Here is a 60948-nt window from a genome sequence, read left to right as displayed (position 1 = left end):
CCCTAACAGGACCCCTCCAGCTCCCGACAGTAGGGAACACACATTTACAACTCCTCCCACCTCCCCCCACTTTAAACCTATCTCTGAGGCATCACTGAAAACTGCAATCAAGTCCAACACCTCAACAACCCCAATGTCCAAGTTTGTCATCAAGGTGGAAACCACTCCACCCACCCTCATTGTCCACATGAGCACCACGAAGTGCATCAATCCCATGAGCCTTATAATTACCACTACCTACCCCAGCACCTGCATGACCCTGACTACCACTGAGAAAGTTACCTCAGCCGTGACCTCTCCTCCCACTACCACAACCACTCTGGGTAAAACTCCCACAACCATGGCCTTACTCTTTTCCTCTGTCCCAACCATACACACAACCTCCCATACTCTGATACCCTCTACAACTGATACCACAGAAAGGGCTGGCCTGACTATGGCAAGCATTCATACAACCAGGTCTCTTACCCCAATAATCACGTCTACATCTATTACCCCTTCTCTAACTGCCATGAACATCTCAGCAACAGTAACTGATAACAACTCTTCACCTACCACCAGTAGCACCTTGATTACTGCCACAATTTCATTTCCTAACACCACCACTACATTCAAAACAGCAGCTGCCACCATTCATGATCCCACATCAACAAATCTATTAACAACACTTACAACACAAAGTATATCTACTTCTACTGAAGCAACCACTACACTGATTACACCAACAACAATTACTTTGAAAACAATGAGTTCCATGAAAATAAAATGTACTCTGAGGAGAGACAGCCCTAGACAGCCCTAGAAAAACTCTCTTTTTTTTTAAAGACCACTTATTTTAATAAATGTCTATTTCAACTTTTTTACAGTAGAATAAATGTCTTGATGACTGTAGATATGTAAGGCTGTTTGGTAGCATCCAGAACCACAACAATGATGGTCTTCCTGACAGGTGTGTAGTCTTCAGTAATTATAAGGGATTACTTGTCTGAAACTGCTGTTAAACCAGCAGGACTGCATTTATGCATCCATCATTTTCAGGATTGTTGGTAACCTGGGCATATTTTCCCCAAATAACTTTGCCTCCTTGTGTCACAAGGCCCAACTCACTCACGTTCACTTCAATGACAGTACCTTTAGTAATAACACCCAAAGTTGTATATAGTGGGGATAAGGGATTCTTTTTTACACCGAGTATTGGCAGGCAAAAGGTGGCTTTCAATTCAGGATGTGTTACATGGGCCTTTTTGAAACGTAAGCCCATTGGCCTAATGAATCTTTCGTATTTAGGTGGTTTTCTAGTAAAGCCATCTCCAACAAAGCAGACTTTAGTGACCATCCTCTTCCATGCTTTCTTTTTTCTCTTTCCTGTTCGAATGACTTTTAACACTTCTGTTTCTCCCTGAGCATGAACTTTGGGTAAAGGAACTTCCCACTTTCCCGCTTTCTCTTTTCGCTTTTGTTTAATCATATTGGAAAGTACTTTAGCTCGGGACTGCCCCTCCCTGTCCAGTAGATATGCAGGTACTGCTCCCTTGGACTTCTCCAATCACATCATCAATCAGTTCAACAAATACAATGGCTTCCACTGCATCTACCACCTCTGAAACCACCGTGGAACCCACTAACACCAATATTAACATGACATTCACAACCACAGAACCACACTCCTCCACTGCAGCAGCTCCACACACAGGCAAGATGACCATCACATCTTCTCATGCCATACCTACCTGGAAAGCTACACTTATTCCTACAAAAGACGCTTCCACAGTGTCTCTCATGACAAAAATTACTTCTCCCACAATGACATCATTAATTACACTCAGGAATACAGTCAATTCTACAACATCAGTCTCTTCTATTCCAGTGACCATGAATACCTTGACATCAGCCACTAGTATGCATCTGTCTTCTCTACCTGCTCCATCCACAAAATCAGTCTCCAATTGGACCACAAACACTACCCACTTGTCCACCTTGATTACTATACTCCCTACAGCCCACGTTACGTCCACCCCTATACCTTCCACTAGTACTGGGCCCACGGCCACAACTGCAATCACCACTCCTACCAGCATTTCAACCATTGCCACCTTGAACACAGCCTCTTTGCCCACTTTCTCCACTCCAGAAACCACTACCACAATTGTAACAACACCCACCCCTACAACACCACACAGCACCCCGGGTGTTACTTCTTCAAACATGTACCCTACAGGATGCACAACCACATCAGCAATAACCTCAACTCCCTCTACCACTGGTACCCCGAGGATAACCACCACCATAAACTCATCCTCTGTTAGTAGAGGCATGCCTACCTCAAGACTGACAACCATTATCCCTACATCCAGTGGTACCACTGGTTCACTGACTACCATCACTGACCTCACCTCCACACTCACTGCTTCCAGCATTTTGGCAACCCCCACATATATCATCCCATCTATCCCCACTGTACAAAATACAGGCATACCATCCAGTGTCATCACAACCTCTACCACAGTGCCTACTATGGCATCCATGCTCACAAGTACCCACAGCACCTCATCTCCCATCCTTGCCACACACATTCCAGGTACTTCTGCAGGCTCCTCTTCCACATCTACAAGCAGTACCAGAATCACACAGACAGAGAATACCACTTCATCTGCAACAAGCACAAATACATGGCACACAAACACTGACACACACACAACATCTCCAACTGGACTATCCTCCTCTACTACATTTACTACATATACACGCAGGATGACTGTCACACCCTCTCATGCCACATCCACCTGGAAAACCACACTAACTCCTACTGGGGATGTTTGGATGCAGTCTCTCACCACAGAGATTACTTCTCCTCTTGCAACTACATCATCAATCACTCTCACGAATATAGTCTATTCTCGAACATTTACCCCTCGACTCCAGTGACAGTGACCACCAATACCTTGACATCACCCATGAGTATGCCTCTGTATTCTCCACCTGTTCCAATCACAGAATCAGTCTCCACTTTGACCACAAACACTAGCCCTTTGTCCACCTTGATCACTACACTCCCTGGTACCAATGCTGCATCCATTCCTATAGCCGCCATGGATACAACTGACATCACCACTCCCACCAACACTTCAATCTCTGCTACCTCTATCACAGCCGCTTCGCCCACTCCCTCTATCCCAGAAACAGCCACGAGTGTTGTTACTACACTGTTGGTAACAACACCCACCCCCACAGTACCACACAGTACTTGTGTTTCTCCAGCATTATCTTTCCCTAGTCTGAGTACATCTACAAATGCAATAATTACTTCTTTTGGTACTATTATCTCTTCTTCAATATCCACAGCAATAATGTCCTCTTCTCTTTCCTCCAGCAGTATAAATTCAGTGCTCACTACCACCACTAACTCTCTTTCTACATCCTCATTTCTCTCTAGTATGGAAAATACAGGGTCCTCTCTCACTGCTTTCATTACTCCTTTTTCATCTGAAACTACAAGAACATCTCCAAACACATCTTCTCTAAATATCTTTGCTACTGAAACAACTACCACCTGTTTTATTTCTTCCACTACCTCTTGTCCAGAATCTATATCAGTTACAATAGTGCCTGCCTTTCCCACTACTTCATGTATGGAAATGGGTCCAAGTAGTGAAGTTATTTCTATGCCCACCATCCCAATGTCAGTGTTTACCTCTACTACTGAGATGGCCACTTCTAGTTCCACTAGTATGACAACTGTGTTTCCTATGCATATGGACACTTCTATGTTCTGGAAACTCATCCTACCAACAGCATAACAGATGCTTTTAGTTATATCAGTACTGGGACTGCCCCCAGTTACACAGTTTTGACAAGCACTCAAAGACCTACGAGTGGATCCTGGAAGAGCACCAATTCTGTAACCATCCCACATATGCCTGGATTCACTAGCTTCCCATTGACCACAAAACTAAGTAGCAGATTTCCAACCACCATGGTGACTTCAATTAAGTTGACTCACTCCACCCTACCCACTACCAAGACTTCAGAAATACCGGTGGTCACCCCTCAGACTACCACCACCCTTACATCACCCAGGACAGCTTTGACTTCTACTCAGATGAGCACACAGTCTAGGTTGACCACCACCCCAGGTTAGACCTCCTGCTTCCCTGTTCCCTCTTTCCTCTCCTCTGCTAAATTTCTGTGTCATCAAGGGCAAACCCTTCTCTTTCTTCCTATGCTGCCCAGGTACCTGTAACAATGGTGGCACCTGGATGCAGGGCCTCTGCCACTGCCCCTTGGGGTTCTCTGGGGACCACTGTGAGCTCCAGGAGATCAGGTGCCAGAATGGGGGTAAATGGGATGGCCTCAAGTGCCACTGTCCTAGACCATCTATGGGTCCCGTTGTGAGTTTGCGGTGGAACAGGTGGATCTGGGTGAGTTGCCAGAGCCTTGCCTCTGCATTTTCTCCTGGGAGGTGCCACTGACTCTCCCTGGGCCCAGTCCTATGGTTCACTTGTTAGCACTCATGTCATTTTGCCTAATTCCTCCATCCCTGCCTTCTCTCCCATGCTTTCCTCTACCTTATGTCATGCTTCCTTTCCACCCTCACCTTTAGGAGGTGGTTGGGACCACACTCCTTCCTCTGGTCTCCTTCCCAGTCTGGCCTGCTAAGAGCTGTATTAGCTTCTAATTGCTGGTGTAACAAATTATCACAAAATTAGCAGCTGAAATAATGCAAATTTATTATCTTACAATTCTGTAGATAGGAGTTTGACATGGGTCTTGTTGGGCTAATATCAAGGTGTTGCCGGGCCTGTGTTCTTTCCTGGAGGCTTTAGAGGAGAATCCATTTCTTTGCTTTTTTTTTTTTTTTTAGGTTCTGAAGCCTCTCTTCTTTGTCTCAAGGCTCCCTCTTTCCATCTTCAAAGCCAGCAGCATTGCACTCTGGCCTTTCTTTTATAGTTATATCTTGTGACTGATTCTGACCTCTTCAGCCTCTCTTTTCCACTGCTAAGGACTCTGGTGATTATGTTGAGCTCACCCTGTAACCCACGTTAATTTCCCCATTTTAGTCAGCTGATTAGCAACTTTAATTCTTATCTGCAATCTTGCTTCCTCCTTGCCATGTAGCAAACATATCCAGAGGTTCAGGGGATGAAGACATTGGCATCTTTGGGAGCCATTATTCTGTCTGCCACTGGGACACACAGAGGAGAGACCACAGGCCTCCTTACCTCTAATCTTTCCCATATCTAGGCACAATTCATCCTAGAAATCCTACCTCCCATCCTCCTACTGTTTAATCAGTCCTCAGAGAACATGGACAGGGGCAATGGGAGGAACCTCTGGGTTGTGGTGGTGGTGGTGATGTCAGTCAGAAGTGGTTGGTGAAGTGACCAGAGAAGGGCACTCTGTGTGCAGACACTGTGGATGCTGAAGTGGGCATGGAGGTGTCTGTTGACCAGGAGTTCTCCCCGGACCTCAATGACAACACTTCCAAGGCCTACAAGGATTTCAGTGACACCTTCTGGGATCAGGTGACAGGGGAAGGGAGGGAACTCACGGGTCCTACCCTGAAGCTGAACTTGGGCCCCTGGGTGCACGCAGGTCACAAGGTTCAGGTGTGAGCCCAAGGGTCTTGGCATTTCAGATGCAGAAGATATATCAAAATGTGCAGGAGCTCAAGGATGTGGAGATCCTGTCACTGAGGTAGGAGACCCTTATGTGGCTGTGGAGGTAGTGTTGGGTGGGGCAGGGGGGGCACAAAAAAAAGCTGGAGAAGCCATTTTTTCCTTTTGGAATCATCAGATTTCAGAAAGAGGGAGGTGGAGGGAGGAGGTAGGGGAACCAGTCACTCCATGGGGGATTTTTTCCAGTCATTTTCTGTAGTCATTTCTCTGTTGGAGAGATGCCACCGTTCCTTTTTAAGCATGATTGGAAGGAGAGAGATTACATGGGACACGCAAGGAGGTGGCGCATGAGGGTTTGTGGGAAGCCTGGTGTCTGGACAGTAGCTAGTTTTTCTCTGGCTGGCACCTGGCCTACTGAGTGGGTCAGCATGAGCGAAGCAGAGAGCCCAGGAGGGCCTGGTTTGGTAATGGCCTGATGCAAGGCAGGAGCATGTCAATCATTCCTTGTTTTGCTTTCTGGGCTAAGTCAGGGATGCTGGTGGTTCCTGCAGAAAATGTCTGGAATCCCAACTTGTTGCTTCTGCCTTCCTCCCAATACCAGTGTATTTGTGGTTAGTCCTGGAGGAGCCCTCCTAAAGACTTACATGCCCCTGGCTTGAGCACTTTGTAAGACCCCCCAATCCTCTTGATCCCCTGAGGAGTGGTAGCATTGTGGTAGACTACGTGGTCCTGCTGGAGTTGCCTTGTAGCCTTCAGCTGGAGAACGAGTACGAGAAGGTGAAGACTGTCGTGAAGGAGGAGCTCCAGAACCTCAGCCATAATGAGGACAGCTCCCAGAATAACCAGAGTGAGCCAAAGCTGGAGGGAGGAGTGAGGGCCAGTGCTACCAGCTTCGATAGGAGCCTTTGGGTTCGGGTGCCAGCCCTGGGGTCCTTTCAGCAGATTGGGAGAGGAGGGAGTTTACAGCCAACTGGGTCAAGGATGGGGCTAAGGAGGGGCTTGCCAGAACCTGGGTGTGGGAAAGATCCCTTGACAGTTCTGCTCCAAGTTTTCAGGATGACTGAGGACCCTTGCTTATTAGGGGGAAATGAAGGAGACAAGAGGAGCCTTTCCTTGAAGCCACTCCACATCCCCCCTAGTGACAGAACCATCTCTGCCACCCCCAGGACTGCTTACCTGTCCCTGAGCCCTTAGCCTCCTCCCCCAGTTCCACCTATGCCTGTTTCCTCCTGCTCCGCCCCGCCCCCCCCCCCCCCAGCCTTGTGTTTTAAGCCTGATTCCATCAAGGTGAACAACACCAGGAAGGAGCTGACTCTGGAAGGTAAGGGTGGGCAAAGGGCTGAGTGGCCCAGGAGACCATGACCCTCCCACCAGGAACATTTGCCCATTGAAATTCCCTGGGGAGGGATCCCTGGGTGGCGCAGCGGTTCCGCGCGTGCCTTTGGCCCAGGGCGCGATCCTGGGGACCCGGGATCGAATCCCACATCGGGCTCCCGGTGCATGGAGCCTGCTTCTCCCTCTGCCTGTGTCTCTGCCTCTCTCTCTCTCTCTCTGTGTGACTATCATAAATAAATAATAAAAAATTAAAAAAAAAAAAAAAAGAAATTCCCTGGGGAGGAGGAGATCTCTCAGGGAGGCAAGTGATGTGGTCCCGGGCAGGGCTGCCCTTCCTGGCCCTTGTTCATAGCTTCCATCTGAGGACAAGCAGGCAAGGTAAGGGGAGGGGAGGGTCCTGGGGGTCTGCCCTTCCCTCATCTAATCCTAGGGTCTACTCCACAGAGACCCCAGTCTTGGAAATGTAGTTTTCCCCATCTATTTTCAGTCATTATAACCAGGCCCCTGAGTAGAGTGGGTGAGGTCCCTGTCCTTCTGCAATCCCCTGCTCACCCCCTAGCCATCTGTCGCCGCGCCACTGCGAAAGGCTATGAGGATTTCTACTTCCCTGTGGTGGAGAAGAACAGGCTCCGTTGCGTCACCAAATGCGCTTCGGGCGTGGACGGCACCATTGACTGTCACCAGGGCTGATGCCTTGTGGAGAGGAGCGGTCCCGCTTGCGGGTGAGCCCCGCCCATCACCCGCTGGGCCCACCAGGTGGCGGCTCCCCCGCGGCTCCCCCAGCCTCGGCCCCGCCCCCTCGGCCCACCGCGGAGCCCCGCCCCCCCCCGCCCCCGCCGGCGCCGGAGGGGCCCAGGTGTGCGAGGGGGACCCTGCGCGGAAGGTGGTGAGGGCCTGTGACCTGGGACCCTCTGTTCCAGCTGCTTCTCCACGGACACGCACTGGTTCTCGGGCCGCACTGCGAGGTGGCCGTCGCCTGGCGAGCGCTGGGGGGGGGGGGGGGGCTGGTGGGGGTCGCGGCTGTGCTGCTGCTGCTGCTCCTGGCGTCCCTGAGCGTCTTCGTTGCGCGCTCCCGGAGAGGCGGCCAGGGTGAAGGCGGGTGAGCGCGCTGGGGGTGGGGGTGAGGTCGGCAAAGGGGTCCCAGCTGGGCGGCCCTGCTCTGACGGTGCGTTGCCCCAACTCAGGTCCTGGGGGGACGACAGGAAATGGTTCGAGGTCTGGGATGAAGACACTGTGGGGACGTTTTCAAACTTGGACTCGGAGAACAACCGAACAGGTGAGTCCTGCCTCCTGGGCGGGGGGAACAGGGGCTTTTCTGGGCATCACTGGGGCCTGGGAAAAACCCAGCGTCCTCCCTTGTCCAGGGCAGAAGCGAACTTCGTGTACCTGGAGCAGGGAGTCTCCCCTTCCCTGGGAACCTCCTGAAGACGGCCCAGGTCCTGGACTGGCCATCCCTACAAGACAGGCACCGCGACACAGGAGCCCCCCTGCCAGGCCTTGCCTTCCCCACCTTTCTTGCCCCTTCTCTCCTCTCTTTCCTCCTGTTCCTTTTTCTCTCTCTCTAGTCAAGGATGAATACCTCCAGGCGGCCTTGAAGAATGTGGACACCAATGTGAGGGTGAGGGGGTAAAGGGGGGGATGGTAAGGAGCTCTCCCGGGTCCAGGTCCAGATGCCCTCTTTCCACCCACCGGGGCAGGGGGCTGGGCTAGGACCAGGAGGCAGTGACCTTCCAGCCAGCCTGAGCAGGGTGGTTCCCTGTCCTCACTACCTCTTTCATACATACTCTGTGGCAGGTGCACATCCAGAGACCTGAGGTGGCCTCGCCCTTGCCGTCAGTCCTGCACTTCATGAACCTCTACCCTGCCTCGGACAGTGAGAAGAAACTGAACCACATCTATTTCAAGGGATTGCCCAAGGACTCATGCAGCTCTGTCTCCTGGTTTCCTGGAGCAAAATCAGACTATCTCCCCGACCCTCATCCTTCTCCCCACTTGGGTGAAACTCACCTGGAGATCCAGTTCAAATCCAGACTCTTCTACTGTGGGACCTTGGTCAAGTCAGTAACTTCTCTGAACCTGCAAAATGAGTAGAGCATACTTGTCCTGATATCTCGTAGTTACTGTGAAAACCAGAGGTGTTGTAAGATCTCTATCCCAGTGCACCTCCTGTATCAGCCCTGTGCTTATAGGTGGTCTCTCTCAGATCCCCAGCCCCAGATCCTTCCAGGGACTCAGACCTCGGTCTCTGTTCTCTCCTGCGGTCTCTGTTCTCTCATGCGCATCCCTGTGCCTGTTCCCCACCTGCATCTATAACCATCCTCCTACCTGCTCCTTGCTCCCACCTTCAAATCTTCTCCCCCTGTGAACCCACTTCTTAAATCACTCCCCATCCCAGTGCCCAGCCCCAAGTCTGTTCCCATTTGTTTCCGCCCCCATTCTTATAATCTCAGCCCTAAATCTTTATCCCTTCCCCCATCCCAGGGCCCCAGTCTTAAATCCTCCCTCCTCCCTCCACATGCCATTCCCAGCTAGGTATGGATGTCCTCTGCCTCTCAAGTCCCCTAGCTGGTGCTTCCCAGGCCCTGGTCTGCCATTCTGAGGCCCCATTCCCCCTTCTTGCTCTGAAGGGCCTGGATCTCAGTTTTCTGGGGCCTCAACGGGAAGCAGAAGCAGGGCCCTGAGGTGGAGAAGCCCCCTCAGCCCTTTGTCCTCATTCCCCCTTCCCTCTGATCCCCTATGACCTCACCCTCCCCACCACTCCCCTTTCCTCTCTTGGCCTCACCCCCATGGCTGCAGTAACCTCAGAGGTCAGAAGTCCCCAGCCCTCTTCACAGGAACATGTCTTTTGGGGAAGAAAGTCTTGCAGCCTCCAGTTCTCCCATGTGAACACAATCTAGCATTATTGGAAAAGAAGTTGCTCTGTGTCTTTCTTATCTCATGGCACCTCCACTCAGAGAATGGGGACTTCCAGAGGATGTGTGGGAGGGTCGGGGAGCACCAGTTTCTCCCAGCAAGGAAGGGAGGGGTCTAGGTCCTCCTAGAGACTGGGGGGCCCATTTTGCTACAGAGTGGGTGGTAGCAGGGGGGCCTCCAGATCAGCCACAGGTGGGGGCCCGTTGGGTTTGTCATCTGTGTCCTTCTTCCCTTGACTTAGGGAGCTCAGGGTGGGTCAGGGGGGTGAGTGACATAGGCTAGGTCAGCTGCCATTTGTGCTGATGGGTAAAGCTGGGCCTCCCAAAGATCTTGAGCCTCTGTGAGCCTTGGTGGCAGATGCACTCACACCAGGCCTGCCATGCTTGGGCAGGGGACCCTCCTGTTCTCATTATTGTGAGTAGCTGGACTGGAGTTGGGGGTGGTTGAGGCTGACAGAATGAGAGGGCTTGGAAAAAAGCACCTGGGGCCTTTGCCCTGGATGGGGGAGGCACTGGCAGTGGCTGGGGGTGGGGGCCAGGACCATAAAGCCTCTGACATGAATGGGATTCTCAGGTGGGAAAAGGGGTAGTGGTCTCAGGCCTAGAGGAAGGCACTGGAAACTTTGAAGGGGTCAGATTGGGGTGGGTGAGGGAGAAGGAAGGCTGGAAGAAAGAGGAGCTTCTCAAGGGTGGGGATGCAGGGGCCTTCCCTCAGCCTGGCCTGTGGCTGGCTGCTACTTCCAGGACTGTCACCCCTCCCTCCTGGCATTTCTTGGCCCCCATCCCTGGCTAATTGTCACACACTCACATCTCTGGCTTCCTGTCCCACCCTCTTGTCCTGCCCCACCTGTGACTCTGGCTGGAGAGACCCTAGATGTGGGCGGTCAGCTTTCATGAAGTTAGAGGGGAGGGTTGACAGGCTGCCCTTTGGCCAACTCTCTGTGGTCACCACATACCATCCACCCAGTCCCATCACCGCACCCCCACCCCAAGGCAAAGGTCTCTAGGGTCCTTTATATAGCTGATACCTTCCTGGGAGCTCTCATTTCTTGGTCCCTCCTGATGAGGGGAGACCCTGCAGCCAGTACCCCATCGGGAGATGCTGGTGATCTGGATTGTGACACTGAGTCTCTGGCTCGGGCTACCTGCTACAGCAACACAGGGTGAGTGGGACCTGGGCTGGCACTCCCTGGGGGGTCCAATGTGTGCCAGCCTCTTCATTCTTTTCCCCCAACTCACTTTTTAGGGGAAGGGGCTGCCAAAGGCCTGGGCTTTCTGACCCCTGGGCTGTGACCTCATTCTGCTTTTGGGGATGCAAAGGGTGTTACCTTGGAGATGTGTGGGTACAGGGCAAGGAGCATGGCCTGTGGTTGTACAAGGCCATGTCAAGCCCCTGGCCCAGGGGCTGAGAGTGGGCTGGCATCCCACAAGCCCTCTCCTTTGGCCTCCCCCTACTCCACTGGGGGAAGGGGAATCTTTCTTCACCTAGATAGTGGCCTCTGCCTGCCTTCATCCTGCGGGCTACATCTGCCCGGACGGCCAGGTCTTTCCAAACCTCACAGAGGCACTGTGCAGCTTGTCAGCCCTGGCCAAGGAGGGAAGGATGGGGCATCCAGCAACTTCTTGTATGGGGAGAACTCGGGCACCTGGGAAAACCCTTCTAGTTAGAAACAGTTGAAGGGCTGAGTGGGAGACACAGGCTCTGGGGTCTTTGTTGAACCTGTCTTGGCCATTCTCTGGGAAGCTACTGGTTACAAACTGATTTCCTGTGGGTTCCCTCACTCAGAACAGACTTTCTGATCCCCACTCTCCCAACCCCGGAGACCAGGAAGAACCGAGGGCAGAGGTGGACAGGACAGTTGCTGGGGTGAGCAGTGCTGGGGGAGTGAGCCCAAGGCCTCAGGTGGAAGAGGGGGCTCTTGAGTTGAAGGCCCTGTACGGTATGGGGAATGGCTAGGGAGTGGTGGGGAAGGGAGTTTTTGGTACCCTGCAGGGTGGAGTGAGATAACCCACATAGGGAGTTCTGAGACCCCAGTCACGAACACAGTCTGTAGGTGGCCACCTCAGCCTTCCACCGTGCCCTCACATACCTCCTTCTCCCCTGCCTAGATATGTTCAGGGCCCAGCAGGGCTGATGGGAAAGGATCGGGGGCGGCGGTCATGAACCGTGTGGATTTAGGGACAGTAAGAAAGTATACTAACTATAGTTATTATAATTATTAATTATTGTTATAATTATATAAATATAATTATAGATTAGCTTTAAGGTAAAATACAGAGAATAGGGGCACCTGGGTGGCTCAGTTGGTTAAGGGTCTGCCGTAGGCTCAGGTCATGATCCCAGGGTCTTGGGATTGAGCCTCATGTTCAGGTCCCTGCTCAGCAGGGAGTCTGCTTCTCCTTCTCCTTCTTCCTCTACCCCTCCCCTGGCTCATTCTCTCTCTCTTTCTCAAATAAATAAATAAAATATTTTTTAAAATACAGAGACTAGGAAGCTATGGGCAGGTCAGCCTTAGGAGGGGTCCAGCCCATCCCTGCTCCCCAGGCCGACTCCAGGCATCCCTCTGATCAGGCTGTTGGAGGAGAGAGAGGAGGGTGGTCGTGGTGGTGGTGATGATGATGATTATGATGATGATGATGAAGAGCCCCATAGCCAGCAAGTGCATTGTCTTCGTGCACCTTGCTGTGAGTTGGAGATAATCACCAGTACAAGCAGAGATCCCTATTCCTAAGGTGCTTGGTATTGTGTGAAAAAGATAACACTGACATGAGTGAGCCCAAAAGCATGTTAGAGTCAGAAAGCATCTACCTCTACTAAGTGCAGAAGGCTGTCAGGAATGGAGACATCAGGCAAGTAGGGCTATTCCAGAAGGCTCCAGAAGGTCTGACGATACCCAGAGCCCCCTCCCCATCTCCCACCCACAGTGGGCTCTGCTCTTCACAAACTCATTTTACAGCAGGTAGCTCATGTGGCTCTTGTGACCCTTGTAAGGGAGTTTGTGTACACAAATGTAGTCAGATAGGAGATTGAGGCTCAGAGAGGGTGAGTGATATACCTGGGGTCACACAACAAATTAACATGACATCCCCATTCGACAGAAAGTATGTGTGCCGCATCCCTGAACTGGAGGACCTCGGCCCTCTGCAACATCCCTCACCCACTGCTTGTATTCTAGGTCTTTGGTGGGGGGGTTCAGGTGCCAGATCAGAGACCTCATTTGGCATCTATAGTTTTCTTTCTAATCTGCACTATCCTCTGGGTTCTCCAGTTCCCTGTGAGGACTGATGAGGTTTTAGGCAAGCAAACAGTAGGGAGAAGGAATGCTGACCTGAGAAGGTAGGAAAAGCCTGGGCAGGGCTATGCAGGGTAGCTGACATGAGAATGTCTCAAAGGTAAGGAGCACCCCTGGGTGACCAACGTGTTGGGGCCAGGTGGAGGCTTGTAGATACCAGAGGACCTCTCTGGACTGAGCAGGGGTGAATTGCCCTGCCAGAGCAGACCTTGTTTTGCCCTGAGAGCTATCTTGGCATGGCTCCAGCTGGGAACCCCACTTCCCTTGATGATGGACTATGGTGGCACCAGGATAGACTGTTCTAGAGCCTATGTGAGTGGGAGGGCAGGAGCCTTTTTCTGGTGGTTGACAGAGGCCTTCTGGCAGACCTGTTGCATTTGAGGTCACCATGGAGCTTCGGGATGTGGCTGTCCTGCAGGCTGGGGCTCAGAGGTAGATGCGAATTAGGCACTGCCTAGAATTCTACATTCTCCATGTGCTACAGGGGTCACAAAGACCAGACGATGCTGTGGATCAACACAAGGACTGAAGTCCGTGTCCTATTTTGTGTACATGAAGTTCTAAAGTGTTCACAGGAAAGGTGGGGGAAGGGAGCGCCTCCAGATGGCAGGGGAATAGGGTAGAAGTGTCTGTCTTAGAGGGGCTGGGGCAGGGCCCTGAGGAGTCAGAGATCTGTGGTCTAGAAAGGTGAAAGCAGAAGTAGAAAATGCTCAAGCACAAAATCAAGAAGACTACGATGAAGATGAAAACAGATTTGTTCACAATAGACAAAGGGACAACCTTTGAAACTTGCATGGCATAAATTTAGAGCAATTAAAAGGAAGTGCCGTTTTATATGGAAAGTAATAAACTTACTCATTCAGCAAACACATGAGGCCTGGCTCCACCTGGGCAGGTGCTAGGTGATCTGGATGAGGCATGATGAATAAGCCAGTTTATAGTTAAGTTTATTAGGTGGGACCATGGTAACAAGGCAGGAAGAGCGACAACCCAAGTTGGAGCTCTGAGAGGGGCCGATGGTGGAGGAGTGCAGGTGGGGCTTCAGAGGCTGCTCCTTCCCCCTCCTCATCAGGGAGGCCCCTGGGAGAGGTGGCATTGCAGACTGGTGGCTGTCGAGGAGTAGGGCCAGAAGGACCATGACACATTCCAGTGGCCCTCCCACTGCTTCTCTTGTAGAATATTCTAGAGTGAGCAATGTGGTCGGGGCAGGCATCATCGGTCTGCATTTTCCAGAGAGAAATGGAAGTTCAGGGAGGTTAATTGTAAGATGTCCTTCAGTTGTGCAGTGGCTGATCCTGGAGGTGCCCCCGGGCCCCACTCCTACCACCCCAGCCTTTGGGGATGCTCCTGTGGACCCCAACTGACTGAGTTCACCACAAGCACAAATGTGTTTTGGAGATGGCAGGAGGAAACGGTCTCACATCATGGTGGTGATCTTCAGACTTGCTTCCTAGGGCTTTTCCCCAAGAATGCCACCAAGTGAAAGACTTGTCCAGTGAACTGTCTGCCTTACTCCAATGTGTATCTTCTTAAGAAAAATCTAGGGACACCTGGGCGGCTCAGTGGTTGAGCATCTACGTTTGGCTCAAGGTGTGATCCGGGAGTCCTGGGATTGAGTCCCACGTCAGGCTCCCTGCATGGACCCTGCTTCTCCCTCTGCCTGTGTCTCTGCCTCTCTCTGTGTGTCTCTCATGAATAAATAAATAAAGTCTTTTTTTAAAAAAGAAAAATTTAAACACACATATTATAAAAAAGCAATAAAAGCTACCAAGAGGGCAGGAAAGTAGCAAATTTTGCTTATTTGGTATGAGAGCTGGTATCTTTGGTGATGAGTGTGTGACTGCAACACAGGCAAGTACAGCTGACCCTTGAGAAGGGGTTAGGGGCATTGACCTCTGTGCCTTCAAAAGTCCACATATTACTCTTGACTCCCCCAAAACATATCTACTCATAGCCTTACTGTTGACTGGGAGCCTTACTGATAACATAAACAGTCAATTGACACATATTTTGGGTGTCATGTGTATTATATACCATATCCCTACAATACAATAAGCTAGAGAAAACAAAGTGTGATTAAGAAAATCATAAAGAAGAGAAAATACATTCACAATGCTGTCCTGTAAAAAACCCACATGCAAGCAGACCCGCATAATTCAAATCTATATTATTCAAGGGTCAACTGTAGATCATTTTTCTTAAGCATTTTGACCACAAAGATGGGGGGAATCCAGGCTTGAGAACCATTAATTATGAGTGATTTTTCCCTGTATTTTCTGAGGTTTTGGATATACCTAACCTTTTATTTTTATGGCATATATGTTTTAAACATCATAACATGAATACATATTTGTTGTAGAAGACTGAGAAAGTGTAGGCAAATGAAAGGAAGAAAATTTTGCTTAACCTTACCACTTAGAGCAACATCATGAGCATTTTCATCTATTTCTGAATATGTGTTTAGATTTGTTCTATGGGAGATGTATTTATTTTTAAAGATTTGTTTATTTATTTTAGAGAGAGAGAGAGAAAGAGTGCATGAACAGGGGGAGGGAGAGAATCTCAAGCAGACTCTCCACTGAGCGCAGAGCCTGTTGTGGGGCTCAGGACCCTGAGATCTTGACCTGAGGTGAAGTTGGATGCTTACCTGACTGAGTCACACAGGTGCCCCTGGTTAGTGTATGTTTTAATGGCAGATAAATATTCATTCTATGGACCAGTCTCTTATTCTTCTATTCTTGGACGCTTTTGGACCATTTTTCATTATCATAAATAATGACCTAATAAAATTCTTGTATGAAAGCTTAAAAGAATCTGCATCAGGTTATTTTATTTTAGAATCAGTGTCTAGAAATGGAATCATTAAGAATGGTATGAATCTGCTGATGGTCCCTGGTGCGTGTTTTCAAATTTCCTTTGAAAATCTGGTAACAAGCGAAGTCCATGGGCATCCTATGTGAATGCCCCAACCAACACCTGCTATCATTATCATTTAATATCACAGAGGGGGTGCAATTTGGTAGGTAAAAATAAATCGCATCTTGCTTTGTTTTGAGTTTTTTTGTTTACTGGTGAAGTTTATTTATTTATTTTTCTTCCTGTTGACCATTTGGATTTCTTTCCTTGGAGAATAGCTATGCTTTTTCATTTTAAGATTTTATTTATTTGGGACGCCTGGGTTGCTCAGTGGTTTAGCGCCTGCCTTTGGCCCAGGGCGTGGTCGGAGTCCAGGGATCAAGTCCCCTATTGGGCTACCTGCATGGAGCCTGCTTCTCTCTCTGCCTATGTCTCTGTCTCTGTCTCTCTCATGAATAAACAAATAAAAATCTTAAAAAAAACACACACAGAGGCAGAGACATAGCAGAGGGAGAAGCAGACTCCATGCAGGGAGCCCGATGCAGGACTTGATCCCAGGACTGCATGTCTTGAGCCAAAGGCAGAGCTCAGCAACTAAACCACCCAGGTACCCTGGCTACCTTTTTAAAAAAGAAAAATTTAAACACACAACTAAACCACCCAGGTACCCAGGCTACCTTTGCTACTTTCCTGCCTGGCTATGATTTTCTTTTGCTCAGCTTCCTAGGGGAGCATCCCTGATCCTGGAGGTTGACTTTGGGAAGGACAACCTCACCTGCTCTGCCAATTCCTTTGGGGACACCATCGCCACCAGAATCCTGGGCTGGGAGAGATCTGAAGCTCTTCACCCAGAGCACTGTTCAGGATACTGTTTCCTTGTACCTTCCAGGAGTGAGTGAAAGCCTTGAGCACAGAAGAGATTGCCTTCCAGGAGGTGGAAGTTGTGGCAGAGCTTTTTCTGCAGGGATCCCTCTTAGTGAACAGGAAGAGTAGCAGGACCAAGGAGAAGGATAGATAGGGTGCGGTGGTATCTTGGAACCCTAAAGACATGAGAGATTCCAGAAGGTAGGAGGGCACCCGAGTGAGATGGATAGGGATTCGGGTACTTGGAGCTGATCAGTGTGCCCTGACAGGCAGTTGTAGTTGTGGATGTGCATGTTTTAAAGATAGATTGAATGGCAACTAAGTGAAGTAAATGGTATGAATCCAGGAATAAAGATGAAAGACAACAGGATGTCCAGAATTCATTCCAATGAGTGTCCCAGCCTTTGTTGGGGTCCTGGGTGGACCAAACACCATGTCCCTGGGGTGGCTTCATCAGTCTTCCTGCCTTTACCCTTGCTACCCCCTTCACTCCAGGGCCGCCTTCTTCTCCTTCTCCTTCTCCTTCTCCTTCTCCTTCTCCTTCTCCTTCTCCTTCTCCTTCTCCTTCTCCTTCTCCTCCTCCTCCTCCTCCTCCTCCTCCTCCTCCTTCTCCTCCTTCTCCTTCTCCTTCTCTTCTCCTTCTCCTTCTCCTTCTCTTCCTTCTTCTCCTTCTCCTCCTCCTCCTCCTCCTCCTCCTCCTCCTCCTCCTCCTCCTCCTTCTTTTAAAGGGCTCTCTGAAAAAAAAAATAAAGGGCTCTCGGTTTCTAAGGCACAGTTGGGATCATGGCCTTTTGCTGGACATTCTTCACTGCTGCTCAACAAAGTCCAAAGCGGGCCTCACACCTACTTCACTAGCCTGCCCTCTGCCTCAGTTATCTCTCTACCCTCTTGGATTCTAGCCTACCAGCTAGGCAAACTTGGAGAGAATTTAACTCTCAGAACTGCAGTTAACAACGTGTGAGACAGAAACAGCAATGCCTGCCTCATAGGATAATATTAAAATATTAAGAAAAATAGTCTGGTGGACTTTTCAGTATTCATTCACTCATTTATTTCAGAAGTGCTCACTGAGAACCTACTCTGGGTCAAGCTGAACAGGACAGAAGTGTTCTTTGTAGTCATGGAGACTCTGCTTTGGGTGGTGGGGGAGGGGGTGTCAGCGGATTGTGTAGGCTGTTCTCTACACAACCACTGAGTTACAATTGTGATAAGGCTAGTATGGGTTGCTGATGGGTGGCCAATAAATGCCAGCTCTCCCCACCCCAATTCGTTCTTTGTGATTCAGTTAGAGACACAACCATAAACTGCCTTTATGTGTCTATTCATTGTTTGACTTGTCACAACAGTCTACTTTTATAACTTAAAAAGTCCAGTAAAATTTATAATGCCTAAATCCATGAAACTCTTTTTAAAGAAGGGGAAACAGCAGTTCAGATATTACTTTCTGGCTGTTTCCTTGTTCCATCCCCACATCCCCCTGCTGGGGTCACCACCACCTCCCTTCATGTGGGCCTCAACTACCTCTACCTTGCGCTGGCAAAGGAGGGGGCAGGAGCCCCAGCAAGGTCAGAGGGCTGAGTGGTTGGCCATCCCCAGGGCCTAGCACAGTCTCAGCAATTATAAGGACAAGGGTGGGGCAGAGCTGAGTAGTGGTTTTCCCATGGGCACACTAAGGTAGAGAGGCTGAGGACTGTGGTCACCTCTGGGTGAAATCAAAGGGGGCTTCAGAGGGGTGAGTCAGAAAGCACCTTCAGAAGCCAGGAGGGCAGAGTGGCCCATCCTTCAAGGAAGGATGAGAGGAAAGAGAAGGCAGCTCTGAGGTCCTAGAGCCAGGCTTAGGTTACTCTGAGCCCTGCTGTGCTTTGTTTTGTATTGTCCAAAGCCCCTGAGTACTGCTTCTTTCTGATCCTCCTCATACCCATGATTCAAGGATGCCCCTCACCTTGGTAGCCTCTCCAGCTCAGGTCCTCTACTCCCACCTTGCCAAATTAGACAAAATATAACTCACAGGCAAGAGGATTGGGCAAAACAAACATATCTACTGACTTAAAAAAAACAGCCAAGAAATCTTTTCAAGCTTTCTCATTAATATAGAATTCCAAAAGTCTTAGACATTATTATAGTTTTGACCTGAAATCATGGATCAGTGGTTTGCTAGTGCTGTTTCCTAAATATTCTGATGGTGGTCTTCAAAACCAAGGATCTGGAACTGTTGATGTGAATGACCTGTCTTGACTAATTGTCCACTCCCTGCTTACCCTGGCTTCCAGTTCTTGTCCAGCTTCTGGCCTCTCCCTGTGACTGTCAGGACCTTGTGAAAATGGGGTGTCTGGAATGGCAGAGGCCACCATGGTCCTTTCTGCCAGTGGCAAAGATCCATCCTCATGAGAGGTGAGAAAGACGCAGCTCCAAGGCATCTTGGGGTAGGATGAGGTACTGACAGGAGACACAGAAAGCTGCATGCTCTGCTCTTTTAAACAAGTCCCCTCATACCATCCTGTAGAATTCCTAATACTACCTACTTTACGGTACTATTATCACAAAGATTCTTTACATATTTGATCTTATTCATCTCATAGACAGGAAAGAGGATCCAGGATTATAGTCCCATCCTATACAGGTGAACAGAGTCTTACACATGTAATTGCATGTTCTAAGTGGCAAAGAGATGACAGAATGAGACCTCCAGTTGCGAGATGAATTCCCAGCACTCTTTCTCTTAGACAACTGTGGTCTATTGAGTGGGCTATGGGGCCAAGGAGTAGGAGGAGCTCACTTGGGCCAGAGAGTATCCAAGTAGAGGTGGTCATATGGCTAGCCCTTGAGTAAGTGTGTCTGGAGAGAATGGACAGGGGGTGAATTATCCATAGTAACATGCCTTAGCTCTCCTATTCCTCCTGGGTCTGTGTGAAATGCTAGGATAGAGTACGGGTTCTCACATGTAAGAGATGGGGAAGAGAGAGTTGTCAATCTAAGTAGCAGCCTGATGACTCAAGGTAACCAAGTGGTCTGCAAATCACAGAATATGAGGAGCAAAAGGAATGTGTATGGGGCATTTATGTGGTACAATTGCTCTTTCATATTTATGGCAAAGTAATAAAACACGTCCCAGAGTGCTTAGGGAAGAAGGTATAGGCTTTGGGGCAGAATATATGTATTTCTGAGCAGCCATACAGATTTGTCAAAATCCGTAACCATACAACTAACTATCCAAGTCATAAATCACAATCAACTTCCAGAACCTTATCTAGTGACATCTTGCCCTCTAGACAAACTAGTGTATTCCAGAAGAGACAAAAGTCTAGATCATCACTGGTAAGTTGTCCAAATAAGCAGGTTCCTCTGATACTTGCTATACCTCTGAAAAGAGAAGTTGTTCTTCAGCATCACAGGTTGACCAGCTATCTGGGACAGATTGTCACTAAATTCATTGACAAATTCACAGCATTATCTCTGATTTTTTTCAATCCACTGAGTCATCTACAATCATCTCTACCAATGATGCATCCACATCGAATTCCAGTGACCCCTCTACTCTCTCTGCCACATCTATTTCTGAAAAATCCACTGTCATCACAGCTGGTTCAAACTCATCAAATTCTACAGTCTCATCTTCTACAAGTTCTTCTAATTCTTTGAGCCCCAGTGGATTTTCTACCACAACTATGAACACTGGTCACAGCATGACAGCTTTTACTGAATTGACTTCTGCCTTCACAACCAGTCCTGAATTGTCCAAATAAACTGTTTCCTCTGGGACCTCTTCCACCTCGGAAGATAGAAGTGCTAAATCCTCTAGCTCTGGTCACCTATCTACCACCCTTACTGGCTCAGCACAGACAGATTCAGACCTCACAGAAGGATCGATTTTGTATACAGGCACCCCTAAATTGTCCAAGCTTACAATTACCTCATACAGTACCATTAGCAAAGAGGATAAAATGTTGGCTTACACATTAGGCTCTAGAGAAACTTTTACCACCAGAGATTATCATGGATATGTGACCAGATCTTTGTTTCAGGGTGTCCACAATGACATCTTTTACAAACTCTTCCTACAGCACAGCAAAGAAACTGCCTGCTTCTTCACCAAGTCCCACTACAGATACAGAAAAAAACACCACACCTCTGACACGGGTGGCAACCACCTATACCACCGTTTCTGATTTCTCTATATCCACTGATTCATCTGAGCCTTCTCACACTGTAGACATACGAAGGTCTGCAAGAACACTGAGACCTAGAGATTTATCTGTAAGTCCAGTAGACTCAGGGCTGAATGCCAATGATGTGACTCAGAAAGCCACAGGCAAGAACATGATTTCAGATTCTTCTGTAGCCACAGGCTCACATACAACCTTCAACATAGAGGCCTTCTCAACATCAAAGTATTCTTCTGAAAATTCCTATAAAACAAATGATGGAAACTCTGTCTTCGGTTCAGGTCCGAGCCAGCTATCGAACACCCTCTCTGTCTCAGCACAGACGACCACGGGCCTCGTGGAGCGATCCAGTGTGTCTACAGGCACCCCTCACTCATCAGAGCCAACGGGTATCTCACACAGCACCACCAGCGGAGAGGATGCAGTTTCTGCTTCCACACCAAGGACTGCTGGCCCTTTTACTACCCATGCTGATGGCGGACACACAACCACATCTCTTGCTGCAGGGTCCACTGTCTACACCGCCACTGCCCCCTCAGAGTTGTCCACACCATCCTTTTCCACTGCTGCCTCCCTCGGCACAGATAGCGCGATTCCCACCTCCACATCGAGCCCCAGTGAGCTCTCTACCTCCACTGTGGTCACTGGGCAAGCCGGCTCCACTCCCACAGGCGAGACAACCCCCATCCCCACTGTGCCAGCTTCATCTGAGCCCACGGCGTCAACCCACCTTTCCCATACCACACACGCCGGCCGTTCCACGGTCCCATCGAGGCCAGGAGACCTGTCTACCAGCCCGGCTGTCTCAGGACCGACTGCTACTGGTGTCCCCCAGGAATCCACGGACCACGGCACCATCTCTGATTCTCCTCAACCTCCGGACTCATCGGCAACCACTTTTACCAAGGGTGATGCAAGTCCCATGTCTACGTCAAGTCCCACCGAGTCTTTAGCCACTTCCTCGGGTTCGGGACCATCAGCCTCAGCCAGTGCTACGGAGTCCACTTTCTCCACGATCGTCTCAGAGTCATCGGAATACACACTGGCTTCCTACACTACAGGCTCTCCAAGTCCCTCGAGCCAGGAAGACCCTTCCACCAGCACCCTGACCACTGGACGCAGCACTACCGCCCTTTCGGCGTTGCCCTCCATCTTCACAACTGTGTCTGCTTTGACCGAAACGACCGTAACTTCAGAAACCTCCTATACGGTGGGTGACGGAAGCTCTGCGTCCCCTTCAGGTCCGGGCCAGCTGTCGACCACCCTCTCTGTCTCAGCACAGATGACCACGGGCCTCGTGGAGGGATCCAGTGTGTCTACAGGCACCCCTCACTCATCAGAGCCAACGGGTATCTCACACAGCACCACCAGCGGAGAGGATGCAGTTTCTGCTTCCACACCAAGGACTGCTGGCCCTTTTACTACCCATGCTGATGGCGGACACACAACCACATCTCTTGCTGCAGGGTCCACTGTCTACACCGCCACTGCCCCCTCAGAGTTGTCCACACCATCCTTTTCCACTGTTGCCTCCCTCAGCACAGATAGCGCGATTCCCACCTCCACATCGAGCCCCAGTGAGCTCTCTACCTCCACTGTGGTCACTGGGCAAGCCGGCTCCACTCCCACAGGCGAGACAACCCCCATCCCCACTGTGCCAGCTTCATCTGAGCCCACGGCGTCAACCCACCTTTCCCATACCACACACGCCGGCCGTTCCACGGTCCCATCGAGGCCAGGAGACCTGTCTACCAGCCCGGCTGTCTCAGGACCGACTGCTACTGGTGTCCCCCAGGAATCCACGGACCACGGCACCATCTCTGATTCTCCTCAACCTCCGGACTCATCGGCAACCACTTTTACCAAGGGTGATGCAAGTCCCATGTCTATGTCAAGTCCCACCGAGTCTTTAGCCACTTCCCCGGGTTCGGGACCATCAGCCTCAGCCAGTGCTACGGAGTCCACTTTCTCCACGATCGTCTCAGAGTCATCGGAATACACACTGGCTTCCTACACTACAGGCTCTCCAAGTCCCTCGAGCCAGGAAGACCCTTCCACCAGCACCCTGACCACTGGACGCAGCACTACCGCCCTTTCGGCGTTGCCCTCCGTCTTCACAACTGTGTCTGCTTTGACCGAAACGACCGTAACTTCAGAAACCTCCTATACGGTGGGTGACGGAAGCTCTGCGTCCCCTTCAGGTCCGGGCCAGCTGTCAACCACCCTCTCTGTCTCAGCACAGACGACCACGGGCCTCGTGGAGCGATCCAGTGTGTCTACAGGCACCCCTCACTCATCAGAGCCAACGGGTATCTCACACAGCACCACCAGCGGAGAGGATGCAGTTTCTGCTTCCACACCAAGGACTGCTGGCCCTTTTACTACCCATGCTGATGGCGGACACACAACCACATCTCTTGCTGCAGGGTCCACTGTCTACACCGCCACTGCCCCCTCAGAGTTGTCCACACCATCCTTTTCCACTGCTGCCTCCCACGGCACAGATAGCGCGATTCCCACCTCCACATCGAGCCCCAGTGAGCTCTCTACCTCCACTGTGGTCACTGGGCAAGCCGGCTCCACTCCCACAGGCGAGACAACCCCCATCCCCACTGTGCCAGCTTCATCTGAGCCGACGGCGTCAACCCACCTTTCCCATACCACACACGCCGGCCGTTCCACGGTCCCATCGAGGCCAGGAGACCTGTCTACCAGCCCGGCTGTCTCAGGACCGACTGCTACTGGTGTCCCCCAGGAATCCACAGACCATAGCACCATGTCCGATTCCTCTGCAGTCACTCATTCATTTTCAAGCACTTTTTCTGAAGTGGATAAGAGTTTCTTGCCGACATCAAGTTCCAGTGAGTCTTTTAGTACTTGGGGAGGTGTAGGGGAAACAACCTTTTCTCCCCGGTCTGCTTTGAGTGCCGTAACTTCAACAGTGTCAAGTGCAACATATTCGTTCTACTCGTTTTATAGCACACATGAGGCAAATTCTGCTTTCCCTGCTCATCCCAGTGACGTCTCTAACCCGACTCTACTCTCTGAAATAACCACTATGATTGTCACAGAGGAGCCGAGTGTATACATCAGTGTGTCTGATTTGTCCAAATCTACTGTTTCCTCTGAAACTTCTTTTACAAAATTGGTAGGAAGTTCTGTCTCCTCTTCAGGTTCTGGCCAGCTTTCTACTACCATGGGTGTCTCACAACAGACATCCTTAAGTCTCAGTGATCCGTCTACTGTCTATTCAGCTACTCCTGATTTTTCCATAGGTACAATGCGTTTGGACACATCTCTTTCCAAGGAGAGCACAAGTTCTGCTTCTACTTCAAGTTCAGGGGAAACACTTTCCACTACAGGTGGATATCAAGAAACACTCACATCAGATCCAACAGTTTCACATGATACCTTGTATACTACTCATAATGAAAGTCATTCTTCCCCATCTGGTCTCGATGAATTAATTTCCACTACTCCTGTCTCTGGGCAAGTACCCACATTCCTTCCTGAAGCATCCACTGCCCACACAACCCTATCTGTTTTGTCTCACTCCACTGATTCAGTGGTTACCTCCTCTACCAATGTAAATGGAAGTTTTATTTCCACATCAAGCTCTGATGAATCATCCACTACTATCTTGGTCTCTGCACAAACGGCCACAATTTTCACAGAAAAGCCAACCATCTACACCATTTCTGATTTGTCTCATTCGGCAGTTTCTATTGATACTTCCTCTACCACTCCTAGTCGGGGTCCTATGCCCTCATCAAGTTCTGGCTTGTTGGCTTCCACTACCATCACAACCATCACTGAGGAATCCAGTGTCTTCACCACTACCACTTATTCCTCCAAGACAACTGATTCATCTGATGCACCCAATACCACTGAAGATCTTAGTCCACTATCTTCATCAAGCCCCATCCATTCCTCTTCACTCCCAGCCACCTCTGGACTAATGCCCACCACCTTGAATGAGAATTCCACTCTCTTCATCACCAATAGTGATTCTGCCAAACCAATGATTTCTACTTCCATCCCCTCTGCCACAGACAGCCCTAGTTCTACATCTCCATCAGCTCTAACTTTCTCTTCTACAACTAGAGTCTTCTCCAGACCAACAGCTACCACCCTCAGTGGAGGATCTACTATGTTTCAAAGCAGCACAAGGTCACCAAGCATACCAATAACATATGACAGCTCCCAAACTATAGTCCCTGGTGCTTCTTCAGCCTCAGCTATCCCTGGTTTTTCCTCCAGGCCAGTCTCTGACTCTTCTTCAGCCATTACAACTTCCTCTGGTTTTTCTCCTCTTCTGTCCTCCACTCTACCTGGCTCTTCCCATACTCCAGTCCCTGGGGTCACTACTTCTTCAACTCTCCATCCCCTGTTCACTAGCACACACACAACTGTGATGACGACCCAGTCTTTCAGCTACAACAGTGAGTATTTTTGTATGTCACTCTGTGTGCCTCTCCTGCTCATCAGCTCTCATTTCTCATCAGCTAATCAGCTTCGACCTCTTCGTGGTCTTGTTCCACCTTTCCAGTGTTTTCTTGTTGTCAGTGAATGTCGTCCACATGGATAATGTTGTCTTCTATTTTCTCTTTTTATTTTTAGAACTTTTGCTTTCTTTGCTCATCCCCTCTCATTTCTTGTTTCCGTATTCCCCATTGTCCTTCATCCTTTCTATCCCCTTGAGGCTTGAGGTTATGGTAGAGGGTTCTATTCTCCTCTATCAGCGCAATGTCTGAATGACAGGACCTGGATTGGGGGCCAGTATTTTTGTCCCTTGGGCTTCCATGTTGACTGCTGTGAATTCTATCCCTTCACAGGGCAGTGCCACAATGGGACCATATGGAATGGAAAAGAGTGTGTCTGTGCCCAAGGCTTCTTTGGTTACCAGTGCAAGTCCCTTGTGGACTCATTCTTCATCGGTAATGAACTTTTCTGAGACCTGCAAATTGTCCCTAACTATTTAAATAGGAGGGCAACACTGGAAGGACTTTCTGCTACTGCTACCTCATTGTGCAGGTAGAGGAAAAAATATGATATTCACCTAGGCCCAAATGCCTACATAGAGGATGGACCCTTCCTCGGGGCTCTTTTCACTAGCTTATATGTCCGTGGATCAAGATGTTTCTAACCCAACTCTTTCGGAGCCCTCCACTTAGCTTTCTCTGGGTCATGATCCTGACCATTAACTCCTCATGGTGTTCAGAGACAAGGGGCAGGAGTTTTAGTGACTCTTTTTTTTTTAAAGATTTTATTTATTTATTCTTGAGAGACACAGAGAGAGAGGCAGAGACATAGGCAGAGGGAGAAGCAGGCTCCATACAGGGAGCCTGATGTGGGACTCGATTCCAGGACCCTGGGATCATGCCCTGAGCCAAAGGCAGATGCTCAACCACTGAGCCACTCAGGCGTCCCAGTTTTAGTGACTCTTACTTGTCTCTTGAATGTCCATCCACCCTCCTACTCACTTTTTCTACCTCCATGAGCCAGGAGGCAGAGAATTAACCAATCCCAGAAGACATTATTGGGAGGTTGCTATCTCATGCATAATATGACCTATTCCCACAGAAATCCCGGAAAAAATCAATGCCACTTTAGGTGTGACAGTGAAAGTGACTAATAGGAATTTCACAAAAGACCTGAATAACATATCCTCTCCAGTCTACCGGAATTTCACTCAACTATTCATGAGTCAGGTAAGAGCGGGAAAATCCCAGATTCCCCAATATGGATGTCCAATGTCATTGGGATACAGGAGCTCATTCTGATTGACTTTGGAGTTTCTCAGCCCATGGATCCCTTCAGTCTTCCCAAGTCCTGAGAGGGGGTCCTCTTAGAGCCCCCTTCCTTGAGCACCACCTCACCCACATCCTAGTGGAGGGAGCATCCCTATACCTTTCCTTCCTTCTTTTTTGTGAGCTAATACCTTGGGTTCCCTGGGGAAGGGGGCCCTGGGGCTTCCTCTGAGATGGAGCAAGGGCTGCTCAGCTGCCTCATTTCTTTCAGATGGATAAAGCTTATATGGGCAAAGACTTTCCCCAGTACAGAGGCGTGATCATTAGGAGACTGTTGTGAGTATGTGTGTGTGTGTTGGGGGCAGGTCAGATTTATAGACTGTGGGAAGCCCCCCTCTCTGCTCTCTTGTCTTCTCCTATCTTGAATGAGTATCAGTATCTGGCTGGGTCAGAGGGGACCCCCCCCCCACCCCGTAGCCCACAGGCAACACCAGAAGGCTCTGAACCATTCATTTATTCATTCATTTATTTATCCTTCATCCATTTAACAGCTTGTATTGAAAGCATACCCTGTGGTAGGTGCAGGGAATGCAGTGGTTCTGGTCTTCATGGAGCAAAGGGTGGCAGAACATAGTAAAATAGCTGTGCAATATGTTTAGAGTTAACAGTAAAAAACACACAGGGTGCAATGGGAGAGGTTGAATGCAAGCTGGGTAAGGTGGAGGGAAATCTTTTGGGAAGACATGACAGCTAAGCTGAGGCTTGAATCATGAAGAATAAGCCATGTAGAGGGAATTGCTGATGAGGAGCTTAGAGGTAAAATAGAGGAGAGTTGATTGCAGAAACATAAAGAACAATTGGCAGCTTGAAATCATGGTGGGAGAGGAGGTGGAAAGATGACCCATACCCAGTTACTTAATCTTTAGGCATCAGTAGTTTTGGCCCATGTGGGAAGGTATCTTATTTGCACTTCAGAGAGTTCAATCTGGCTGCAGGACTGAGAATGGTGGACAGGGGAAGGAGATTATAGTGGCCTGGACCAGAGAAGTGACAATGCAGAAGAAAAATAGTCCAGTGTGAAAGGTCTTTAGGAAGCAAGACCAGCAGATCATGGAGATTTGATGGGTATTTGCAGAGAAGGAGGAATGGCACCAGTTTTCTGGGCTGCTGGGAGTATGGAGTACCCTTTGCTGAGATGAGGAAGGTAAAGAGGAGGGAGGTGGGAAAGAAGATGATGAGTGGGCCATATGGAGTTTCAAGTGCCCAGGGCCCAGCCACATTGAATGGTTGAGTAATAGAACAGCATGTGGTGGAACATGTGATAGAAAGTGTCTGCAGCAGAGACTCTGGTGTTGGTTTCCCTGGATAGAAGTTGCTGGAAGTCCTAAGAGTAGACCATATGGTGGCTTGGGGATGTTCACAGCACAGGGGTGAACATTTCCCAGGAAAGAAGCATGTCAAACACCAGAATCTAAGGGGTAGGCAGGAGAAGCAGATCCCCTAAAGGAGAGTGAAAAGTAGAAGGGAGGGAAGGGAGCCTGGAGGGTGTCTTGCCCAGTAGGAAAAAAGGCATATTCATACTGTCAAGGGCCCATGAGCTTCTATGTCTCGGTGTCCTCTACCCTACCCTCACCCCTTGCCCAGGACCAGCGCTTGTTTCCATCTCCATTTTGGGTTTTGTCCTCCTGTGTCCTGTTCCTGACTTCTCTGATAATGGCTGTGACTGATGACAGATCTTATCTTAAGATCTCTCAGTGTCCCACTGGCCATATAACAAGGAGCTTCTGGATTGGAATCTTATATTTCTTTTTTTTTTTTTTTTTTGGAATCTTATATTTCTAAAGTGACCTCACATTTTTTTCATTTCTAAAACATACTTATTTGGTTTTAAAATATAGTCCAACAGCCTCCATTTAAAAAGTTTTAGTTTAAAATATTTTTTATTAAAAAAAAAATAAATAAAATATTTTTTATTGTGGTAAAATAGCCATAATATAAATTTTGCCATTAACCATTAAATTAATCATTTTAAATGGCTTTAAGTGGCATTAAGTACATTAACATTGTTGTGTAACCACCACCACAGTCCATCTCCAGAGCTTTCTCATCCTCCCAAACTTAAACAAAAACTCTCAACAACTCCTCAACCTCAGGCAACCCCCATTCTTCTTTCTGTCTCTAGGAACTGGATAACTCTAGGGACTTCATATTAGTACTCATATAAATATTCATACAGTATTTGTCCTTTTGTTACTGGCTTATTTCACTTGGCACAATGTCCTCAAGGTTCATCCACATTGCAGCTTGTGTCAAAATTTTCTTCTTTAGTAAGATTGAATAATATTTCATTGTACTGTATACTACCTTTTATTTATCCATTCATCCATCAGTGGACACCTACTTAGGTTGCTTCCACCTTTTAGCTATTGTGAATAATGCTTCTATGAACATGGGTGTACAAATATGTCTTTAATCCCTGCTTTCAATTCTTTTGGGTAAATACCAGTAAGTGGATTGCTGAGTCATATGGTAATTTTATTTTTAATTTTTTGAGGAGCTGTCATACTGTTTGCTGCAGTGGCTGTACCATTTGACATTCCTGCCAACAGTGCCCAAGGGTTCAATTTTGCCACATCTTCACCCAAGAGCTTCCATTTTTAGGAATGAATTTTATCCAATGGCATTTCTTGTGATCACTGATATTTTGGAATCTTAGATCATTTTACTCTGCAGCTTCTGTCTAGGATGTTAACTGTTGGAGGGAAGAGTCCCTAGTCTGTTCTGCATCTGAGTCACATAGCTAACTGTCTCCCATCACCCTTCTTGCTTTGTGGGCCCCACTTTCTGGGAGGGTGGGTGACCCAGAGTGACTGATGAATCATTGACTCCTGATTCTAGCAATGGCAGTGTTGTGGTGGAACATGATGTTGTCATGGAGACAAACTACACTTCAGATTTTCAGAAACTGTTTGAAAACCTCATTGAAATCATAACGGCCAAGATTATGAATGAGACCAAAAGGTTACCTGGTGATTCGGAAGAGTGCAGAGGTAGGCCCTGATGGTGGTAGGGAAAGGATGAGAGGGGTCCCATAGGGAGGTCTCAGCCTCTGACTGCCCTGCATCTCTCCTCTTTTCTGGAACTCCAGAGACTTACCCATAGGGATCCAGAAGCCCCCCCTGGGTGTCTTCCCTAGACTCTGCAGTGTGCCCCAGCAGCTGCTCCTGGTCTTGGGCTCAGGTTGTCACCAGCCCTAATGCCTCTATCTGAGTCTGCTTACAGGCCCAAGGGATAGGCTAAGACTCTAGTAGGGTAGAGAGCAGTGTTTATGTTTTGTTCTTTCCTGCCATGCTTAGCAGCCTCCTTACATCTGTGCTACAATGAGAAAGCCACCATTGTGAGCAAGACTGTGAACCTGGGCTTTGACCTGCAGGGTAAGCACCTCCATAGAGTGGTGGGTGTTGGGGGACAAGTGTGGGCAGTACATATGGAGGCTGGGGGTGCTTTAACCAGGCTGATGCTTGCTGCCCACTCTTCACTCCCAGAGCAATGCACCCAGAAGGCTGCAAAGGACTATGCCCAGTTCTACTATGTGGATGAACTGGATGGGAAGCTGGCCTGTGTGACCAAGTGCACTTCTGGGACTAAGTCGCAACTGAACTGTCATGAGGGTGAATGCCAGTTGCAACGAAGTGGCCCCCGCTGTTTGTGAGTGTCCAGTCCCTCTAAGGCCAGCACCCACTCTGTTTCGTGGTAGGACTGTACCCTTCACCACAGTCATGGAGCAGGGTTGGGGAGGGAGAGCTCCTCCCCACCATCCCTCTTTCTTCTACCTGGGTGTCCCTTCACTCCTAGCCCCCACCAGAGGGAGGAGGAGGTGCAGGTTATAGACATGAGTGTCTTAGGACAGAACAAGCCCCTTCCTGAGAAAGTTCCAGTTACCAATTTCCAATTCTGTATCTATAGATCTCTATCTCTACATTTCATTTTCCTTTTGGTATCCTAGCCACAGTGCCATTATCACATCTGGCTATAGCTGGGGCACTAAATTTGGGAGAGCATAAATTAAAGCATAAAATAGGAGCAGCTCCGGTGGCCCAGGGGTTTAATGCCACCTTCGGCCCGGGGTGTGATCCTGGAGACCCGGGGTAGAGTCCCGTGTCAGGCTCCATGAGTGGGGCCTGCTTCTCCCTCTGCCTGTGTCTCTGCCTCTGTCTCTGTGTCTCTCATGAATAGACAAATAAAATCTTTAAAAAAAAAAAAGCGTAAAATATAGGAGCACTTGGGTGGCTCAGTGGGTTAAGCGTCTGCCTTTGGCTCTGGTTATGATCCCGGTGTCCTGGGATTGAGCCCTGTGTCAGGCTCCCTGCTCAGAGGGGAGCCTGGTTCTCCCTCTCCCATCTGCTTGTGCTTTCTCTCTCTCCCTCAAATAAATAAAAAATAAAAAATAAAAATAATTTTAAAAAGGATAAAATATAAAATTGGTAACAGGCCAGTCAAGTTGCCAGCTAGAGATTAGATGGGTGGACATCACGTTCCTAGGACAAGGCATCCAAAACTCAGATTCTGAATCCTGCTCTGTACTAGGGCATCCCCCACTCCCTCACTGCCCTTTAAGTGTTAGGGAGCCTCCTAACCTGGGTCCTTCCTAACCAATGCCTGTCCTTGGAGGGAGGGAAAGCCAGTTTCCAGTGGTTTGACATTCATTTTTCTTTTTTGGGAGACTGGGTGTGAGGGATGTTAGCTGGCTGTCCTGATCTTGGGTGTGTTCCCAGATGCCCGACCTCAGACATGCACTGGTACTGGGGAGAGACTTGTGCATTGAGAACCAGCAAGAGCCTGGTGTATGGGAGTGTGGGGGCTGTGGGAGCACTGCTGGTGGTCATGGTGGTGGTCCTGATCGTCCTCCTCGGCCGATCCCAGAGAAAACTGCACAGGTGAGCTTCTGGGGCTGGGCCCAGGGAAAGGGGAACACAGTTGGAATATCCCAAGGTTCTTCTCCTTCCAATTCAGCATTTGGAGGCCTGATGGGGACACAGTCCCTCTCAGCTCTGGGTAACAGCAAAAGGCAGCCTGCTGATCTGACCTGATCTGTTTGGCAGAGAAGTGCATCTTAAAACTTGGGTCCTGAGATTGGATTATATAATGACATTACCTGGTGTTATCACCTTGGCTGCCACAGAGCCACGTTGTTGCACTGGGACACTGGGGATGAGCTATCCAGTGTCGCTTTCTCAGCTGTAAAATGGGAGGAAATCCACCTAAGAAGATTGAGAAACAATGGGCACAGTGCCCCTGATGCCTCTGATATAGTCAGAGGGAGTTGCTCTGACTCTGATCTAATGCTCCCTTCTCAAAGATAAGGGAACAGAGGCCTATTGAGGGAGGGGCAGGCCACGGTGATGTTGTTTTGTTTTCTGCTACTGCCCTGGGAATAGGCCCCTCCCTGAACCAGGGCTTGGCTGAGGTAGCCCTTTCCAGAAGCCAAGGGTCAGGGCTCTATGCTCCCTCCTCCACCTCCCTACCGCCAGCTGTTCACCTCGTTTCTGTTGGCAGGCAAGAATACAAACTGTCTCGGGAGTGGCAAGGAGAAGACATTCCTGGCAGCTTCCAGAACACAGGCATCTGGGAAGGTACTTCTCACCAGGAGCAAGCTAGTGGGCGGAGAAAGGCCGAGAAGGTGCTGCAGCCAGATTCAGTGTGGCTGTGGGTGCCAGCTGGGTTTGTGTGTCCTGTGGCTGCCTGGCTCTGCCAGCTTCTCTGCGAACTCCTGACCCTGAACCTTTACGCTGCCTCCGCTGACTTTGTCTTTTCTCAGCTCCTCTCTAACACTCCTATCTGTGTGGGGCTGACGCTCACCTTTACCTTCTTCATGCTTTTGCGCCTCCTGCACCACTGTATGGAGGGTTCCCCTCCTTGGGGGCTCTGTTTCCAAGGTCTAGTTCAAACACTGCCCCTCCATAGAGCCTCCTGTGTGTTCAAGCTCTTCTGATTCTCCGCTGCCATGGAAAGCCACCATGTCACATCTGCTAATATCTTGCTTCACTGAGATGAATGATCACAGTCCCTGGGCAGGTCCTGCCCTACCAGTTCCTTCTGACAAACACCATGGAGGGTCAACAGGCATGGCTGAGTCAGATCCTGCCCCCTAGAGACCAGCCCCTGTGAGAGCTTCAGAGGCACACACAGTCAGTGGGAGGACAGGACCATGCCTTGGGCTCCAGGGGCCCAGAAGTATGTCCGCCCCAGCCAGGGTGGGGAGGGATCAGAAAAGACTGCAGAGGAGGCATCACCTGAGCCAGTCTGCAGGCTGGTGAATAATCTGGATGCTTCCTGCTTCCAGGAACACAGATCCCAGGGAGGTTGTGGAGGTCTCTGTGAGCCATAATGAGGGGGACACACTGGAGGGGCTTTAAGGGAGGGAGTCCAGGGATATATTTTGAACAGCTTACTCAAGTGGACTTGGGGAGGGACAGCCCTAACGTGGGGAGACCAACGAGATGGCTCTGCAGTATGCAGGGGATGGAGGATGCAGCTGAGTTGGGGTAGGAGGGATGGGAGGAATGGACAGCAGAAGATGTAGTTTAGATGCCAGTGAGCTGGGCCGGGTTGTTCGTCACAGGCTGGAAAAGGGAGAAGGCCTGGAGCACTGCCTGGCAGCGGAAAGAGGCAGTAGGTGGGACACACTGTGGGCCAGTGGAAGGAGGCACCACCAGCTCTGGTCTGAACCCTGGGGAGAGGTCTCAGCCAGTGGGCAGCTGGGAGTGGTCAAGGAAGCATACAGGCATGGAAGAGGGCAGGGTAAAGGGCAGAGTCCCCAGGAAGACTTTGAAGGAAACAAAGAAAGGCATGATCATGGAGGCTGAGGAGGGTGGGATGTGCAGAACCGGGAAACTGGCTGCTGAAAACATGCCAGCTCCAAGAGAAGATTCTGGGCCCTGCTGGTTTCTGCTTGCCCTGGTTCCCATTGCTGTGAGGGTGTGTGAGCTGGTGACCCCTGAGCAGTGCCTTCCTCCCGGTCCACTCTCACCCTGATCATCCCCAAGCCTACCCATGGTCATGACTTCTGACCCTGAAGCATGTCAGGGGGCTGTGGTTCCCTCTTGTCCTCTCATCCCATTGGGCCAGCTCCCCAGGCACACTCCCAGAGCCACCTCATAGACTGGCTGCAATGGTGGAAGGATGGTTGGGCAGCGGGAGATACTTTAGGGAAGGTACTGGAAGAAGTCTCCCTCTATGCCTCTCCAGCCTTCCCCAGGATCACTCAGCCTGGCCCCTCTTTCTGCAGATGAGAATCTGAAGGAGGACAGATTCAGCCTTGAAAACATCTATGACCATTTCCAGCCCTCCCTGGAGAACGTGGATCCCACCATGGAGGTGATTCAGGGGCCTGTCTTCAGCTAGGAGCTCTACCCTCCCCATTCCCCAACCCACTACCTACCACCACCACCCACCACCCTGGGGCTGCCCAGGGACGGTCAGCACCCTGGTCCAGAGATAGGTAACTTTCACCGGACATGGCCATAGCTGAGGGCCTGTTGGCCTCACTTCCTCTCTCCCACCCCCAGTTCCACATCCAGAGGCCCAGGGTGGTGACCACTGTTCATTGAGCGAGGCAGAGGCTCCCACTCCTCATCCAGATTTGGACAACAAGACATCAGCAGAGAGAGAAAACCCACCACTGTGCTACTCCTCAGCGCCCTCGCTGGTTAAAAGGAAATAGAGCATTGGGGCTCAAGGTGACCCTCTCAGAGCTGGTGGGCCTGGCCAGCCCCTGCTGTGAGCCCCTCTCCCCACCCCCTCACCCTCCAACCAGGAGCCCCGGCGCTGCCCAGACACCCTGACATCTTTGCTCCAGTGACTTCCCACTCTGAAATTTCCCTCCCAATAAAAGAACAAGGTTTAAAGCAGAGAGTTGTATTTTCTTTCTCTACCCTGCAGGGGGGCCTGCCCCCCCCACCTGGGGCTCCAGGGATCCCTTCTTGGAGAGAATGCACTCCAACCAGGATTAGATGCCATATCTGGACACGGGACACTCTGCACTCTCAGCCCCTTCCTGGGACCACATGTTGAACATGCAGCATGGATCCTCTCTGCTGCTCCAGGCCAGGGCAGGATCAGGCCCCCTCTGCCTGAGGTCACTGTGGCAGGCAAGCCTGGGACCAGACTTTGGGGGCCTCAGGCCCAGGGAGTGAGGAGTGGAGGCCCACAGAAGGTGAAGGAGTGAGCACTTGGCTTTGTTGACTTTGGAGGGGGAACAAGGTCACTCCAGATGGCCATGGAAGCTTGTGCCCACCTGTGAACTCACAGATAGATGTCAGGAATGCAGCCATCCTGGAGCTGGGGCACTGGCTCAGGTGTGGCCATGATTTACATCCCATGTCCTGGTGGGGTACCTGCAGGTAGAGAGCTTGAGAGGAAAGGGAGGGGGAGCGTCCTTACCGGGGGCTGGAGTTGAAGCTTCTCCTCCCTGGTACAGGCCCAGCGTCTTCTGCTCCGTCCCCCCTGCCCACCGCCTCCCCCCATGGGTCTTCTCCGTTCTTTCAGGTTGCTTCAGGCCCCTGTGCTTGCCCTTTTGTTGGGGCGAAAAATCAGACAGCCTGTGTGCTTGTGTGTTGCCTGGAAAGGGAGGGGCTCCCCTCCCTCTGCCCTTTGGCCTGAAATAAAGCCCGCACCCCCAATCATGAGAAGCTCATACACTGACTCAGGTGGGCTGGCCCAGTTCTCCAGTGTCTCAGGGATCAAAGGGCTCTGGGGCCCATTTATTACCGGGGTTCCTTGGCTGACACTCATTTGCCCGTTCCTGCGAGGGTACACAGCAGGTCCACTACCCTTAGAGCTACGATGTCAAGACTGGTGACCGTGATGCTCTGCCTGCTGCCCCTTACCGTCCAGCTCCTGTTCCCTCATGCTGCTGCTGGACACAGTGAGTGAACCCCAAGTCTGCCAGGCCTGAGGGAGGGCTGCTTTCTGGGGCGCACGGGTTGGGGGATCCTCTGCTCAGAGCTCAGCTCATGTCCATCACCCTCTCCTCCTGGCTATATTCGGGAGAAGAGCTAGGCCTTTGGGTGCATACAAGTTAGTCTCTCAGTCTGCTTACTCTCTAAAATGAGAATAAGAGCTCAGACTTGTCAGGACCAGAGGATTAGCATGGCCCCTGGCATATGGCAGATGCTTCACTGATGTTAAGGTCTGCTCTTACCTTGTGGATGTGGCGCTCTGACCCCTGGTCACCTCCCACCAAATATCTAGGGCTTCTCTGCATGACCGGGACAAATGTCTGAAGTCTCTGCTCTGACTCTCATCCTGGCCATTTCTGTATCACCTCATCCCTGCCTGGTACCCTGAGGATGTCCTACGGTTGTTGGGCAGTCAAGAACAAGGAAAGGGTCACTGCTGTAGCCAAATGGGCACAAGATGGGGTTTTGGGAGCCCCAGATTCCTTTTTTGTAAAAGATTATATTTATTTATTCATGAGAGACAAGAGAGAGGCAGAGACACAGGCAGAGGGAGAAGAAGGGTCCCTGTGGGGAGCCTGATGTGGGACTCAATCCCAGGACCCTGGGATCATGACCTGAGTCAAAGGCAGACACTCAACCACCGAGCCACCCAGGCACTCTGGGAGCCCCAGATTCTAATCCTGTGATGAACCAGCTGTGCGCCATGGTGCAATTCAGCTTATCTCTGGCCTCACTGTCTTCCCCTAAAGGACAAGGCTTGGACCCTCTAAGGGTTCCATGGCCATGGGGACTGGGGTCAAGTTGGCAGAGGTTGACAAGGGGTTCTGGTCAGACCCTTCAGGACTTTCCTCTGCCACTCGCCTGTCCTTAGAGAAAGAAGGAGGGGAAAAGACAGAAACCAAACTACCGGCCTCAGGTTCTCACTCTCTTGAGACATCATCCTGGGATGGCTGGGGTGGGGTTAGCAGGGGACTTGGAGGCAAAAGTAGGGGGTTCATGCTGGGCCTTGTAGATGCCACTCAAACTGCCATGTCTTGGGCTTTGCCTACCCTAAGCTCACTATACCAGGAGCAGAAGGGGCTCCCAGTCACCTGGCCCCAGACCTTGGGCAACTCTTCTCCAAAGAAGGAATGGGGTGAGGGCAGGGAGCCAGTGGCCTCCTTGGCTCAAACCCACTCACAGGAGGCAGGGTTTTCTCTGGGGACCAGCCTGAGGGCTCATGGGGCAAAAGAAGAGGTACGGGAGGAGGACGGAGGGCAGCAGCCTGGGGCAGGGTGAGGCAGTGAGTGGCTTGGTTTAAAGGGCTGGTTCACTGACCTGAACCCTGCCATCACTTGGCACAGACTCCCAATGTGATGGCACCTGGAGCTGTCACCTTGTTAGTAATAAGAATGACACCCTCTTCCTAGGCACTGACTATGCTGTCCAGATTCTTAGTGCCTTATCTCTAATAAATGCCATTTTAGACACTGTGATGGGCCTTATTTTGGGAAGATGTTTCCAGCTCTCTCGTTCCTCCACCACCCTGCCCTCCTCTTTTGCTTTCTGTTTCATCTTTCTGGCCCATCTTTCCCCTCCTTCTTCCTCTCCTTTCCTCCTTCTCCCCTCTCCTTGGCCTCTTCCACATTCTGCGTGCTGTGGCTCATTGCACTTCCAACCTCGGTCTTCCCCTTGGTGAAATGGAGCCTTACAGATTCTCTGCTCCTGTTCTCTGGTCCCCTTTGTGAGCCTGGCATCAGCTGGTCTGTAGAGCCATGGCCAGCTTTGAGTGGCATCTGACTCTCTCGTGTGCCCTTCCTGGGGATGCAGAGCCACATCCCTTCTCAGGTTACTGGGCTGGGGATGTCTGAGTGGGGCGTGGGCCTCACAGAAGAGCCTAGTGGCCTTCACCTGGCTCTTCCAGGTAGGCACACCCTCTCATGACCACCTGGCCCTTCCTTCCAGCACACGGTGGTTAAATTGCTTGTCAATGAAACACAACATCTTGGGCCCAGTTTGGCTCTGTCCAGTGGTGGCAAGTTCTTCTCACCTCTCACACCCAGCACAAAAAGGTCCGAGGCATGGGTGCTCAGTCATCTCCCTCTGCCCTCTCCTCTCCTCCCCATCCTGAGTGCCTTCACCCACATCCTCACCACCACCCTACTGTCATCCTCCGGAGGGAGTGTAAGAAACATGCACTCCAGTGGTTACCCTCCTCCTCCCATCAACAAGGTCTACGTCCTCCTCTGAGCCTTCCTGGGGGTCACGACTGACTTCTCTCCCCTGGAACCCACTGCTGTGACCACAGGTGCCTAGAAAGATTCTCTCCCCCTGGACTACTATAACAAATTAGCACAACCTGAGTGGCTTAGAACAACAGAAAAAAATCTTGTCTCATGATTCTGGAGGTCAGAAGTCCAAAATCAAGATGTCAGCAAGGCCATGATCCATGTGATGACTCTAGGGGGAGATCTTTCCTCCTGTTTTCTATCTTCTGGGCTTGCTGGCCATCCTTGGGGTTCTGTGGCTTGAATATGCATCCCCTTAGCCTCCTGGCCATCTTTGCCCTATGTGTCTTCACATTGTCTTTCCTGTCGTGTATGTCTGTTTCTGGGCTCCAGATTTCTGCCGATTTTGTTTTGTTTTGTTTAACCTATTCTATCCATCCCCTCACCCATTTCTCCTCTGGTAACCATCAGTGTGTTCTCTGCAGTTAGAGTCTGTTTCTTACTTTGTCCCCCTCTCTTTGTTTTTCCCTTTACTTGTTTTGTATTTTAGATTCCACATATGAATGAAATCATATGGTATTTGTCTTTCTCTGGCTTATTTCACTTAGCATTACACTCTCTAGCTCCATTCGTGTTTTGCAAATGGCAAGATTTCATTCTTTTTTATGGCTGAATAATATTCTGTCATATATATCCCATCTTCCTTATCCATTCATCTGTCAATAAGATACTTGAGCCGATTCCATCGTTTGGAATTGTAAATAATGCTGCAATAAACACAGGGGGCATGTATCCCTTTGAATTAGTGTTTTTGTAATTTTGGGGTAAGAACCCAACAGTGTGATTGCTGGATCATAGGGTAGCTCTATTTTTAACCTTTGAGGAACCTCCATACCGTCTTCCACAGTGGCTGCACCAATTTGCATTCCCACCAACCATGCATAAGGGTTCTTTTTTTCTCCACATCCTCAACAACACCTGCTGTTTCTTCTGGTTTTGGTTTTAGACATTCTGACAGGTGTGGGATGGTACCTTATTGTAGTTTTGATTTGCTTTTCCCTGATGATAAATGATATTGAGCATCTTTTCATGTACTGTTGGCCATTTATGTGTCTTCTTTGAAAAATGTCTATTCTTATCTTCTGCCCATTTTTAAATTGGATTATTTGTTTTTTGGGTATTGAGTTTATATCAGTCCTTATATAGGATTTAGATACGAACTCTTTATCGGAGATATTTGCAAACAACTTCTCCCATTCCGTAGGTTGTCTTTTAGTTTTGTTGATTATTTCCTTCACTGTGCAGAAACTTTTTTATTTTGATGTAGTCTCTGAATTTCCCCTCTTTATAAGGACACCAGTCATAATGGATAGGGCCCACCCTAATAACCTCATTTTAACTTGATTACCTCTATAAAGGCTTATCTCCCAATGAGGTCACATCCTGAGGTCCTGGGGGTTAAGAATTTAATATAATTTTTAAAAAATATTTTATTTATTTATTCATGAGAGACACACAGAGAGAGGGAGAGAAAGGCAAAGACACAGGCAGAGGGAGAAGCAGGCTCCATGCAGGGAGCCCGAGGTGGGACTCGATCCTGGGACTCCAGGATTATGCCCTGGGCCAAAGGCAGACGCTAAACTGCTGAGTCACCTGGGATCCCTCAAAAGAATTTTTTAAGAGGAGCCAGGGGGATGCAATTCAACCCATAGCAATTGCCAAGAATCAAAAGGCTAGATAGCCATACTGGTTGTCGAGAGTATGGAAAACAGGCACTGCTACAGATTGGTACAATTCAATAGAAAGTCTTTGAGAAAGAAATAACACAATATCAAAGATGCATGCTCTTTCAACCAGCAATTTCTATTTGTAGGAATTTACCCTATGGATACACTCACATACCCATACAAGTACAAGGATATCCATATTCACCCTAGCAAGTGACAAGACCTGCCTCTGTTGGTTTTCTCTAAGTCCCTTCTGCTCTTGCCCCCTGATTTTAAGGGCTCCTATGATAGTGTTGGGCCTGCCCTGAAAATCCAGGATAATCTTCCTCTTTGACCTGATTAGTCAACTGATTGGTAACACTATACCTACCAAGTTCCTCTTGCCACGTAATGTACGATAGTCTTGGATTAGCATCAGAGGGCATAGATCATGGGGATCAAACTTCCACCCACAACACATTTAATTATTTAATTATTTAATTAGCACCAGAGGGTGTTAATTTAATTATTTAATTAGCACCAGAGGGGATAGCTCATGGGGAACAAACTTCCACCCACCATACATTTAATTATTTCATTATTTAGTTATTTAATAAAATAAATTATAGTATATCCATACTATAGAGCTCTGTGTAGTCATTCCAAAGAAGGAGGCAGCTTAATATGTGCTGCTATGAGTGTTCAAGATAATAAATGAAAAAAGCAAGACACAGAGCCATGTGTATGGTGTGCAACCATACATTTTTAAATAAAGGTTTTATTTATTTATTCATGAAAGACACACAGAAAGAGAGGCAGAGACATAGGCAGAAGGAGAAGCAGGTTCCCTGTGAGGAGCCCAATGCTGGACTTGATTCCTGGATACCGGGATCACAACCTTTTTTTTTTTTTTTAAAGATTTTATTTATTCATGAGAGACAGAGAGAGAGAGAGAGAGAGAGGCACAGACACAGGCAGAAGATGAAGCAGGCTCCATGCAGGGAGCCCGATGTGGGACTCGATCCTGGGACTCCAGGATCACGCCCTGGCTCGAAGGCAGGTGCTAAACCGCCACCCAGGTGTCCCAACTATGCATTTTTTAAGTGCTTGTAGATGTATATAATATCTGAAAGCCTTCACAAGAAACTAGTAATAGTAGCTGATTTAGAGAAGGATAATTTGTATTTAAGGTAGGAGAAAGTCTTATTTTCTAAGTTTTGTATTATGTGCTTACATTGATTATTCCAAAACCAAACCCCATCTTCTCCTCCTTTTCCTCTTGCTATTTTTTATTCTTCTTTCTTTCTTTCTTTCTTTCTTTCTTTCTTTCTTTCTTTCTTTCTTCTTTTTCTTTCTTTCTCAGCATAGGAAGATAATCTTTACTATATTTTAAATAAAAATGGAGCAGGGGCACCTGGGTGGCTCAGTTGGTTAAACGTCCAACTCTTGATTTTGGCTCAGGTCATGATTTCACGGTTGTGAGATTGAACCTTGCTTCAGGCTCTGTACTGGGCGTGGAGTCTGCTTGAGATTCTCTCTATCCCTCTCTTTCTATCCCTCCTCTTATTTTTCTCTCTGTCTCCCTCTCTAAAAAAAATTTTTTTTAAATTAAAAAGTAAAAGCACGGATAGCAAGTTCCTGAGGCATTTTTTATTATTATTCTTTTAAAATCAACCTTCAATAACAATAATCAAAAGCAAGCCTTAACTACACAGATTATTTTGGTCACTATGGTAATTGTCAAGGGCACAAAAGCTAGCAGCATGAAGTAAAATATGGGTAATGGCTGTGAGAATTTTAGACATGCCCAAAATGTAGATCACTGCATGAAATTCTATCCTTGTATTTTCTCAATATTCCTCTTAAATATGGAACAATTATTGTATCTTTTTTTTAAAAAAAGATTTTATTTATTTGTTAATGAGAGACACACAGAGGAAGACAGAGACAGGCAGAGAGAGAGGTAGTCTCCCTACAGGAAGGCCTGATGTGGATATTGATCCTGGGACCCCAGGATTACACTTTGAGCCAAAGGCGTACGCTCAACCACTGAACCATCCAGACATGCCTACAATTATTGTTTCTTTGCCAAATGTCAAACATGCACACAGCGTTCTGACAAGAATATTATGCTAATATTGTCAGTACTAATACTAAGCCCTTCTTTCCCCCCAAAATGCAATGAATCATGGTTCCACTCCCTGTATGTATTAGTATTAGTGATAATACATGCAATTAATTTTGTTTTCCAGGTCAAATAAGAAGATTGACTTCATATTTTGTGACCAGCTGTGTACTCTAATTTTTTATCTTTTATTATCTTAATAAATTTAACTATATTTCATAAGCCCTGAGATGTTTGTTAACCTGCTAATGATTGTATACTTTTATTTTATTTTACTTATTTATTTTCAAGTAGGCTCCATGCCCAGCATGGAGCTGAATGTGGGTCTTGAACTCATGACCCTGACATCAAGGCCTGAGCTGAGATCAAGAGTCAGATGCTCAGGGGGATCCCTGGGTGGCTCAGTGGTTTAGTGCCTGCCTCAGCCTGGGGTGTGATCCTGGAGACCTGGGATCAAGTCCCACGTCAGGGTCCCTACATGGAGCCTGCTTCTCTCACTGCCTGTGTCTCTGCCTCTCTCTGTGTGTGTGTCTCTCATGAATAAATAAAATCTTAAAAAAAAAAAGAGTTAGATGCTCAACTAACTGAGCCACCCAGACCCCCCTGGTTGCATACTTCTAAATTAGTCTACTTATTCTACTCAATTCGAACTCCATGTAATAACTGTTTAAATTATTTACAGATGAGGAGTGCCTGGTAGCTCAGTCGGTTAAGCATCTGACTCTTGATCTTGGCTTAGGTCATGATCTCTGATTGTGAGATTGGGCTCGAGTCTGGCTCCATACTCAGCAGGGAGTCCGTTTGGGATTCTCTCTCTCCCTCTCCCTCTACCCCTCACCCATTAAAATAATAAATTAATATTTAAAAAATTATTTACAGATGGCTGTAATTAAAACAATGACAAAATTTACTACTTCCCTGGCTAGGCTGCTATTAATGCCTTTAATTAAGAGTTACATATTTTATGCATTTTTTTTACTTGCTAGCAGCAACTTTTAAAATGACATCTATAATTCTCTGTGAGCAATAAGTGATTTTCATTTTGCTTACTTCTATACAGATACTCAGATTCACTTTTTTCTTAGTGTAAGGCAACTCTTCCCCAAACATGTTAGCTGTCCAGCTAAACAAGTGCTAAAAGATACTCAGAATTTGAGCAGTACACTGGTAACTATAGTGCTAAGAGAGAAATATGGTCATAATAGGAACTCAAGAAATGAACTCTACATGAAATGAGTGAATTGTAAGGCAATTATTAGAGCCATGTACTTTTAATCACATAATTTTGTTTAACTAGGGAATTCAGGTTCTCAGATTTATTATTTTTTAAAAGACTTTATTATTTATTCATGAGAGATACACAGAGAGAGGCAGAGACACAGGCAGAAGGAGAAGCAGGCTCCTCAAGAGGAGTCCGATGCGGGACTTGATCCCGACCTGGAATCATGCCCTGAGTCAAAAGCAGATGCTCAACCACTGAGCCACCCAGGTGCCCCAGGTTCCTGGATTTAATTTGCCCTCAAGTGTAAATTCAAGAATTTGAAATTTTAAAAATCTCTAGCTGAAAGGGAATTTTATCATTTGAATGGATTTCCCCATCTCCATAGGTACACATTAGCAAAAAGCTGGTGAAAATATGACATTGTATTTTTATGTTGTGCCACATTTCTGTATTCACTTTTGACCAACCTAAAATTTTTCTTTTTAAAATGATGTCACATAGAATATGAGATAAGCTGCCATTTTGCTATGAGATTATTGATAACATTGAAGCGTCTTGCATGTTTGTCATTTAGCACATTAAGTAACCATTATCCTTTTTAGAAAGGATACAGTGACAAATTTTTAAGTTAATGGCTTTGGCTGAACACCGTTAGTCTGTCACAGGACAATAGCAGTGGCGAAAACATTGACTATACAGTTCATGGCTGGGTTCTCCCATTTTACAGTACAGATTCCATCAGATGCACATGACCAAAACATGAGCTGGCTGTGTGAAAGCCATATGCACTCCTCTGGACCACTGCACAATGGTCACGATATATTTATAGGCTTTTCCCAACTTAACCAAATGTGTTTAGGATTGCTCCATTATGCCTGCAGTCCATTGGTTGATATTGTTTTGGTTAGTATCTTCACCACCCAAGACCCTGTCTATATACTCTTCAACGATATTGTTGGCTTTGTCAGCTTTGAAGCCAACCTTGTCACAGTGGCGGTGGCACTCCTCCATGTGTGGGGCAGAGCTTTCTCTCTCTCTCTCTCTTTTTAAACAATTTATGTGGAGGATCCCTGGGTGGCTCAGCGGTTTGGTGCCTGCCTTCAGCCCAGGGCTTGGTCTTGGAGTCCTGGCATCAAGTCCTGCGTCCGGCTCCCTGCATGGAGCCTGCTTCTGCTTCTCTCTCTCTCTCTCTATCATGAATAAATAAATAACATCTTTTTAAAAAATAAAGATTCTATGTATTTAATTGTGATAGAGCACACAAGCACAAGCACCAGCAAAGGGAGAGAGAAGGGGAGAAGCAGATTCTCTGCTGAGCAGGGAGTGTGACATGGGGCTCCGTCCCAGGACCCCAGGATCATGATCTGAGCTGAAGGCAGATGCTTAACCAACTGAGCCACTCAGGAGTCCCTTCTCTTTTATTTTCTTTCTTTCTTTCTTTCTTTTTTTTTTTTTTTAAGATTTTACCCATTTATTCATGAGAGACACACACAGACACACACACATACAGAGAGAGAGAGAGAGAGAGAGAGAGAGAGGCAGAGACACAGGCAGAGGGAGAAGCAGGCTCCACGCAGGAAGCCCGACCTGGAACTCGATTCCGGGTCCCCAGGTTCACGCCCCAGGTGGAAGGCAGCGCCAAACCGCTAAGCCACCGGGGCGGCCGGTTTTTGTTTTTTTAAAGGATAATTCCTCCTGCGAGTTCTGAGACATCTCAGTGTAGAGCTGTTTCCTAGGACTGAAGCAAGATCTTTCTCCTGAGTTCTCTGTCCCATTCCCTGAGAATTACAAGTTTTCCAATTTGGCTGATGGGAACAGCATTGTTTCCATCCCTATGTGAGAGCCAAGTCTCATTCCTTCTAATCTTTCCCAGTGGCACTACCTGGATCTTGGGTAGTTGCTTCATAAGCACATTCTGATCAGTACAGCTCTTGATGGATATCCAGGGGCCCCTTTGTGTCTGCCTCCCCAGTAATTCTGTCCTGTGAACTCCAGCTGCTTTGGTCTCTCAAGATGCTGATTGGCATCCCCTCAACCCAATAGAGCTGCTGGGCTCCAGCTGCGTTCTCCCTCTGGGCAATCTGCCTGGAAGTCCTCACAAGTCCATAAGATAGGGCCATCACAGGGCTCACTTTGTTTGTTTCCTTGTTTATCTCTCAGGAACCACTGCCCTTTGTTGTCTGACTTCCAGTGTATTGATGATCATCATTTCATATCTTTGTATGGTGATGTGGTTATCTGGGGGCTGGATATTGTTTCAGGTAGGAGGGTGAGTCTGATCTCTGATATTCCATCTTGGCCAGAAGCATAGGTACAATGGTTTGATAAGGGTCTTTGATTAGTGTTTAATCTATTTTATATACTTGGCCAATTAAATCACTTTATTTTTTTTAATTTTTTAAATTTATTTATGATAGTCACAGAGATAGAGAGAGAGAGAGAGGCAGAGACACAGGCAGAGGGAGAAGCAGGCTCCATGCACCGGGAGCCCGACGTGGGATTCGATCCCGGGTCTCCAGGATCGCGCCCTGGGCCAAAGGCAGGCGCCAAACCGCTGCGCCACCCAGGGATCCCCTTAAATCACTTTAAACATTTTAAGTTACATTTATAAAATTAATACACTTCCTATTGAAAGACTTCAGTTATTTGATTAATAAATAAAATCTTTCCAAGGACTAAAGAAATTCCATAAATCTAATACATTAAATGTAGATTTTTAAAAACTTCCCCCAATTTTAAGTCTAATACATTATAAATACCTATGTGTTGGATCTTAAGTTCTCTTAAGTGTTCTCATACTGTTTACAATCCTAGCATGATTTTATTTTTTAAAAGATTATTTATTTACTGATTTGAGAGGAAGCAAGAGAGAGTGAGAGAGCACAAGCAGGGGGAAGAGGCAGACTCCCCGCTGAGCAGGGAGTCTGACATGGGGCTCGATCCCAGTTCCCTGGGCTCATGACCTGTGCTGAAGGCAGATGCCTAACTGATTGAGCCACCCAGGTGGTCCTCAATTATATATTTTAAATTGAAACTACAAAGTTGGCCATTAGGCCAAATTCTCTTGAACATTACAAATATCTTAAATCCCAAGTGCTAAGAGATTATTTGATACAAAGGGTTTAAATTTGTTAAAGATGATTAGAGTAAGTATATCTATTCCTAGGCTTAAATGAAACTCTTTCCCATATTAGTTAGGATATTTTTGTATCTGCTGTAACAAGTATGTTCCAAGGGTATAATTGCTCGACCACAAAAAGATTTTTTTTTTTGGCTCATATAATATTACCAGGCAGACATTCCTGGTAGGCAAGTAGCTTTCCTTCATATGGTTATTTGGGGACCTAGCTTCCTTCTTCCTGAGACTTCTCTATTCATTCTCTTGTGCCTCCTTGTCATCTGCCTCCAGCTGGCAGAACAATGAGGACCACCAGGGGGAGTTTCTGGGCTGGCCTGGAAGTGGCATGTTCAGTTGTGCTCAGGTTCCATTGGAAGGGACTTAGTCTTATGTAAATACTTTCTTGATATCTGACTCCTGACTGGGCAGGAGCTCCCTTTCCTACCTGCACAACTCAACCTCTCAAAATCTTCAAGATTTATCCCTGAAGCCCCAGCTTTCTGCAATCACCTTTGTGTGAACTAGGTCCTGACACTTGATTTCTAAATCCTGAAACAAACAAGGTGGCCCTTTCCAGAGGAGGTGGGGCTGAGGGTGAGGGGAATAACAGGGGTTTTGAGAGAATGAAGGAGTCCCAAAATGGGAAGAAAAGTTATAGCTCCAGGGGACTAACTTCACTTTCTCTCTTTCAGATCTCCAAGAGGACAGGTCTATATGGGATGGAGGAGGGTGTGTGTCCCAGGAGAACCTGCAGGACCCTCAGTGCCAACAGAAACAAGTCTTCTATGATACAGGTGAGGCACAGCAGCTCTGGAGATCTGGGAGGAGGCATATTTCTGCTAAAGGAATGGAACAGCCCTCAAAGGCCCCCAAATTCCCTAGATTTTACAGTCTATGACCATATGGCTTCTAGGGCCTTATAAAGATTCTTAAGGGTAGATGGGAAGCAGCCAGAGTCTACGGAAAGGGGATAAAGTATGGCCCAACTCAAACACCCTAGAGGAGGGTTAGAGGAGAGGAAAAGTGAAGAGAATGTACCAGCAACAAATATTTTAAGTTCATTTAAACAATTGATTCTGACACAGAATTTCTCTGAAAAAAAGAGGGGAAAAAGGGCCCATTTAAAGGCAAGGACCCACCTGGACACCTAAGGGACTAGAATATTTTCACAATCACTGACTAAGGTGAAAAAATGTGACAACTTTTACAGGACCTGGAGAGAAAGAATCATATTCTACTGAGAGTAAAAGAGCTGTGGCGATCGTTGAAAATACAGGGGAATCTGTAGGAATATTAAAGCACAACATGGCAGTGTGGATGCCTAGAAGACCTGAAAGGACTCAAACATTTGGGAGACCTCAAACATACCATGTCTCAGGGCACTTGGTGCCTCACTCTATATTAAAAAGAAACATTGAAGATACTACTTACAATGACAAAAACACACCACCTGTGATAGACGGAAACAATTGGCAAGGAGCTTCCACTGGCTCCATGTCAAACTCAAGAACTTTTTCAGGCAAGAAAATATTAACAGTGTCTCGAGACGGGACCAAGTCAGCAGCTTCTTCAGGTACGATCACATCAAGAGACTCTTCAGTCATGAGCACATTAACAGTGTTTTCATACATGAGCAAATCACCAACTTCTCCAGATGACACCATATCAAGAGTGTCTCCAGATTGGACCACATTATCAACTTCTTCAGGTGCCACCAAATCAAGATATTCGCCAGGCATGAGCATATCAGTAGATTCTCCAGACACAAGCACGTTAACAGTGTCTCCAGACACGAGCACATCAGCAGTGTCTGTAGATGGGACCACATCAGTAGTTGCTCCAGATATGAGCACATCAGCAGCTTCTCCAGACGTGCCCACATCAACTGCCTTGCCAGAAGCCAGCACCCCAACAGCTTCTCCAGAAGTTACCACATCAAGAGTGTCTCCAGATGTGACCACATCGACATCGTCTCCAGATGGGACCACATCACCAGCTTCTCCATATGTGACCACATCACCAGCTTCTGCAGAAGTGACATCAACTGCCTGGCCAGAAGCGAGCACATCAACAGCTTCTCCAGATGGGACCACATCGGCAGCTGCTCCAGATGTGACCACATCAGCAGTGTCTCCAGTTGAGACCACATCAGTAGCTTTTCCAGATGTGACCACATCAAGAGCCTCTCCAGATGCAGGGACATCAACAGCTTCTCCAGATATGAGCACATCAACTGCCTGGCCAGAAGCAAGCACTTCAACAGCTTCTCCAGACATGAGCGCATCAACAGGGTCTCCAGATATGAGCACATCAATAGCTTCTCCAGACACGAGCATATCAACAGCTTACCCAGAGGTGACCACATCAGCAGTGTCTCCAGAGGGGACCACATCAGCAGCTGCTCCAGATATGAGCACATCACCAGCTTCTCCAGACATGACCACATCAACTGCCTTGCCAGAAGCCAGCACCTCAACAGCATCTCCAGACGTCACCACATCAACAGTGTCTCCAGACGGGACCACATCAGCAGCCCCTCCAGACGCGACCACATCAAGAGCCTCTCCGCACGCGAGCACATCAACAGCTTTTCCAGATGGGACCACATCAGCAGATGCTCCAGATATGAGCACATCACCAGCTTCTCCAGACGTGACCACATCAACTGCCTTGCCAGAAGCGATCACCTCAACAGCTTCTCCAGACATCACTACATCAACAGTGTTCCCAGACGGGACCACGTCATCAGCTTCTCCAGATGGGACCACATCAGTAGCATCTACAGAAGCCAGCACATCAACAACAACTCCAGACATGACCACATCAATAGCCTCTCCAGACTCGAGCACACCAACAGCTTCTCCAGACACGAGCACATCAACAGCTTCTCCAGATGGGACCACATCAGCAGCTGCTCCAGAAATGAGCACATCTCCAGCTTCTCCAGACATTACCACATCAACAGTGTCTCCAGACGGAACAACATCATCAGCCTCTCCAGATGAGACCACATCAACAGTGTCTCCAGATGAGACCACATCAACAGTGTCTCCAGATGGGACCACATTGACATCGTCTCCAGATGGGACCACATCAACAGCTTCTCCAGATGCATGCACATCAACCACTCCTCCAGATATGACCACATCAACAGCATCTCCAGACGTGACCACATCAGCAGCTTCTCCAGATGTGACCACATCAAGAGCCTCTCCAGGTGGGAGCACATCAACAGCTTCTCCAGACATGAGCACATCAGCAGTGTCTTCAGATGGGACCATATCAGCAGCTTCTCCAGACGTGCCCACATCAACTGCCTTGCCAGAAGCCAGCACCTCAACAGCTTCTCCAGAAGTTACCACATCAAGAGTGTCTCCAGACGTGACCACATCCACATCGTCTCCAGATGGGACCACATCACCAGCTTCTCCATATGTGACCACATCACCAGCTTCTGCAGAAGTGACATCAACTGCCTGGCCAGAAGCGAGCACATCAACAGCTTCTCCAGATGGGACCACATCGGCAGCTGCTCCAGATGTGACCACATCAGCAGTGTCTCCAGTTGAGACCACATCAGCAGCTTTTCCAGATGTGACCACATCAAGAGCCTCTCCAGATGCAGGGACATCAACAGCTTCTCCAGACATGAGCACATCAACTGCCTGGCCAGAAGCAAGCACTTCAACAGCTTCTCCAGACACCAGCACATCAACAGGGTCTCCAGACATGAGCACATCAATAGTTTCGCCAGACATGAGCACATCAACAGCTTACCCAGAGGTGACCACATCAGCAGTGTCTCAGGATGGGACCACATCAGCAGTGTCTCCAGATATGAGCACATCACCAGCTTTTCCAGACATGACCACATCAACTGCCTTGCCAGAAGCCAGCACCTCAACAGCATCTCCAGACATCACCACATCAAAAGTTTCTCCAGACGGGACCATATCAGCAGCTTCTCCAGATGCCACCACATCAAGAGCCTCTCCAGACATGAGCACATCTCCAGCTTCTCCAGACATTACCACATCAACAGTGTCTCCAGACGGAACAACATCATCAGCCTCTCCAGATGAGACCACATCAACAGTGTCTCCAGATGGGACCACATCAACAGCTTCTCCAGATGCAAGCACATCAACCACTCCTCCAGATATGACCACATCAACAGCATCTCCAGACGTGACCACATCAGCAGCTTCTCCAGATGTGACCACATCAACTGCCTTGCCAGAAGCCAGCACCTCAACAGCTTCTCCAGAAGTTACCACATCAACAGCTTCTCCAGACATGAGCACATCAGCAGTGTCTTCAGATGGGACCACATCAGCAGCTTCTCCAGACGTGCCCACATCAACTGCCTTGCCAGAAGCCAGCACCTCAACAGCTTCTCCAGAAGTTACCACATCAAGAGAGTCTCCAGACGTGACCACATCGACATTGTCTCCAGATGGGACCACATCAGCAGCTTCTCCAGATGCAACCACATCAACTACTCCCCCAGACATGACCACATCAACATCGTCTCCAGACGTGACCACATCAGCAGCTTCTCAATATGTGACCACATCACCAGCTTCTGCAGAAGTGACATCAACTGCCTGGCCAGAAGCGAGCACATCAACAGCTTCTCCAGATGGGACCACATCAGCAGTGTCTCCAGTTGAGACCACATCAGCAGCCTTTCCAGATGTGACCACATCAAGAGCCTCTCCAGATGCAGGGACATCAACAGCTTCACCAGACATGAGCACATCAACAGCTTACCCAGAGGTGACCACATCAGCAGTGTCTCAGGATGAGACCTCATCAGCAGCTGCTCCAGATATGAGCACATCACCAGCTTTTCCAGACATGACCACATCAACTGCCTTGCCAGAAGCCAGCACCTCAACAGCATCTCCAGACATCACCACATCAAAAGTGTCTCCAGACGGGACCACGTCAGCAGCTTCTCCAGATGCCACCACATCAAGAGCCTCTCCAGACACGAGCACATCAGCAGCTTCTCCAGACATGAGCGCATCAACAGGGTCTCCAGATATGAGCACATCAATACCTTCTCCAGACATGAGCACATCAACAACTTCTCAAGGCATGACTACATCAGCAATGTCTCCAGATGGGACCACATCAACAGTGTCTCCAGACGCGACCACATCAGCAACTTCTCCAGACGTTACCACATCAACAACGTCCCCTGTCGTGACCACATCATTTCCAGATGGGACCACAACAGCAGCTTCTCCAGATGGGACCACATCAACAGTGTCTCCAGACACCAGCACATCAACAACAACTCCAGACATGACCACATCAACAGCCTCTCCGGATGCAAGTATATCAACAGCTTCTCCAGACTTGACCACAGCAACAGTGTCTCCAGACTGGACCACACCAGCAGCTTCTCCAGATGTGACCACATCAACAACGTCTCCAGACAGGACCACATCAGCAACTTCTACCGATCTCACCTCAACCACAGCTTCTCCAGACCTGACCACATCAACTGCCTTGCCAGAAGCGAGCACCTCAACAGCTTCTCCAGATGAGACCACATCAACAGTATCTCCAGACAGGACCACTTCAGCTGCTTCTCCAGATGCGACCACATCAACATTGTCTCCAGACGTGACCACATCAGCAGCCTTACCAGTTGTGACTACATCAACAGTCTTTCCAGACAGGACCACATCAGCAGCTTCTACAGATATGACCTCAATCACAGCTTCTCCAGACATGACCACATCAACTGCCTTGCCAGAAGCGAGCACCTCAACAGCTTCTCCAGATGAGACCACATCAACAGTGTCTCCAGATTGGACCACATTGACATCGTCTCCAGATGGGACCACATCAACAGCTTCTCCAGATGCAAGCACATCAACCACTCCTCCAGATATGACCACATCAACAGCATCTCCAGACGTGACCACATCAGCAGCTTCTCCAGATGTGACCACATCAAGAGCCTCTCCAGATGGGAGCACATCAACAGCTTCTCCAGACATGAGCACATCAGCAGTGTCTTCAGATGGGACCACATCAGCAGCTTCTCCAGACGTGCCCACATCAACTGCCTTGCCAGAAGCCAGCACCCCAACAGCTTCTCCAGAAGTTACCACATCAAGAGTGTCTCCAGATGTGACCACATCGACATCGTCTCCAGGTGGGACCACATCACCAGCTTCTCCATATGTGACCACATCACCAGCTTCTGCAGAAGTGACATCAACTGCCTGGCCAGAAGCGAGCACATCAACAGCTTCTCCAGATGGGACCACATCGGCAGCTGCTCCAGATGTGACCACATCAGCAGTGTCTCCAGTTGAGACCACATCAGCAGCTTTTCCAGATGTGACCACATCAAGAGCCTCTCCAGATGCAGGGACATCAACAGCTTCTCCAGACATGAGCACATCAACTGCCTGGCCAGAAGCAAGCACTTCAACAGCTTCTCCAGACACCAGCACATCAACAGGGTCTCCAGACATGAGCACATCAATAGTTTCGCCAGACATGAGCACATCAACAGCTTACCCAGAGGTGACCACATCAGCAGTGTCTCAGGATGGGACCACATCAGCAGTGTCTCCAGATATGAGCACATCACCAGCTTTTCCAGACATGACCACATCAACTGCCTTGCCAGAAGCCAGCACCTCAACAGCATCTCCAGACATCACCACATCAAAAGTTTCTCCAGACGGGACCATATCAGCAGCTTCTCCAGATGCCACCACATCAAGAGCCTCTCCAGACACGAGCACATCTCCAGCTTCTCCAGACATTACCACATCAACAGTGTCTCCAGACGGAACAACATCATCAGCCTCTCCAGATGAGACCACATCAACAGTGTCTCCAGATGGGACCACATCAACAGCTTCTCCAGATGCAAGCACATCAACCACTCCTCCAGATATGACCACATCAACAGCATCTCCAGACGTGACCACATCAGCAGCTTCTCCAGATGCGACCACATCAACATTGTCTCCAGACGTGACCACATCAGCAGCCTTACCAGTTGTGACTACATCAACAGTCTTTCCAGACAGGACCACATCAGCAGCTTCTACAGATATGACCTCAATCACAGCTTCTCCAGACATGACCACATCAACTGCCTTGCCAGAAGCGAGCACCTCAACAGCTTCTCCAGATGAGACCACATCAACAGTGTCTCCAGATGGGACCACATTGACATCGTCTCCAGATAGGACCACATCAACAGCTTCTCCAGATGCAAGCACATCAACCACTTCTCCAGATATGACCACATCAACAGCATCTCCAGACGTGACCACATCAGCAGCTTCTCCAGATGTGACCACATCAAGAGCCTCTCCAGGTGGGAGCACATCAACAGCTTCTCCAGACATGAGCACATCAGCAGTGTCTTCAGATGGGACCACATCAGCAGCTTCTCTAGACGTGCCCACATCAACTGTCTTGCCAGAAGCCAGCACCCCAACAGCTTCTCCAGAAGTTACCACATCAAGAGTGTCTCCAGATGTGACCACATCCACATCGTCTCCAGATGGGACCACATCACCAGCTTCTCCATATGTGACCACATCACCAGCTTCTGCAGAAGTGACATCAACTGCCTGGCCAGAAGCGAGCACATCAACAGCTTCTCCAGATGGGACCACATCGGCAGCTGCTCCAGATGTGACCACATCAGCAGTGTCTCCAGTTGAGACCACATCAGCAGCTTTTCCAGATGTGACCACATCAAGAGCCTCTCCAGATGCAGGGACATCAACAGCTTCTCCAGACATGAGCACATCAACTGCCTGGCCAGAAGCAAGCACTTCAACAGCTTCTCCAGACACCAGCACATCAACAGGGTCTCCAGACATGAGCACATCAATAGTTTCGCCAGACATGAGCACATCAACAGCTTACCCAGAGGTGACCACATCAGCAGTGTCTCAGGATGGGACCACATCAGCAGTGTCTCCAGATATGAGCACATCACCAGCTTTTCCAGACATGACCACATCAACTGCCTTGCCAGAAGCCAGCACCTCAACAGCATCTCCAGACATCACCACATCAAAAGTTTCTCCAGACGGGACCATATCAGCAGCTTCTCCAGATGCCACCACATCAAGAGCCTCTCCAGACATGAGCACATCTCCAGCTTCTCCAGACATTACCACATCAACAGTGTCTCCAGACGGAACAACATCATCAGCCTCTCCAGATGAGACCACATCAACAGTGTCTCCAGATGGGACCACATCAACAGCTTCTCCAGATGCAAGCACATCAACCACTCCTCCAGATATGACCACATCAACAGCATCTCCAGACGTGACCACATCAGCAGCTTCTCCAGATGTGACCACATCAACTGCCTTGCCAGAAGCCAGCACCTCAACAGCTTCTCCAGAAGTTACCACATCAACAGCTTCTCCAGACATGAGCACATCAGCAGTGTCTTCAGATGGGACCACATCAGCAGCTTCTCCAGACGTGCCCACATCAACTGCCTTGCCAGAAGCCAGCACCTCAACAGCTTCTCCAGAAGTTACCACATCAAGAGAGTCTCCAGACGTGACCACATCGACATTGTCTCCAGATGGGACCACATCAGCAGCTTCTCCAGATGCAACCACATCAACTACTCCCCCAGACATGACCACATCAACATCGTCTCCAGACGTGACCACATCAGCAGCTTCTCAATATGTGACCACATCACCAGCTTCTGCAGAAGTGACATCAACTGCCTGGCCAGAAGCGAGCACATCAACAGCTTCTCCAGATGGGACCACATCAGCAGTGTCTCCAGTTGAGACCACATCAGCAGCCTTTCCAGATGTGACCACATCAAGAGCCTCTCCAGATGCAGGGACATCAACAGCTTCACCAGACATGAGCACATCAACAGCTTACCCAGAGGTGACCACATCAGCAGTGTCTCAGGATGAGACCTCATCAGCAGCTGCTCCAGATATGAGCACATCACCAGCTTTTCCAGACATGACCACATCAACTGCCTTGCCAGAAGCCAGCACCTCAACAGCATCTCCAGACATCACCACATCAAAAGTGTCTCCAGACGGGACCACGTCAGCAGCTTCTCCAGATGCCACCACATCAAGAGCCTCTCCAGACACGAGCACATCAACAGCTTCTCCAGACATGAGCGCATCAACAGGGTCTCCAGATATGAGCACATCAATACCTTCTCCAGACATGAGCACATCAACAACTTCTCAAGGCATGACTACATCAGCAATGTCTCCAGATGGGACCACATCAACAGTGTCTCCAGACGCGACCACATCAGCAACTTCTCCAGACGTTACCACATCAACAACGTCCCCTGTCGTGACCACATCATTTCCAGATGGGACCACAACAGCAGCTTCTCCAGATGGGACCACATCAACAGTGTCTCCAGACACCAGCACATCAACAACAACTCCAGACATGACCACATCAACAGCCTCTCCGGATGCAAGTATATCAACAGCTTCTCCAGACTTGACCACAGCAACAGTGTCTCCAGACTGGACCACACCAGCAGCTTCTCCAGATGTGACCACATCAACAACGTCTCCAGACAGGACCACATCAGCAACTTCTACCGATCTCACCTCAACCACAGCTTCTCCAGACCTGACCACATCAACTGCCTTGCCAGAAGCGAGCACCTCAACAGCTTCTCCAGATGCGACCACATCAACATTGTCTCCAGACGTGACCACATCAGCAGCCTTACCAGTTGTGACTACATCAACAGTCTTTCCAGACAGGACCACATCAGCAGCTTCTACAGATATGACCTCAATCACAGCTTCTCCAGACATGACCACATCAACTGCCTTGCCAGAAGCGAGCACCTCAACAGCTTCTCCAGATGAGACCACATCAACAGTGTCTCCAGATGGGACCACATTGACATCGTCTCCAGATAGGACCACATCAACAGCTTCTCCAGATGCAAGCACATCAACCACTTCTCCAGATATGACCACATCAACAGCATCTCCAGACGTGACCACATCAGCAGCTTCTCCAGATGTGACCACATCAAGAGCCTCTCCAGGTGGGAGCACGTCAACAGCTTCTCCAGACATGAGCACATCAGCAGTGTCTTCAGATGGGACCACATCAGCAGCTTCTCCAGACGTGCCCACATCAACTGTCTTGCCAGAAGCCAGCACCCCAACAGCTTCTCCAGAAGTTACCACATCAAGAGTGTCTCCAGATGTGACCACATCCACATCGTCTCCAGATGGGACCACATCACCAGCTTCTCCATATGTGACCACATCACCAGCTTCTGCAGAAGTGACATCAACTGCCTGGCCAGAAGCGAGCACATCAACAGCTTCTCCAGATGGGACCACATCGGCAGCTGCTCCAGATGTGACCACATCAGCAGTGTCTCCAGTTGAGACCACATCAGCAGCTTTTCCAGATGTGACCACATCAAGAGCCTCTCCAGATGCAGGGACATCAACAGCTTCTCCAGACATGAGCACATCACCTGCCTGGCCAGAAGCAAGCACTTCAACAGCTTCTCCAGACACCAGCACATCAACAGGGTCTCCAGACATGAGCACATCAATAGTTTCGCCAGACATGAGCACATCAACAGCTTACCCAGAGGTGACCACATCAGCAGTGTCTCAGGATGGGACCACATCAGCAGTGTCTCCAGATATGAGCACATCACCAGCTTTTCCAGACATGACCACATCAACTGCCTTGCCAGAAGCCAGCACCTCAACAGCATCTCCAGACATCACCACATCAAAAGTTTCTCCAGACGGGACCATATCAGCAGCTTCTCCAGATGCCACCACATCAAGAGCCTCTCCAGACACGAGCACATCTCCAGCTTCTCCAGACATTACCACATCAACAGTGTCTCCAGACGGAACAACATCATCAGCCTCTCCAGATGAGACCACATCAACAGTGTCTCCAGATGGGACCACATCAACAGCTTCTCCAGATGCAAGCACATCAACCACTCCTCCAGATATGACCACATCAACAGCATCTCCAGACGTGACCACATCAGCAGCTTCTCCAGATGTGACCACATCAACTGCCTTGCCAGAAGCCAGCACCTCAACAGCTTCTCCAGAAGTTACCACATCAACAGCTTCTCCAGACATGAGCACATCAGCAGTGTCTTCAGATGGGACCACATCAGCAGCTTCTCCAGACGTGCCCACATCAACTGCCTTGCCAGAAGCCAGCACCTCAACAGCTTCTCCAGAAGTTACCACATCAAGAGAGTCTCCAGACGTGACCACATCGACATTGTCTCCAGATGGGACCACATCAGCAGCTTCTCCAGATGCAACCACATCAACTACTCCCCCAGACATGACCACATCAACATCGTCTCCAGACGTGACCACATCAGCAGCTTCTCAATATGTGACCACATCACCAGCTTCTGCAGAAGTGACATCAACTGCCTGGCCAGAAGCGAGCACATCAACAGCTTCTCCAGATGGGACCACATCGGCAGCTGCTCCAGATGTGACCACATCAGCAGTGTCTCCAGTTGAGACCACATCAGCAGCTTTTCCAGATGTGACCACATCAAGAGCCTCTCCAGATGCAGGGACATCAACAGCTTCTCCAGACATGAGCACATCACCTGCCTGGCCAGAAGCAAGCACTTCAACAGCTTCTCCAGACACCAGCACATCAACAGGGTCTCCAGACATGAGCACATCAATAGTTTCGCCAGACATGAGCACATCAACAGCTTACCCAGAGGTGACCACATCAGCAGTGTCTCAGGATGGGACCACATCAGCAGCTTCTCCAGACATGCCCACATCAACTGCCTTGCCAGAAGCCAGCACCCCAACAGCTTCTCCAGAAGTTACCACATCAAGAGTGTCTCCAGATGTGACCACATCGACATCATCTCCAGATGGGACCACATCACCAGCTTCTCCATATGTGACCACATCACCAGCTTCTGCAGAAGTGACATCAACTGCCTGGCCAGAAGCGAGCACATCAACAGCTTCTCCAGATGTGACCACATCAGCAGTGTCTCCAGTTGAGACCACATCAGGAGCTTTTCCAGATGTGACCACATCAAGAGCCTCTCCAGATGCAGGGACATCAACAGCTTCTCCAGACATGAGCACATCAACTGCCTGGCCAGAAGCAAGCACTTCAACAGCTTCTCCAGACACCAGCACATCAACAGGGTCTCCAGACATGAGCACTTCAATAGTTTCGCCAGACATGAGCACATCAACAGCTTACCCAGAGGTGACTACATCAACAGTCTTTCCAGTCATGACCACATCAACTGCCTTGCCAGAAGTGAGCACCTCATCAGCTTCTCCAGAAGAGACTACATCAACAGTGTCTCCAGACGCGACCACATCAGCATCTTCTCCAGACTTCACCACATCAACAACGTCTCCAGTCGTGACCACATCATTTCCAGTTGGGACCACAACAGCAGCTTTTCCAGATGAGACCACATCGACAGTATCTCCAGATGGGACCACATCAACATCGTATCCAGAAGGGACTACATCAGCAGCTTCTCTAGATGCGACCACATCAACCGCTCCTCTAGACGTGACCACATCAACATCATTTCCAGATGGGACCACATCAACAGCATCTCCAGACTCCAACACATCAACAGGGTCTCCAGACATGAGCACATCAATAGCTTCACCAGACACGAGCACATCAACAATTTCTCAAGATGTGACTACATCAGCAGTGTCTCCAGAGGGGACCACATCAGCAGCTGCTCCAGATATGAGCACATCACCAGCTTCTCCAGACATGACCACATCAACTGCCTTGCCAGAAGCCAGCACCTCAACAGCATCTCCAGACACCACCACATCAACAGTGTCTCCAGACGGGACCACATCAGCAGCCCCTCCAGGTGTGACTACATCAAGAGCCTCTCCGCACGCGAGCACATCAACAGCTTTTCCAGATGGGACCACATCAGCAGATGCTCCAGATATGAGCACATCACCAGCTTCTCCAGACGTGACCACATCAACTGCCTTGCCAGAAGCAATCACCTCAACAGCTTCTCCAGACATCACCACATCAACAGTGTTCCCAGACAGGACCACGTCATCAGCTTCTCCAGATGGAGTCACATCAGTAGCATCTACAGAAACCAGCACATCAACAGCTTCTCCAGACTTGACCACAGCAACAGTGTCTCCAGACGGGACCACCTCAACAGCCCCTCCAGATGCGGCCACATCAGGAGCCTCTCCAGACACGAGCACATCAACAGCTTCTCCAGATGGGACCACATCAGCAGCTGCTCCAGAAATGAGCACATCTCCAGTTTCTCCAGACATTACCACATCAACAGTGTCTCCAGATGGAACAACATCATCAGCCTCTCCAGATGAGACCACATCAACAGTGTCTCCAGATGTGACCACATCAACAGCTTCTCCAGATGGGACCACATCAACAGCTTCTCCAGATGCAAGCACATCAACCACTCCTCCAGATATGACCACATCAACAGCGTCGCCAGACATGACCACATCAGCAGCTTCTCCCGATGTGACCACATCTCCAGTGTTTACAGATGGGACCACATCATCAGCTTCTCCAGAGGAGACCACATCAACCGCTCCGCTCGACTTGACCACAACAGCAGTGTCACCAGATGGGACCACGTCAGCAGCTTTTCCAGATGTGACCACATCAAGAGCCTCTCCAGATGTGAACACATCAACAGCTTCACCAGACATGAGCACTTCAGCAGTGTCTCCAGATGGATCCACATCAGCAGCTGCTCCAGATGTGACCACATCACTAGCTTCTCCAGGCATGACCACATCAACTGCCTGGCCAGAAGCAAGCACTTCAACTGCTTCTCCAGACACCAGCACATCAACAGGGTCTCCAGTCATGAGCACATCAATAGCTTCACCAGACATGAGCACATCAACAGATTACCCAGAGGTGACCACATCAGCAGTGTCTCCAGATGGGACCACATCAGCAGCTGCTCCAGATATGAGTACATCACCAGCTTCTCCAGACATGACCACATCAACTGCCTTGCCAGAAACGAGCACCTCAATTGCTCCTCCAGATGAGACCACATCAACAGTGTCTCCAGACTTCACCACATCAACATCGTCTCCAGATGGGACCATATCAGCAGCTTCTCCAGATGCGACCACATCAACCGCTCCACCAGATGTGACCACTTCAACAGCATCTCCACACGGGACCACATCAGGAGCCTCTCCAGAGGTGAGCACATCAACAGCTTCACCAGACATGAGCACATCAACAGGGTCTCCAGACGCGAGCACATCAGCAGCTGCTCCAGATTTGAGCACATCACCAGCTTCTCCAGGGGTGACCACATCAACTGCCTGGCCAGGAACAAGCACTTCAACAGCTTCTCCAGACATGAGCATATCAACAGCTTCTCCAGAGGCGACTATATCAACAGCCTCTCCAGATGGGACTGTATCAACAGCCTGGCCAGATGCAAGCACATCAATAGCTTCTTCAGACCTCACTACATCAACAGTGTCTCCAGACAGGACCACATCATCAGTTGCTCAAGATGAGACAACATCAACAACATCTCCAGATGTGACCACATCACCAGCTTCTGCAGAAGTGACCACATCAACTGCCTGGCCAGAAGTGAGCACATCAACAGCTTCTCCAGATGTGAGCACATCAACAGTGTCTCCAGACACGAGCACATCAACAGCTTCTCCAGACTTGACCACATCAGCAGTGTCTCCAGATGGGACCACATCAGCAGCTTTTCCAGACATGACCAC

At 49.0% G+C, this 60948-nt stretch overlaps 3 protein-coding genes and 1 pseudogene across 3 annotated transcripts; 2 read left to right on the top strand and 2 right to left on the bottom strand.

Moving 5' to 3' along the window:
* Positions 1–830: 830 nt before the first annotated feature.
* On the bottom strand, positions 831–3091 carry LOC112935727 (ribosome biogenesis protein NSA2 homolog). The gene is made up of 4 exons (XM_072751279.1): positions 2980–3091; positions 2477–2605; positions 2024–2212; positions 831–1548 (listed from the first exon to the last, which is right to left on the bottom strand). Exons 1-4 carry the CDS (start codon positions 3089–3091, stop codon positions 998–1000), a joined length of 981 nt encoding a protein of 326 aa, XP_072607380.1. The 3' UTR covers positions 831–997.
* Positions 3090–9863, top strand: MUC3A (mucin 3A, cell surface associated). Its single transcript, XM_072751278.1, is given in 14 exon segments — positions 3090–3762; positions 3765–4145; positions 4231–4365; positions 4368–4418; positions 5407–5522; positions 5636–5694; positions 6314–6462; positions 6874–6936; positions 7510–7672; positions 7871–7896; positions 7899–8049; positions 8135–8226; positions 8516–8568; positions 8745–9863. Coding segments are annotated over 14 exon segments (2409 nt in total). The 3' UTR covers positions 9042–9863.
* A 2630-nt stretch (positions 9864–12493) lies between these two features.
* Positions 12494–34700, top strand: MUC12 (mucin 12, cell surface associated). Its single transcript, XM_072751277.1, has 15 exons — positions 12494–12547; positions 21874–22248; positions 22834–23208; positions 23281–23347; positions 23465–23629; positions 25874–25975; positions 26622–26749; positions 27060–27124; positions 29687–29838; positions 30145–30222; positions 30334–30496; positions 31564–31725; positions 32345–32421; positions 34077–34165; positions 34357–34700. Exons 1-15 carry the CDS (start codon positions 12494–12496, stop codon positions 34396–34398), a joined length of 2094 nt encoding a protein of 697 aa, XP_072607378.1. The 3' UTR covers positions 34399–34700.
* An 8956-nt stretch (positions 34701–43656) lies between these two features.
* Positions 43657–44053, bottom strand: LOC112935757 (dynein light chain Tctex-type 3 pseudogene; annotated as a pseudogene).
* Positions 44054–60948: the final 16895 nt, after the last annotated feature.

The sequence above is a fragment of the Vulpes vulpes genome, chromosome 3, assembly GCF_048418805.1.
Source record: "Vulpes vulpes isolate BD-2025 chromosome 3, VulVul3, whole genome shotgun sequence".
NCBI lineage: Eukaryota > Metazoa > Chordata > Mammalia > Carnivora > Canidae > Vulpes > Vulpes vulpes.
This window is presented reverse-complemented; position numbering and strand designations above follow the sequence as displayed.

Excerpts from the sequence above, each read along its gene's own strand:
- LOC112935727 (XM_072751279.1), bottom strand. The coding sequence starts at position 3,091 with ATGGCGGCTATAGGAATGGATGCAGCATTGGTACCAGGGAGTGTAGTG. Across the intron at positions 2,606-2,979 it reads TGATTCTGTGATTGGAACAG|ATGTGGAAGAGGAGCCTGCA; the intron begins GTGGAGAATACA and ends TACTGCTTGTAG. Across the intron at positions 2,213-2,476 it reads GGTTGTGATGACACTGGATG|GGTACATGTTTGAAGAAGTA; the intron begins GTATGCCTGTAT and ends TGCATCCTGTAG.
- MUC12 (XM_072751277.1), top strand. The coding sequence starts at position 12,494 with ATGATGATGAAGAGCCCCATAGCCAGCAAGTGCATTGTCTTCGTGCAC. Across the intron at positions 25,976-26,621 it reads TGTGGACTCATTCTTCATCG|AAATCCCGGAAAAAATCAAT; the intron begins GTAATGAACTTT and ends CTATTCCCACAG. Across the intron at positions 31,726-32,344 it reads TCCCAGAGAAAACTGCACAG|GCAAGAATACAAACTGTCTC; the intron begins GTGAGCTTCTGG and ends TTCTGTTGGCAG.